We start from the raw sequence: 60,948 nt of genomic DNA on the forward strand, positions 1-60,948 counted from the left end.
TGAATCTTCCACGGAGACGGCTGCCCTCCCACCAGGTGCCTCACCCACAGTACATTCACCTTCTTTCTCCCAGAGGGCGAATTTCATCCAACTGTTCTGTTCGTGACCGTGACATGCCGAGAATTTGTGATTCCAGTATGTAATAATGTTGTGTAGGTGTTTTTTTTTTTTTTTTTTTTTTCTCAATAGACCTTGAAACTGAAATATTTTTGATATGCGCACATAAGATTTTCCTTTGAGATGTTGAGTCTTTTAAATATATTCAGGCTATCCCTTTTTTATGTATCTATTAAGGGGGGTGTGCAATAGCAAACCAGCTGATTAAGTCTTGAAATAATGGAAAATTTAAGATGTCGCTTCATAAATACATTTATATATATATAAGTACTGTAAAATAAGTTACTTTCTACCTGCTGGTGTCTGTGACAACTTGTTGGTGTCGTCTCAAGTTTGGCTGCTTTTGGTAAAGTGCTACTTTGACCCTTTTAAATTCTAATTTAAATGTACTTGTGTTAAACGTGCCTGTCATTTGTGTGTTTTATGTGGCGTCAGTCATGCAGTTGACCAATTACGTTCACATATAAATATCTCTCAACTAAATTGGTTCCTTTTCTGTATCGTACAATGTATGGGATACAAAGCTATTAGGTGAAAGAGAGATGAAGAAATTCAACCATTTGCATTGCTTTTGAGAATTTCCTTTCATCATCGCCTAATTTTGCTTATTGTACTGTAATTATGCACTAATGGAAACTTGTGCTGCTGTATTAAAATTGTCCTTGCATTAAAGGAAATGTAATTCACTTCCATGCACGTATAATAATGATCCAATAGATAAATTATAGGGTTGTGACACTTAGAAATAAATTAATAACAATATTTGGAAGCACCAAATGGTTGATGATAAATGAATTGAGAAACAGTCTCAGTACAAAATGTGCAAAGAGGATTTTGCGTACTTGGCTCCTCAGCCACATGCACAATGTTTCTGTCATTTGTGTGTGTGTGAAAGAGAGGGATGAAGACGGAGAAAAGAGTGCAGCATCATCTTGCCAGGAGACTCTGAAGTGTCTTATCTTCAGCTCCTGTAGAAAACAGAGTGAATGGGTTTCTCTTCTAAAGCTCTAAATAAAAACACTGATTTTTATTGTTGCAGTAGCTGTTTTTGTGTCTCTGTGTGTATGCTTTTAGTTTTTTCTGCTAGTGAGGAAGTTTAAATGAAAATATGGAATGTAAAATCCAATTTATGTTGTGTGGGTTTCAGAACTTGTGCATTAGCCGTTTCAAGGACACTGAGCAGAATTCATATAATTATCAATTGCTATTGTTAAAAAAAAAAAAAAAAAAAAAAAATGTCTTCCTTTGTTCCAGAAATGTAATTAAAAAATATTTAGTTCTCCCTAATGCAAGTTCAGTCATGCATAGTCACATGTAACATGATACGTTTTTCACTGGTTTAGTAATAGTTGCACATTTTGCTTATGGTACATTTCAAGAGGTGACTGTTGCAAACCGTGTGTGTGTGTGTGTGTGTGTGTGTGTGTGCATGCATGTGTGTGTGTGTGTGTGTGTGTGTGTTGTGACCTGAAATCCTCTACAGGAGCAGATTACTTTTTTTTCTCATGAATGCCTTTGGCAGTTTGTGGGACATCCATCTCAAGCACACAGGATCCACTCTCAAACAGATGCAATGCTACGCAACACTTTCCTCGCTCACCTTTTAAAATACTTTTCCTGCAGTAGTCTTCAAGTGTCAATGATTCAGTGGACTACTTCTGAAAATTGCAAAAGAAGATATATTAAAGAATGTTGGTAGTCACATAGTTGTGTTTAACATTGTATATAAAAAAAAAACATTTCTCAAAATATCTTCTTATGTTCCATTAAAAAAAAGGAAAGTCATCCAGTTTTGAAGTGTCACTGTTAAGTCACATTTATATTTCGGTTTATAACAGGAACTCGTCTAAAGGTTGTGTTTCAGCTGCAGTTTGACAAAGTTTAGGATTAAAGTTTAATGAACACATCTCTGTTGTTATATTCAATATGGATTTGTTTTGCTTCTGATGAAATCAAGAGCACTGAACTTCCATAATCATATTTCTAAAGGTATTTTAAGCAAAAGAGAAGCTGCATATTTAATATGTAGCCTATGGTCATAACAATAAGTCCCTAGAAAATAGAAGTAAGAAGATTCCTAGAAATTTCCCGAAGCCCTATATGCATATAAGGTATCCCCATGCAGGGTTAGTAGCTTGAGCTACATTCTTAACAACCTATCATTTTTCTTTCATTTTTTTACGATGATTATTTGATGGTAACATCATAGAACCTAGAAGGTATTTCATTATTCTACAGATTCACCTTGGAGGTCAAGTCACCTTTATTTGTATATCAGATTTGCCCAGGACCAATCCTCCTGCTCTATTCCACTCTCAATGGGGTGGGAAGAAAGGTTTGTGCAGAGAGCCATTGTCTTATCCATAAATCTCTAATATGTGTCCACGGGCCACATTAGTGAATGTCGTTTATTTTCCTGGAAAAGGATAAATCTCTAATTTATCACTGTCACAGGCTTGCCAGGGCTTGTCACACTTTGCCCATCACTCGATGGCCTCCGTGATGCTCCAGTTGGTCCCCCATGGTGTTTGGAATCCAGCTTTTAGTCTCACTATTCTGATCCTTCTCTGGCTGTTCTTATGCCAGATCTAAGATCTGCTTTTCCTAGTTTCTGGTTAGAATTGAGGTGAGAGTTACTGGCTCTAGATCCATATAAAAGAACAATTTTAGGTTACATCCACATGAAGCCAGAGCTTTCCCTATCCGATCTTTTTTTCCCCTATCTCAAGAAATATCTGCATCCACACGAAACCAACACAAAATGATGTAGAATAGATGACAGACCAGTATGTGGGCTGTAATGATGCTACTGAGATACACTAAAAACCGATAAGAAGACATGGACTACACGCATAAGCCTTGCATGCAGTATACAAACGAACATGGATCAATACATTTATTAATCATGGTTTATGTTAGTTAATAAAAAGACAATCATTCAGTGTTTATTGATGTTGGTTGCTGTTAGGTGACGTAGCGGTGTCTGACTAAGGGTGAGACGGGGGCTGATGACGTCATAGTTTCAGAAAATGTACGGATTCGTTGTCCACACGAAAACACAATTTTCAGATTTATCCACTCTGAGACCTGTTTTAAAAAAAATATTGGTTTCACTCTCACAAAATTCTGGATACGTGTGGACGAAATGCCTATACGATACAATATGTATGCGTATACAGCGAAAAATGTCTCTGTGTGGACGGGGCCTTAGGAGCTGTTAGCTGAATGGCTGAATGGCTATACTTCTCTATCATCAGGACATTGATTTCCCTAAAGACTGTATTGCTCTGTGGGGATTTTTTGTTTGTTTGAGGTTTCAAGAATTAGCTGGTTAGCATGGTTTAGTTAGCCTGTTTGCTAAGTTCACAAGAGTTCACAAGCAATTCGTTTTTCAATCTTTAACCTTTGCTTCAACATTTTGACAGATACCCAACTGCTAGGCTGAGGCAGAGGACATGATTTCTGATTCCACAAACACTTTGTATCAGCTTTAGAGTAGTCATCACCAGTTACAGATGAATGGCTAATGGCTTTTATGTATAATCAGCAACATTTCTACTGCTGATACAGATTAATCTTTCAAGAAATCTCCTTTTGCCTCCAATGAAGGAAGGATTATCCCACTCTCTTCAAAACATGCCTTAAAAATATATATATATATATATATATATATATATATATATATATATATATATATATATATATATTAAAATGCTGTCATTATTGGTTAGCCTTATGTCATGCCAAAACCGTATGTAGATCTCAATGGAATGCAAAATGTTTTTATAACATATAAAACAATACGTATTAACCTTTTATTCTGTGTGGACCAGAATTGATTGAATTCATTATTTACTACTATTTATGTATTTTTTATGTATTTTTTTTATTTAACCACATTTTAATAACTTTTATAACTTTACAATTTAATGTTGTCAGATGAGCTGAAGTTATGGAAAGGCAGAGTTTTTATTTTGTTGCCAGCACTTATTGTTCTTTGGATTTTATGAATGTGAAGGTTAGTTGTTTACCCTTTGTGTGAGCTTTCAGATCAGCAATATTGTGGTAAAAAGCAGTTTTCATAATGAAAAGGTAAGGAAACAAGGTAGCCTGGAATAGTATCTTGCTCCCTCTGGACTTTTTTGTTTGCAGGGAGGGCGAAGAGCAGAGTGAGACTCATGCTTAGAATCTTTATTAGCAGACTTGCTTTCCCTCAGGCATGTTCACTCCAGGTCAGAGGTCAAATACATACTACAGTTCTCCATTGCTAAGACATTAAAATCCATTCTATTTACCATAAAGTACATAGTCTTAAACACTTTACAATAAGGATTCATTTTGTAACATTAGTTAACTAAATGAACACACAATAAAAATAGTGTTAATATACTAATAAAATCTGGAATTATTTAATGGACCTGAGGTAATATGAACTAACAATGAACAGTTGTGTTTTTAAGTTAACAAGATCAAAACATACTGTAACAAACGTGTTCATTGTTTTTAATATTAATGCATTAACCAGCACTATTTTTTTTAAGTGCTTAGACAAATGAATTATATTTGTACAAATATTTAAATTTTATTATTATTATTATTTCAAAACACTATTCTTATGTTTAATGCAAAAAAAAAAATAATAATTCTCAATCGTTTCACTGGGCTATTATAGTGTTTATTATATTATATTAGAAAGTGGAAGCTTCAAGATAATATACCGGCTAAATAAAAAAATAAATAATAAGAATTTCATCTCATAAAAATAGACTATTTCATTACAATAGGCTATTAATTTATATGGTGAGTAGTTGTGTAATAGGCATAATGTACTGGTCGTTAAGGCTAAATTATGATATACTCATATTGTTTTCAATAAAGACCTTTTATTAAAGGAGGGGTGAAATGCTCGTTTTCACTCAGTATCCTGTTAATCTTGAGTACCTATAGAGTAGTACTGCATCCTTCATAACTCCAAAAAGTCTTTAGTTTTATTATATTCATAAGATAAAGATAGCCTGTACCGATTTTTCCCGGAAAACACGACCGGCTGGAGGCGTGACGTGTGGGCGGAGCTAAAGAATCACGAGCGCCAGTAGGCTTTTGCGTTGAGAGCATGTGGAAACTGTGACATTACCGTGAGGGAAAAACCATCATCCAAAACAAACCATGGCTTACATGGTTGTCTTGCCCTGGCAACCAAAAACACACTTCTTTTGTGACTTTTCGCGACGCTCTCGCTCTGATCAGTGAATCGCTCTGATCAGTGAAATATCTATGCTCAGCCTCGCTATACGGGAGCGCGCGCTCTTCCGGCAAACGTGCCCTTAGGACCCATATAAGGAAATTCCGCTCCATCTAACGTCACACAGAGCCATACTCGAAAAAAACTTTCCGAAACTTGTGACAAACCGGAAGGAGTATTTTGGGAACAAAAATACTCCTTCAAACGTACAACTTAATTTTTGAAACTTTGTCCATGTTTAGCATGGGAATCCAACTCTTTAACAGTGTAAAAAACTCAGTATGCATGAAATAGCATTTCACCCCCCCTTTAAGGTTTTTTAAAGTTTAGTGTATGGTGAATTTGATGGTTTTGTAATGAAATTGTGCAGCTGAGTTTATACGTTTCTGCTTATTGTTTTCAGAAATATGTTACAGCAATATTGTTTTGGAATTATGTCTTAGCAAATAAGAAAAAAAAGTGTAATACCCTTGAGACACCGCTGTGATGGTTTCAGGTCTGACTGCTTGCCAGCAGTATTATTAAGAATGCAACAGAATATAGCATGGTTACATCTCTGTCAAATTAGCTGATGCATTATGTCAGTTCTCATAAATACCAAACAAGCATTAAGAACAGATGCCACAGCAAAAACAGAAACAGCTTCTTGTTGCCACTTTGGTATTATCGCTCCTATATTATTCTCATTTTGTGCATTTGTTTGAAGTAAACATTATTAGCCTAAGGCTGAATAAAATATTATATTTAGTACATTCCTGATATGCTAATGATCACTTAAAGGGGTAGTTCACCCAAAAATGAAAATTTGATGTTTATCTGCTTACCCCCAGGGCATCCGAGATGTAGGAGACTTTGTTTCTTCAATAGAACACAAACCAAGTTGTGCAGTCTAACCCTCTTATACTGTAGGTAAGAATCAGAGGTAAAAACTATATAAATAATGTATTTTTGGACTATAAGTCGCACCTGAGTATAAGTCGCATCAGTCCAAAAATACGTCATGATGAGGAAAAAAAAACACATATAAGTCGCACTGGACTATAAGTCGCATTTATTTAGACCCAAGAACCAAGAGAAAACATAACTGTCTACAGCCGCAAGAGGTAATGAGAGCCTCTCGCAGCTGTAGACGGTAATGTTTTCTCTTAGTTCATTTCTCTCGGTTCATGTCAAATTAATTTTGATACATAAGTCGCACCTGACTATAAGTCGCAGGACCAGCCAAACTATGAAAAAAAGTGTGACTTATAGTCTGGAAAATATGGTATAAATACTGTTCAGTTTCTTGCACAGACCAATTGTATGTTTTAGCCATGATCCCCATCCACTTACATTATAAAAGTGAAAATGAAAGTGACGTGACATACAGCCAAGTATGGTGACCCATACTCAGAATTCGTGCTTTGCATTTAACCCCTCTAAAGTGCACACACACAGCAGTGAACACGCACACACACCGTGAAGACACACCCGGAGCAGTGGGAAGTCATTTATGCTGCGGTGCCCAGAAAGCAGTTGGGGGTTCAGTGCCTTGCTCAAGGAGTGATAGACTGCAAAGGTTTCAGTTAAAAATCTCTGTTTGTGTTCAGCTGGAAAAAAAACAAAGTCACCTTTATCTTGGGTGCAGATAAACATCCAATTTTCATTTTTGGGTGAACTATCCCTTTATGTGCCTCACTCCATGAATGAACAATTTTAATAACATTTTTGAGCAAAGTATTTCTTATTCATATGTATTACTGAAAACCTGGGATTATGGAAGAAATATTGTACATTGGGATTTAAATTAGGTGTCTGAAACAGATTGGTGAAGGGTGGAGGGCACACATCTGAACATCTCCAGCTTCAGGGTAATGGTAGATCAACACATCTAAATCATTCAAGCAAAAAGTACTCTCATTAGTTACACTGTGAACATCTCCTTCAGCTGTATGTGTAATCTGTAATTCTGCTGGATACTTCAGACTTTAAAGGGATAGTTCATCCAAAAATGACCAATTCTGTCATCATTTTAGTCTCCCTCGACTTGCTCCAAACTTGTATGAGTTTCTGTCTGTTTCTGTTGAACACAACAGAAGATCATTTGAAGAATGCTGGTAGCCATCATCTTCTATAGTATTTTTTTCCATACTATTGAAGCCATTAGTTACCCATAACTGTCCCTTTGAATACACTTTCTTAGGTCCTGTAGAAACTAACAGAATTTTTAGGCCGAAACAAATAAACAAACTAAATGAAGTATAACTCTGGAGGTGTGTGTGTATCAAGACACTTTATGTGCTAAAATTTTGATTTGATGGACACTAAATTTCATGGTTTCAGCATTCATTTTCATCGAAATCTTCCAAAGATTCCATACGAACATAGTCAGTCTTTTCCCCAGCAACCTTCATTCAGGGTTCTAAATGAACCGAATTTTTCCATTATCATATGTTATCAACAATTCTCAATAGGCCACTGCTCAGATATGTTTGTAGCTGAATGACAGGTGACAGAAGGAGCTCTGAATTTAATCAATAAGGCCCCTTTTTCTGGTAAAACTGTTTTCAGTTAGGTCCCAGATGAGAACTGTCAGGATCTTGACAGAATTTGTTTTGGCTAGCACTGAGTTATGCTAAATGGGATTCAGAATTCCAACAAGATATTGCCTACAGTTTATATTTCCACTTAGAGCCACTATTTACTGTTCATTTATGCTCATGGGGACATTTTTTTTTTTAAATAAGGGCCAAATAAGCAATTATTATAACAGTTATTAGCCGTATTTATTTTTTTTATTTTTTTTCAAACAAAAACCCAGACATTTAATTCATGCACTACCATTAGAAACATTTTTATTAATTTGGGGTAAGATTTTTCGATGTTTTTGAAATAAGTTCGCTCATTTTCATTAAGGCAGCGTTTATTTGATAAAAATAGATATTGTGAAATATTATTACAAAGCTCACTTCTTGCTATGAGAATTATTGGGCTGTTTTCCAAAACCAAACAGAGCACTTGGAAAATGAACAATAAGCCACCTATTTTGCTGACAATATTGAGTGTTTTATATTATTTTTAGGGCTTTATAAAGCAATAATTTAAAAAAAAAAATGAAAAAAAAAAAAAAAATAGTGCATATTTCTCTCCTGATTCAAAGACATAACTTTTTACTGAATAAAGCAATATTATGGTTAGAGGAATTGCATTTTAGATGGAAGCAACTATTTGAAGTGACAAATGTCTCAATGCTTTTTGTTTCACAAGTTGCTAATTGATGGACTGGAGTCGTATGGATTACTTATGGATTATTGTGATGTTTTTATCAGTAGTTTGAACTCGGCACCCATTCACTGCAGAGGATCCATTGATGAGCAAGTGATGTAAATGAAGGATGTAAATTGCTCCAAATCTTAAATTTATGGGTGGACTATTTCTTCAACTCTAGAAACACCATAAACCAACTTTTCTCATCCTTTTTAATCAGCACATGCTTTCATGAATTCACACATCAGTGATAAATGACCTAATTTACTGTAAAATGGTGACGTGTAGGTAAAGAAATATCTGGATTGATGTATGACTGGCACACTGGAGTTAATTTAGACATCTTCCCATAAATCCTGCTCTGTCTTGAGAGCACTGGAGAACAGCGGCGTATCATTAGATGAGCTGGTGTGTGTGTGAGCATGCATGTCTTTGTGCTTGAGCAAACACAAACGGAAGAATTCAGCAGACAGAACAGAAGAAGGCTGGGTTACTCTCCATAATCACCAGGCTTTGATTTGCATTTCAAATGGAGTTTGCAGGAAGAGAAATGCAGGGCCAGCAAGTCTCAGAATAAAAACATGGATAAGAGACTGTGCAGCGAAAAGTGTGACTTTGTTGGGGCTGCAACTGATCTGAAGGTTAAACATATCTTTGGGGGCACTGAGGCAGTAAATAAACAACTAAGATGATTACAGTAAACATTGTCATCTGAATTATACAAGATTGTCAACCAAACAAGACCAGACACAACCTTAAATTGTGCACTACACACATACTCGTTACTGTATGACAGATTTCACAGATTATTGATAAAGTACAGTTTTCTCAGTGTAAAAATGTCTTCAAAAACATATGACATATGTCGCTATATACTGTTAAAACATTTTGACAGCAAGATTTTAATGTTTTTGAAAGAAGCTTATTTATTCATTAAATATATAATAAAATTTGCAAAATTTTAATCCAAAATTACATGATTTTTATGTGACTATGTTTTACAGTCTTAAGTCTCGCATGATCCTTCAGAAATTAGGCCAATATGCTGATTTGCTGCTCAAGAAACATTTCTTATTATCAATGTTATGGGGGAAAAAACTATGTTTCTTTAAAAAATTCTTACAGAACAAAATTCTAGGTACTGTATATTGATATTTTAGGTTAGAAAATCCTTCAAAAAGAAATCATCTTGTGAGATTTTGGCATTAAAAGGTTTGAAAAGCCCAGTTTTATCATTTAAATTTCATATTTTGCCCATTTTATGATGTTGTACATAAACTTGTAAATGCATAGGTACAGATTCAAAATTAATCATAAAAAATATTTATAATTTAGGGCTGGTAAAAATATTATGAGATTATTGTAAAGGCTGCAATGAACTAATTGTGAAACATAATGATTACAGTATTCTATTTAGGTTTATCCCCTTTGCATCGTTTTTTTTTTTTTTTTTTTTTTTGCAGTAAAGCTGTGTAACCAATCAATGAGATGTCCGCTGGAAGAGCACAATGAATAGGGCATTACAATGACTAAATCTGTCCTAATTCGTATCAGAATCTATCAAATTCCCCTCTGCGTATTCCAGACTTTGATTTAGGTGGGTGCACTGACCTGTGCAATATTCCCTGTCTGTAGATATTCAGGGGTAATATGTCCCATCTGTTCTCCCTCCCACCCTTTAAGCCACCACCTGTAATGACGGAGCTCTCAAGGTCAACAGCACTGTACTGCAGCTATTAATCACAGGCCATAGAGAAAGAACCCACCTTTACACACAAACACACACACACACACGCAAAGACACAAGCACTGTAATCAGAAACAATGCTCTCTGACCTCCGAATCTCCACTTCACGCTATAACAATTAAAAATAATGTGTTTCGCAAAGTGTAATTACAGAGTTGACAGGGAGCAGAGAGGGAGACAGGACGAGAGAGAGAGATTTTATATTATATTAAAGCATAATCTATCAAATAAACCCATTATATTTATTACATGTTGACCCTCTGGAATACTTGATTCAAATATTTTGCTTCATGACTGCTTAAATGTATAAGAAAAAACAGACAGCAATTCAACCTTTCTGAAGTGGGCTAATAGTATTTAACGTCCCATTTATAAATGTTGCAGGTAAATATGATTCATAAAAACTTAAATGGCCAAATTTCATAAACAAGGCCTATTTATAAATTTCAAAAGTCAAAAATCAAGTTCAAAACAGTGAATAAAAATGTGTAGTCTAAAACTAATGTAGAACCAATGTAGAATTACAGTAAAATAATGGCTCTAAACATTCATGTACAAAATTATTTAACCCAAAAAAGTTAATTATTATTATTATTATTTATTTATTTATTTTTATAAACTTGAAATAGACATTGCCTCTAAGTGCTCATAAGCTTCTCTACTGGAATCTTGGCCCATTCCTCACTTGAAACAACTTCCAGATCGCTGATATTCTTTGGTTTTCATGTTGCCACTGCTTTCTTCAAATTCGGTTTGCTTTGGTTTTGTTTGACTTCAGAAGACAAGTCATAGACATGATTTACACATTAAATGTCCTTTTATGGAAAAGACCTGTTTTAAGAATCTTCAAAATGTCTTCTTTTGTGTTCCAAAGACAACTTTATACAGGTTTGGAAAAAATTATGCAAGCATTTTTGGTCGCACTTTATTTTACAGTACGTGTACTAACATGTACTTATAGTGTACTTACAGTGTATTTATCTAAGAAAGTTCTGGTAATACAAGGTAACTACATGGGGTAGGGTTAGGTTTAGGGGTAGGTTCAGGATTAGTACCGTGTTATTACATAGTTATTGTAATTACTATAATAAGTACATAGTATGTACTTGAGGAACAGGACTGTAAAATAAAATGCTACCGCATTTTTTTTTTTTTTAATTAACTATTCCTTTAACCACCAAGCTAATCATGACAATGTAATGAAAAAGTTTTTTTGTCTTAAAAATAAATAAATAAAAGAATGTCCATGGGTTCTTCTACAGCACATATCCGTGATCAATCTTGCTTTCACAAGTAAACAGGATTTGTATTGATTATAAAGGTCAATATGAGGTCTTATAAGGTCAACCCAATAAAAAAGCAATATCGTTCGAGTAAAATAATCAGTGCTCAAGCTATTTGTTTCTTCAATAAGCGAGTCCACGGGGGAGACAGCCAAGAGGAAATGAAAGAGGTGATCAGCATCTGTGTTATTTCAGCAGAATGGAGAAGAACACTATTACCTTACCGAAAATGGGAAATGCCAAACAGCACCACTGCAAACACGACTGGATTGAGGGGCAGTTGAACAAGTGTTGAAAGCATGGTAGTCACAGTCTGTGACCCTGCTTTAAAACACAAACACACACACATACTCACAGAAGTGGAAATAGGATGAGGCCTTTGGTTTGCTTCGTAGTATAACATTTTTCCAATCTGTGTGGAGTTCCATTCTACAAGTAATCTTCAGTGCACACATCTGGTGTTCATTAATTTGTATTCATACCATGATCTGCCTCAATATTTTTGATTCTGATTGGCTGGAAGTTGTGCATTAAACTCCTGAAATGAGCAGATAGTTCCAGTCCATTTAAGTCTTCTCCAAAGCACGGTACACATTAACTCCCACAAAGAGTTTGGAGCAACATTCAGGAGCACAGAAACTGGCCCCTGACTTTTAAAACTGAAATGTCACATTCTGTTTCTCTTACATGTACAATTTTGTATGATTTGTCTAGACCCTAGTGACGGGTAGGTTTAGGGGCGGGGTTAGGTGTAGGTCATTCCTACAAATTCATATGAATTGTGCATCTCGTAAAATACGTATGATTTCGCACAAATCGTATGAATTTGTATGAGTGAGGAATCAGCCACCTTGTAAAATATGGCATTGGGCTGGGTGAGCAGTGTCATATTGCATATATCAGGTTTAGTCCAAACAAATGTAAATCTATGCTTCCTATGCATTTACAATGTCATAGATTTACAGATGTCAAAAAAAAAAAGTGCTGTTATTTTTACCTTTATCCATCAAATAACCCTGAAAAAAATCACTTGTGTTTTTCCAGAAAAATATGGAGCAGTACAACTGTTCTCAGCTTTGATAATTATTAGAAAAGTTTTTTTTTTTTTTTTTTGTGCAGCAAAGCATCATATTAGAATGATTTCTAAGGATCATGTGATACTGCAAACTAGAATAATGGCAAATTCAGCTTTGCCATCACAGAAATAAATTACTTTATACAATATATTCAAATGAAAACCATTATTTTAAACTAGAAATCATTTAGCTTTTTCAATCATGAGGTCTTGGCACCCTGGGTAATGTGATCATAAACGGTAATATATATATATATATATATATATATATATATATATATTCGTTTTTTATTGAAAAAGTAATATTTGTATAAATCAGTTTGGTTGGGTGGATGATTAAACTAACTCATGAAGATAACTTGTCGCCATGCAACAATACTTAACACGTAACAATATTTTTTAAAGTCACTCAGTATTACTTTATTGTTCATTGAACTGTATAATTACACAATGTCACATATGGAGTTGATGGTTTGCCAAGCTGATATTTAGAACAACACCACTGCTAAACTTGGGTTAAAATTGTTTTGTTTATTCAGATATAAATGTTTACAACAATTTTGTTTTGGTCAAAATCAACTGCCCTTGTCTCGCAGCTTACATCTATGAGACAGTGATATAGAAGGATGTGTACTAAATTAGGTGCATAGCAATGGCTCGTTGCTCATTGTCTCGCAAAGCTGCATGACGATCACACACAGATGAACCGCAAAAATCACCCATTACAGGGGATTCTTATTGCGAGAAAATGGAATGTGCCTGGACACATATTCGAAGGCTGGACTGCGTACGGTGAAAATGGGATTTGTAAGTGTTGAGGGAATAGATATATTCATCATCGCTGGCTGACTGTCACAGTCTCATCAGGGTGTTGAAACACATATTAGGGGTAACACACCGAGCCAGCTTCATCCGTGTCTGAGCCAAGGAGACATCAAGAATTATCAGTATAAAAATGTTTTAGCTCTCCCCGCTGCCAAAACGGTAATCCAGATTTTGGATCACTTTCTGTTTTGTGAACTAACAAGCTTTGAGCTATCCTTTTTCATTCTGCATGTGAATTATTTGTGTAGCCACCCTCTTCGAAATTTTCTTCAATTCTGAAGCATTTAATAGCATACACATTAAATGTCATAAACATTATATAAGAATATTTATGTAGATCAAATATCCTTCACACCGGATGATAACTTTAGCAGTAACTGTAATTATAAACTTTACCATTCTTGGTTTGAACAGGCCACCTAAATCCACTTCACAATTTAAATTACAAATACAGTATTTATTAAAATTTCATATATTTTGTCATTTCTTATATTTCTAGTCTTTTTTTTTTATTAAACTTTTTTTTCTATTTTTTATCATTTTTTAAAACATATTTAGCTGGGCGTCAGCTTATGAATTTAAATTTTACTTAATGAGATTGGTTAAAAAAATGAAAAAGCAGATCTGTTGTTGTATAGCAGCTGCTCTCTAATTAAATTGAATGATTAGATTGATTGATTAGATTTTAACTGATGAGATTAATCTTAAATTCTAAGCTGTTTTATGAAAAAAAAAAAAAAAACTCACTAAGTAATTTCCTGCCCTGCCAATTCATATATGAGACACACTCAAATTTAATATTATTTCATTTGCAACCAATTCATTTGACATGCTTCTCTGCCATATTTATCCTCAAAATAATATCCATATCTTCTCAGCGTACCAAAAAGAGCAGGGCCTGACAACGGAAAATAAATAAGCAAATTTGCTCCAGGACCGAATGGAGAAATACCAGTGGAGCGAACCATTCCCTCTGCCCTGCCTCTGTGTTATTAGATTGTAATTGTAACACAGTGAGACACCCAAAGGAACCACGTCTTCAAATCAGTTGTGCTCTCTTCGTTCATTGCCATGTCTGTGGATGAGTAATTGAAACATCTTGCAAGGAACAAAAAGCTTTGGACCTTTTGTTCCTGCAAAGCTTCTTAATGAGTGATGAATAGATTTTTGTGAAAATGTAGCCAATGCTAGGAGGCCACATTTCAGTTTGTTTGGCAATATATGATCCTTAGTCAATGCAACAGAGATATTACAACTAAATCATGCTCTTACATTATCATTGATCAGAAAGTGGTGAAATGTGTCGGGGGGAATATATATATTACAATTCTTTATAAAGAAAACAGAAAACAGACAAATGGAAGACTGGGTGTCGGCTTATTTCTTTTTATTTTATTCAATGAGATTGATTAAAATGTAACAAAAAATGTGTTCTACCATAAGCCACTCTAATTAAATAGCTTATATATCAAAATGTTTTAATTTATGGGATCAATATCTTACATTTGGTTTGTTTTATGTGAAAGAAAATCAATAAGACATGAACATAGCTGAAAAGGCCTGAAAATAGTATTTTTACTATTTAGTTATTGTTTTATGTATTTGTATATGCATTTTATTTCATTTCATTAGTAGCATATACCATTTGAGTGAAAATTTTAATTGAAATATTGAATGAAAGACATGTCTTCCATATATAAATGTGTCTGTGTTAGCATTTTATTTCATTGGTAAAACTTTAGTATAGGGACCAATTCCCACTATTAACTAGTTAGCAAGCCTATTAATTGCATATTTTCTATTTATTAGTACTTAAAGCGCATATTCTGTATGACCATGTTTTACATCTTTAATCCTACCCAATACATAAACTTAACAACTTCCTAACTATTAATAAGCAGCAAATTAGTGGTTTATTGAGGTAAGTCGTAGTTAATGTTTTATTAATATTATAATTATTTTAGGCACAAATGTGCTTGTTTGGTTTGTGAACTGATTGATTGACTCATTTTTTATTTATTCTTACCTTTAGGCTCTTTTATAAATGGAGAACATTGGGAGAATAAAATAGATTATGTTTCCAGAGATTTTCTCCCAAACTTCAATTCATAGCAGAAAAACACTTCTGTATCAAAAGGGACAAAATGGACATACAACAGACACCACAACACCCATACTGGCAGTGGAGTTCATACTTCATTTAAGGTTTAATTTATTTTGATTCCATTACAATCAGTCTGGACCGCCTCACTATACCTAAGAAGAACAATCAAAATCCAAAACAGAAGTCAAGCAGACAGGGTCATGAAGTTAAATATTATAGAGTGTGTGAGAGAGATGAGGAGGGAGTTCATGCCATTACTACCCTAAAATCCTTCATCAGAGCATCAGGACACAGCTGTATGAGCACAAAAGCAATCACACAGTGCATTTCAATAACACTTAATCAGATCTGATTAACAAATGACCAGGTGCTGAAACAAATGATGGGCAGATAGATTTTTTAGTCCATTCACCATGGGGCAAGGACGGCTCTGCTGATATGCATCTGACAGTTTTTAAGAACATGCATAAAATAAAATAAAAACTCCTAAAATAATTTTCAAAACTGCCACAACATATTTATGTATTTTTCTTAAAATGCTTTGTCATCATTTACATTTCATATTTGAAACTCATATGAAGATATTTATGTCCCAATTCCTCCCCCCAACTGAATTTCGATCAAAGATCATAAAAGCAGTTCATATGAATCGAACATTTGACCGGTTTACTATTATAAGTGCTATATAAACGTGCATCGATCAATGTTTATAAGAGCACATATTAAAACTGTTAATCAAACCATGTCTCTTAAAGTGAAATGACGTGACATACAGCCAAGTATGGTGACCCATACTCGGAATTCGTGCTCTGCTTTTAACCCATCCAAAGTGCACACACACAGCAGTGAACACACACACACCCCGTGAAGACACACCCGGAGCAGTGGGCAGCCATATATGCTGTAGCGCCCGGGGAGCAGTTGGGGGTTCAGTGACTTGCTCAAGGGCACCTCAGTCATGGTATTGAATGTGGAGAGAGCACTGTACATGCACTCCATCCACCTGCAATTCCTGCCGGCCATAGACTCGAACACACAACCCTTCGATTGCGAGTCCAACTCTCTAACCATTAGGTCACAAGAAAACCTGTATTAAACTACTCAATTACCCAGTTAATATGGATTTCGTTTACCATGTCTTTCTGAAATGTCAAAACTTTGGTGGAACGGACTTTCAAAGAAGGGACAGAAATCTCTCAGGTTTTATTAAATTTATGTTCATTTGGGTTTCAAAGATGATCAAAAGTCTTATGGGTGTGAAACAACATCAGGTTGATAAGTTGATGACAGAATTTTTCATTTTGGGAGAAGCAACTAGTGTTGCTTTCGTCAACGAAAATTCTGACTAAATATCGTCGTCAATGAACCTGAATCATGTCGCAAAAACGAGACGAGACAACATAAATGCTGGTCATGTGACGATGACTATAATTAAATGTATAATGCAATATTGTTGATGAATAAAAACTAGACTAAATGTGGTTTACAAAATAAAAACTTTGCTAAAAATCTGTCGTCATTTTCATTGACCAAAACAAGACAAAACGAAATGCTATAGCATTATTTCGTCTCGTTTAATCGTGTTATTATTTTCTCACTTCAGGGGCTGCATCAGATCGAACTGCGCAGACGCAGGTGACGTAACATCCTCAAGCCCCACTCGTGGCATTATTTAGAAGACGACAAACAAAGTTAAGTCTGACGCAGAGAAAGGGGCCATTGTGTGTACTTCTAACAAGTTTGGTTGCTAAAATAAAAGTAAAATAAAAGTTGTAAATGTTTTCACTGGAGACTGATGACAAGACATGACACGACAAGGTAAGTACACTGACAAACTAGAAGATCGGAGCTATTGATACGAGTAACACCAGTCTGACAACGGAAAGAGAAACACAGGCAGTGCCGCTGCTAGCCATTTTGGTGCCCTAAGCATAATTCCTTTATAATGCCCCCCACCCCGACAAATTTAAAAAAAAAAATTGTTTTTGCCAGTCTAACTTTTTATTACCAAACATAACTCAATACCAATAACACACAATAGCATCACAGTATAAAACTAAAAAGAGAAAGAAAATCTTCACAGCTTTGCGGACTTTGTAAACAGTCAACAGAATAGCAAAATAAAAAAATATCAAAATAATCCAAACTTTTTTTTCTTTTTTTTTTTTGCAAATTCAATGACACTTTGAATAAATTAAATTAAATAATCATCAATGAGTACTAGGTCTGTCACTTTTGTGAAAAAATAATTTTAGATTTTTAAGACATAAGTGTTTATTGAATCGATTGTAAAATCGATTTTCAATGTCTAAAAAAAAGATGTTTCCCTTTTCAACGTCAATAAACGGATGAACGTAAAGTAAAGAGAGAGCTGGAGACACTCAAGTCAGCAATATTTCTTATTTATTGGCATGAAGTTTAATGGCAAAATTTCCGGGGTCCACAACACACACAAAAACAGTCAACCACAAAACCTAAAAGGCACCCGGACGATCGGCTGCGGTCTTGGTTCGGCCAGAGGTTTGGACCAAAACCCTCCTGGCTTTCTCTCAGGTGCGACGGCAGTGCTGGACGAAAGCCAGGGTGGATGGAACCGCTGCATCGGGTTCCTGTGGTGGGAACAGAGGTGGGTTAAAACCAACAGCACACTCAAAAGGAGACATACCTGACGTGGCCACAGGAAGGGTGTTATGAGCGTATTCTACCCAGGAGAGCTATTAGCACCAGGAACTTGGAGCATTCTTCCTAGATCCTGGTTGGCCCGCTCACACTGCCCATTGGTCTGGGGATGGAAACCTGAAGACAGACTCGCAGAGGCCCCAATCTGTCTACAAAATTCCCTCCAGAACCGGGAGACGAACTGGGGACCCCTGTCTGAAACCTCATCCACCGGCAATCCATGGAGATGGAAGACGTGATCCACAACCAGTTGGGCAATCTCCCGGGCGGAGGGCAGTTTGGGCAGGGGAATGAATTGAACTGCTTTGGAAAAGCGATCCACCAATGTAGTGTATTTTTGTCTGCCATGAATCTGAGGAATCACACAGTCTAAGGGTTTTGTTTCCAGAAGATAGACTTTATTTCAGTGAGAAACAAAGCCGAGATGTTCTCTGCAAGGAGATCTCTCTAAAGCTAGGTGGCATCTCATTATATACCCTATACAGGGCGTTTCCAAATAGTCAAACTTATCTTTATGTTTACAATTTGAATACCTCCCTAGAGGGAAGAGGCCCCCTCTTTTGGTATAGACAAAGGCCATGTCTGTATGTCTGACCACATGTTTCTCAGCTGGTCTGACCATGTTTCTCATCTGGTGTACAATTTGGCCCCGTAGGCATATTCCTTTCTATACTTAACCTATAGGATTATAATGGAATAATAACTAGCAACAAAAATGGCTAGATTCACTTTGATTATACTTGATTGATTAAAATCTTATTAATAAAAATCTTCCACACCACCGTGAGAATCACAGTGTTACCCTTCGACGGGGGAAGCCCAGAGACAAAATCAAGAACAATGTGTGACCAAGGGTGGGAAGGGCTAAGGAGAAGATTGAGCAGACCATCAGGAGGGCGATTCACAGGCTTACATTGGGCACATGTGGGGCTTGCCAACACGAACTGTCTAACATCCACGGCCATAGCAGGCCACCAGCAGTGTTGCCGGATGGCAAAGAATGTTCTCCGAATACCTGGATGGCAGACCAACCTGTATGCGTGACCCCACTGAAGGACCTCAGAGCGCAGCACAGCCGGCACGGCAACCTGCCCACCGGGCACTCTGCCGGCACTGGCACCCCTCAACTTGTTGCTCGATACCCCACGTAAGGCCCAGACCACCATCCCTTCAGGAAGGATGGCTTCGGCTGCACTATTTCCCGACCAGGATCTGGAACCAACAGAATAGGTGCAGAGACAAAATGGGACTTTAAAATGCCAAAGGCTACCTGAGCCTCCTGGTTCCATCTGAAGGACACCTTGGTGGAGGTTAAGGCCGTTAGCGGTGCAGCGATCTGACTAAAATTCCTGATGTATCACCGGTAGAATTTGGCAAAACCCAGGAAACACTAATACATAAATTAAAGAAAGCTAAAGATATTCATATACTCATACCCTCTCCATGTTTTGAAAGAAGAACCACAATACTTGTAACAAATTATGAATAACTTAAAGGCAAATCAGATCATTAAATTCTAGCATGAAAAAGCTCTGTAATTAACCCTTGGCACAAATGATCAATTTTAATCATTTAAGGTAGGCTATTGTTAATAATACAAATCAGCGCTAAATGCTGGAGTCCACAATCACTGATCAAAAAACCTTTTAAGGCTCTCATTTTGTTTTAATAGCAATCAAACCAACAGACTCATAGAGGTTGTTAGAGGTTAGGTTTACACCGAGGGCCGTTTAGCACCATTTAGTACCCTGATTTATTTTATGAATAAGTTTGCCTGTGGCTACTATCAAAGACTGGAGACCTTGAACAGAATACAAGCAATCAGGAAGCTCTGCGCTGTTTTGTTAAAAGCAATGCCACAAAACAATCAAGATTCCTGTCTCTTATGCAGTTTAGGCATCACAGACAATTTACCATATATCCATCCGTTTTTTTCATTCACTTAAACTATAGGGGAGTGATTGGCTGAAGCAGCGCTTACCGGATGCCATCAAATAACCTAAATCAGTTCAAGGCATCTCGGTCTTCCAATTCATTCAGATGCTTAACTGATCGATAAATGGCCTGCAAATTGCACTCTTTGATTGCTGTAATATGTACAGGGCTGCATGTATTTTAACAGTGTGTGAAATAGCATAACTCGGCATATTTAGTTCTGTTTAATTAATTAAACATGGTTATTTAGCATTTTTAATCCTTTTTTTTTTTTTGTACAGATTGTCCAGTTACTTCTAGTTTGTTTATCACTCTGGTAATGTGAAGGTTGAAGTTGAGCACATTCCATTGTGGGATACAATCTTGTTGCGGTTTAGACCGGTCTTTTATTTTGATGCAAATATAGGTAATCTGGATATTTTATGCATAGGAAATGTGCATACTGAAAACAATACTGTTCAAAAGTTTGGGGTGGTAAGATTTTGTAATGTTTTTGAAAGAAATCTCTTATATGCAGTGTACAAGAAATATTTCTGATTTTCAATTTTGAAAATAATTTTTGCTGCTATATATATATATATATATATATATATATATATATATATATATATATATATATATATATATATATTGTGTTTTTTTTTTAACTCAGAATTAATTAATGAATAGAATGTTGAAAATCTTGCAAAGGAAACTGAAATCTATATCTGTATCATAAAGGCATACTGGTTGAATAAATGTATTACTCTATTTAAAAAATAACAGATAAATCAAACTTTTGAACTGCGCTTGAGTCATAATAGTAATATGATGTAATCACAACCCACAATGTTACTTCAAGGTTGTTCAGACCTTTCTTGCAGAGATTAGTTCTCTCGGCAACACTTTACAGTAATGTCCATTAGTTAACAAACTTCAGGAAACATTAACTACGCATGAACAACACTTCTGCAGCATTACAGCAATGTTCATTTCACGATTTACTAATGCATTATTAAAATCAAAAGTTGTGCTTGTTAACATTAGTTAATGCACTGAATTAACAGACTAATAATGAACGACTGTATTTTTACTAACATTAACAAAGATTAATATATACTTTGATGCAACATTAATTGTTTGTTCATGTTAGTTAATGCATTAACTAATGGAACCTTATTGTAAAGTGTTACTGTTCTCTCTAACACACCTGAACCAAGAATTACAGACAGGTGTTTGAAACAAAACCTTTGAAACTGGTTTGAAATGAACTTTACAGGTGTGCAAGGAGCAGGACTGAACAACCCTGGACTGAAGCAACGATTAAATAATGATATTTAATCCTCACAAACATTAAATACAAAATAAAACTACCTCAACACATTTGATTATGAACAGCTGCCAAATATGTAATTGCTGATGAGAGACTGCACCAGAATGTTTTTTTAACTGATTTAGTTTACACATAAGCAACATTTCTTAAAAATACAATACATAATCCAAATAATACATTTTTTTTAAATGATAGTAATAATAATAATAATAATAACATCTACATGTTATGGCAAAAGACAGAAAAGAATAACAACAGCATTTTCATCACTGAAAAAAAAAAAAAAAAAAAAAACTTTTCCACTGATCAGAGATTAATTTTGTATATCAAAAATCTTTGACTAAAATATAGAGGTATCACCACAAATAGTCTCTGATCAGTGTAGATGGCACCAAAATTACCTGTAAAGTCTGGCGTAAATGAAAAATTTCCAATATATTACAATATAAGCACATTTACAAGTTAAAAAAATTGATTTTCTGATTATGGGCTATCGAATGCTCACTGAAAATCACATAGTATATTTCATTTACCTATTTACAACATTTTTTCAAATGTCATCATTCCATATTTCAAAGCGTCCACCTATTTTTTAATTAACAAATGTGACATGAGTTTTTTTCCTTATAGCTCTCAATGTGTGTGTGTGTGTGTGTGTGTAAGAACAAAAATAAGAGTATATGTATTAGTAACAGAAGCAGTAAAACAACATGAGAGGGCACAGCTGATTTGATCTCAATCATTAAAGACCCATGCTGCAAAAGTGAGAAACTCCATCCCTCTTTAATCATGCTCGCAGGCAGCGCCAGCTACGACTGGTGCAGTGTGGGAAAGTCTTTCAAAAGAGTGACAGGAGCAGGTCTCAGAAGCAGCACCCTGGGCTGTTTCCATGATAAACCACACAAACATTCATTCCCTGTCACGGTTGCAACTGAAAGGTGCTCTTTACGGTTCGCATCGCTCCTTAAGTAGGGCAACGTGTTTGATAGCGAAGCTGTACCCTGCATTTAATTTTATTATCTTATAGATACCGACTCGCTTTCTTCTGAAGACAAAAACGGAAATAAAAAAGTTTACACATAAACTTACAATGTATTCCTGATAACTGGATTTTTACAGAAGATTATATTTTTTTTAAAAAGGAAATTGAAATGAAAAGAGCCAGAGATGCTGTGCAGGTGCCTGTGGTTTGTTCAGAGTCTCTGTCTCTAGAGGCACCAGAAGAGATCCGTTCAGCACGTGTGTGTGTGGGCCGTTATTCAGATTTGTGACAGTAAAGGTCCTTTAGAGCTTTGAGCTCCTCGATGAGCGTTTTGTTCTGATTCTCCAGCACGGCCACTCTGTTTTCCAGACATTTAACATACTCTTTCTTTTTCCTGCGGCACTCCCGTGCTGCCTCCCTGTGGTGGAAACATATTATTACAGCCAGGCGATTACAGAGTTGACATATACTCCACATTTTAAGTGTTTTTTTTTTGTTTTTTTTAACTGTGATAAAAATCTAAGGATTCTAGGTTAGGGTTCTAAGAGAAAACACGGTACAGTGGCGATATATAGTCACAGTTACAAGAAAAAATATCTATACGCAAACATGGTGCTAAAAATATTCAGGCATTTTAATCTGACATGTCAAGAGCTAAATACAAAACAAGAAGAAAAACTATTTCCCCTCTTACCTGGGTCCTTTGTAGCCCAATCTTTATAGTCCAAAATGAGCTAGTGCATTAATCATGCAAATACGTTTTTTTTTTTTTTTTTTTTTTTATAAATCATACCTGTTCTTCATTAGCCGAACCTCCCGCTTGCGTGTGACCTCCTCAGTTCCTCCCTGGCCGGGCAGTGCAGGAGAGGAGGCCATGACCACCCCTGAAGCTGCTGTGCGGATCTGATACGCCTGAACATCTCCCGAGGCCGCTGAAAAACACACAAGCAGCACAGATTTATGTTTTGACAAGGAGACATTTAGATGCCTTGTGTAGCTGTCTGCCAGATATAGATGAAGTCTAGCCAAGATTTAATCTACATGCCAGCACACTTGCTTTATCTTTAATTCAAGTATTTTAGGTACTTGTTTAGAACCGAAATGACATTTATTTTTGTCAAATATCACCTTGTACAACCACTTGATTGCTGGGCACCAGTATCTGCTGGCCGTCGCTGGTCTGTGCATATTGCAGGATGGTGGTGCCGGGCTGAGCGCCTGCCGCGTTTGTCATGGTCAGGGTTTGTAGCCCTTGAACTCCATCTGTTCCATTGTTGGCTAACTGGATCGCCCCACCCTGAGTGATAGCAACTGGGGGGAAACAAATGCCATAAGGTTGACTGTATATTTAGCAAATTTACTATTTCAAAAGCTGCAGTAGTGTATTTGTACTAGAGAAGCAAACAACTTACTGTACTGCCCACTACTTGTCTGGTAGATAGGTGTTGGCACAGTGACAGTTGTAATGGCTGGTGTGGAATCCTCCTCTGATCTCTCTTCTTCTATCCGTGGCACTGCTGGAGCATCGGATGAAAGGTCGTTCAGGATCTTTCTGTGTTACAAGATGTTAAATCAAGCTTGTGAACATTTCTTAATGTTTGCTAATGAACTATACGACTATAGGATTTCCATAAGGAATGTTGATCTGGACATTAATTCTTCTAAATACCTTCTTTTGTGTTGAGCACAAGAAATATATTAATACAGGTTTGGGACAACATGAGAGCGAGTAAATAATGACAGAATTTGAACTTTGGGGTGAAATATCTCTTTAATGAAAAGCTTGTTTAGTTCTATTAGTCTGCTGTGGGGCTGCACAATTAATTAAAATTAAATCGAAATCGTGATTAGACAGAGGCTGCGATTCTCATGTATATCTTTCAATGAAGCACGTTTCTGAGATCAGTAGTAAATCTTCATCCAAAGGCCAGAGGGCGCTCTCGTGCAGAAAACAGAAGATTCAACTGCTTTATTTCAACTTGACTAATGAACACGCGACTATGGCAATATGCGGTTTATCTGAGTTCTTTTTATTATATTTATTTGTTAAAGAATATTTATAATGCAATGTCTATATCACTGCTTAGTATACTATGAAATATGTTCCGTGCCTTATTCTGTGTAAGAAGTCACATCATCTCATAGAAGGATTTATTTCAAACACTCGGCTGACATTATGAAGTGAGTTTGGAGTAAAAACATCTTATTAAATGTGGTATTTTCACGTGCTCTCAGAAGGAGGAGAATTTACTTACATTTACACAGAGCCCTAGTTCACCGAGAAGCTACGCAAACAGTTGTCATTATCGGGAATGATTTCTTCGATTTCATAAACGTACGATTATATCATCTGCAATTTTTTGGCGTTGTTTGTCAGTGAACTACGGCTCTGTGTAGTAAATGCTGCTCCACCTGAAAGCAGGTGATTGAGATTTACTACTAATCACAGAAACAGCTTTACTGATATGATGTGCATGACGATTGTGTTTGATTAATTGTGCAGCCCTAGTCTGCTGTCACTTGTAAACCTTGTGCGTTTTTGACAGTATTAGCCCAATTAGATGCAAAACATAACTTAGATCAGTAATCAGGTACAGGTATCAGGTGACTGGCTTTTTTAGTGTTCACGAGGTATACACTCTCAGAAACGACGTATGTCAGAATATTGTAATCACGATTATTTAACACGATTATGAGGGGTCCATATGACCAAAAACTTAATAAAAAAAGCAAATGACAAATATACTGGAATAAAAAGATACAATTTAAACAAACTGCTTTAATATTCACTATACTATTTATTATTCATGTCTCATTTCAGTTTTAGTTTTTGCTCTAGCTTTGTATTTATTGCATTTTCTATGAAAAGGTTCATGTAGTGTTACTTCTCTACAGTCTCCTATCTGATTAAAAAGGCATAAAAAGCAGATAAAAATTACTTCCATATGAAAATAATTCCATATGACAAGGGTAACGGTAAGGCAATGTCTATGGTAACTAGGGGTGCACGATATATTCCGGCTGATGATTAATGCACATCTAGTAGGCTTGCTGCGATAGACGGTGTTGATGGTTTAAAGCTGCAACACCGGATACATCACTTTTCCACCGTGACACAGTCGTTTAGATTTTTTAAGTATTTGTTTTTTCTATATATTTTTTTCTATATATATTTTTTCTATATATAAATTATTATAAATAATTTAGTTTAAAAGAAAGCATACACTATAATTAAAAACTGAATGCAGCTACAATGCTGCGTGTCAAGAGAGTCACATCACAGATCAGCATCACTGCATCATCTCTTCTCTCTATGCTGCATCTCATTAAAGATGACACGTTGGCCACATCGGATGAGGATGGACAACTGACAGCCAACCTGAAAGCCGGAATCATATCTATTTTAAGAGGGTCGCACCCCAGACGAGAAGCACAACGCTACGTCTTTAAAATTTGAACATATTGTTTTCTATGAGGGTATGCACACCTGCGGCGACATTCGGTGTCTGTCCGCGGCGCCCAGCTACGACTCAGGACACTCTTCAAATTCCTGCCGCGCCACAGAGCACCATCTGTATAGTTTTATATTAAACTAGCTGTAAATTAAGCTTGTGCATATAGAATTTGCATGTCCGGTGTGCGATACCTCAAAATGTCCTAGACGTGGCACAGCGCTTCGGTGTGTGACCGCTTTTAGATGATATATATGAAGCTCTGCCAGAAGCAAGACGGCAGCTTATGCGCAAGACATGACTACGACCCGAATGTTGAAGAGACCAAGAAACGGTCATCCTCAGTAGAAAAGTGTAGTCAACACATCCCGTGAGAGAAGAGGGAGAACAAAATGCCAATTTATGGTGTTTTTATTTAGTAAGTTTAAGTTTTTATTTTATATTTGTTTCTTATTTATATGGTTTTATCTTATTTAAACTTTGTGTAATTTATTTAGGCCTAGCCTGTTTAATTTTCAGAAAACGGTATTTGGTTCTTTGCTTCTTTGTTTTTTGCCTATACATGGTGGTATTTTTATTTGATATGTTAATAAAAGGTCTGTATTTAATATCAGTGAGCTTCTTTGTTTTTTTTTTTGTTTTTTTTTTCAGTTAAGCTATTGACGCCAGATTGCCAATAGACGCTGAATCGAAAGTGAATCTATAATGCACGCATTTATAATCTATTTCAAAGTGAGGAAGCGAGGAAAAAGACACCACCTTCCATCCCCCCACCCTGCATTGATACCAGTATTACCAGTGTTGTCACACGTCGATTAACCAGTGGGAAATCTTCCTCACAGCGGCAACCCTGACAAGCTGCGCAAATCCACGTTCATTATCAGCTTGGATTTGCACAGCTTGTCAGTTAACAACGGCTCCGTGTAGTAACAGCTGCTCTATGTGAAATCATGCACCTGATGGTATTTAGCGCTGATTAGAGAACCGGCTTTACTGACTAGATGCGCATTAATCATCGGCCGATATATATTGTGTACCCCTAATGGTAACATAGGCCACATTCATATAGCAGCAGAATACAGTTGTCATACCTGTATTTGAGTCCTTAAAAACATGGGTTGGCTTTCGCTTTGGTCTGAACAAAAACATCAAACAGGCATAGTGAAAAAGCTAATATTTTTGTTTCAAAACTTTGATCCAACTAAATTCAATACTCTTTAATATTTTTTAAGGCCTGCGGAAACCCTGATTTACTTTTACCCGATCTTTAAAATGGTATCAAACCTCGTTTTAGTTGTGATAGTGTCTCAGTCTTCATTATATTCATAAAGGTGTTTTAGCAACCCAAACCATTTGAATAATATAATATAACATAAGCATTATTATATAATAAAATAATAATAATTGTATTATTATGATCCCTAAGACAGTTTAATAATATGTAAAGGTATAGTTCATCCAATAAAACAAATTTTCATTATTTACTCACCCTCAAGGAGTTTCTTTCTTCTGTTGAAAACAAAAGAATATATTTAAAAAATATTAATTAATAATAATAATAAAATCCATAGTATTTTTTTTGTCCATACTATGGAAGCCAATGGCTAACAGCAACTGTTTGGTTAACAACACTTGAGGGTGAGTAATGCAGGTTAAACTCGCAGAGAACGTAACGATAAAGCTTGCTGCATTTACTGCGAATCAATACGCTCTAATATGCTGGAAAAACTAGATAGTGAGCTACTCACATGAATATAGTGCTGCACTTCACTTTGAAAAACAACTTGCAGCTTTTTGTGATTTAATAAGTACACAAAGCCATATTACGATTTCCATTCTAGATCAGCTGACAGATGTTTTGCCAAAGCAATGGTGCAAAACACAACACCCAATTAGTTCTTTTAAAGTCATCAAGTACAAATATTTTTGGTTCATTATGAAACTCTGGTGGCCTGCCAGAGTCAAGGTAATTAACTGGGACACTGCACCGAAACTACAAATCCGTTCAGGTACCTGTATGAGGGCCGTCTAGACAGGATCTCTCTTCTTTTCTGGGAATCCGTCACACTGTCCACTGACTCCTGTGAATCATCACTCTCAGCAATGGTAGAAATCTAATACAAAGACAACAAAGGAACACATAAATATTGATAGCAAATAAGGCATATCAATTTTAAAAACTACCTGCAAGGTACCTGCATGTAATTTTGAGTCGTAATTTTGAGATGTAAATACATCTCAAACCGAATTATGTCGTGAAATCTTCACAGTTTTACAGTTCTCATATATTAACCGAGCAGCAACCGCCCGCTCTCTTCCGTGAAGCCACCAAGGAAGTGACTAAAACTGTAATTCATCGACTGGCCGCAAAAGGGATTCAATCCCATAGACTCCCCATGTTAAAATGCCCAACTTTACAGCAAAAAAAACGTGTACAGCCTGGTGCAAAAAAAAAAAAAACATTTTGGTCTATATAGCTAATTTTGCCATTCATGACAACTGTGAGGGGGGTGAATATTTTAATAACTAATATTAATATTAAGCCTTAAAGTGGTCACTAGAGTGACAGGTCGATTGGCATATTGTCACCTGCTGTCGAGCTAGGTGGGCGTGGTTTCAACAACCATCTCCAGCCTTTTTGCCTATTTTTGATTACCCCTGAGCTACCAAGATGGCGATGGCCCGCTGGTTTCAAAAACTCTCTTCGGAAACCTATGGGCAGAGCTGGGTAGTAACGGATTACATGTAATCTGGATTACGTAATCAGATTCCAAAACTCAAGTACTTGTAATTAGAGTAAACTACTTCTTAAAATACTCGTAATCAGACTACAGTTACTTTTTTATGGATTACATGATTATTTTTTTCACGTTTATATTTTTTTCCTAATAAACCTGCCGCTTATATAGTAGCCTACGTTCATGATTCTTTGCGTTTTTTCAGCGGACAGAGGAGTCAGAATCGCACACAGAAGAAATCAGCAAGATAAAAGGAAAAAAAGGAGGGGAACACATCCTTTAATCACTGGATGTTTAGACATCATTTCATTTTTAAAGAAAGACGGGAAAATGTCACTATTCAGTGTAAACTCTGCATACCATGGATTAATTTGCTGTCAATGGAATTCTTTGACCTAGCAAAGTTATTGCTGGGAATTTCATGTCCTATAATATATTTTTGTAATGTTGATTTTTCTTCATTGTTACTACCTTATGCACTTCAAGTGTTTTGAGATGAAATATTTGACCTGGAAATGGTCTTTATATATTAGCGAGGGCACAACATTTAACGCTTGTCCGGGACAAGTGGATTTTGTGAAGGGGCAAGTGAAAGAGAATTATACTTGCCCGACTTGACAAGTAACCTTATCAAAATTTTAATAACAAACAATAGCTAGGGCATCACCGAAACTTTGAAGAGAATGATTCTGATTTTATTACTTTTAGTGTAAACGGTTTCTAATAACAGATAATGTATTGACAGTATCAAGGTCGAGTCAGTTGAGGATCGTCCAGCCTGTCTGACTCATGGAGAAATCAACACTATAAGAACAGCACACACAAAGAAACACAGATATTGCGGTAGAGGAAATATAAATATTCTGTATAATATGTGCAACATCACACGACCAGGAGTGATGATTTTCGGACTTTAAGCTCGATTGCAAATGTGATATTGATTTTATACATCTTAAGTTAAATAAACAAGTAATATTAACTGACTTACATTTTAGACACATATGGGTCGTTTTTGTTCCATTTCAAACAAAAATAGTTCTAAGCAATCCAAAGCAGAACAGTTGCGCATCCGCAAGCAACAGTCTTTCGTTACTAACTTTCTTTTACTGTCTATGGTTACTAAATGATTAATTTTTAAACTAATCAATGATTCAGTGAGCCATTTATGATAACCGTTACTTGCTTCATTTATTAACTGAATCAGCCGTATGAAAGAATCGGTTGAATCAATGATTCACTCATTAAGACAGTGACTTGTCATCACCTACTGGTGGTTTAATATCATATTTACAAGTATCGTTGCATTTTCCAACATTTCATATTTTGTATGTCAAAAAAGTAAAACATTAATCTAATAACATAATTTATTCATTTGGATGGATGGATTTTGTTGATACCGATTTCATTTTAATAATAATAACAACTACAAAGACTTATTATTCTAATTTAATGTAAGGATAACATGTAATAATTCAATGTAAATGTAGATAGACATCTACATTTAATCAATTTAATGCAAATATCAAAAATATACTGATTAAAGTAATACCTGATAGAGCACAGATTAGACTGCTTCAGAATAAATTACATTTGTGCCAAAAAACTTTAGTCTTTAGTCAAGTTCATGTTCGCAATGCAGCTATATTGTTTGATGTTTTTCATTGATACAGTCTTTGAGTCTTATTCACTTCTAGTGTTTTTTTTTTTTTTTGATTAAACATTTTATTTTATTAGTGATACTGCTGTGAATTTCATGTTTTTCAATATTAGTAAGTAGGTATGCTTTATAAGGCTAACTGAATATGTGATATCAAATAAGGGTTAGCACAAATGTAATCTAAATGTAATCCCAAAGTAATCAGATTACGTTACCAAAAATGTGTAATCTAAGAGATTATATTACTGACTACAATTATTTTACATGTAATCTGTAATCAGTAACTGATTACAATTCATAAGTAATCTACCCAGCTCTGGCTATGGGTGACGTCACGGACACTACGTCCATGTTTTTATACAGTCTATGATATTAACCACCATCATGTCAGACTTACTTGTACAGTTTGCACCTGTGGGGATTGGATGACAGAGGGCTGGGCTGCCTGGATGACTCCGTGAACTTGCACCGTTTGCCCATTGGGCAGCTGAACTAAGGTCACTGTGGGTGCAGTGGCTGATGCCTGTGCTGCAGCAATGGAAACCTGCATCAGGGAGGAACAACAGGGTGAGACATAGAGACTGAACTAAGCTAGAACTGAACTGGATTCAAATATAAAACCAGTCACATGCAGAATCACCTGAGCTGTACTGATTACAATCTGCATTAGTCTTGCTAGCAAATGTGTTTCCAAGAGCCTCGGAAACACGTGATCCAAGAAACTCACCTGCGCCAAGGTGGCAATCTGCTGAGTGTCTGTCTCTGAGACTGCTGTGTTGCCGCCCTGCTGGACATCTGCTCCTGCCTCCATGGTCATTTGGATTGCCTGGAGATGTAATTTAAAATCTTTTACTTCGGCAGATGTACAGGATACTATAAATATCCTATGAACATACAGAGTAGGTCATCAAATTCTCTGAAAATTGTGTGACCGCAAAAGCACCCTGCCCACAGACTGGGTTTGTCAGAGTTTCATTTTGAGTATTTTGTGTATTCAATTTTGTAGCCTCAAGGATTGTCCTATAAAGTATTTATGTATTGCATCGACATTACATTTTAAGGTAATCATTTAAAATTATATGAATGATTCGTTCATAATAAATCATGCAATGCAATATCATATCAAATTATTTTTTGAGAGTAGAGGTGTTAAATGTCTGCATTTGTATAGTCTAAATGTATTTACATGACAAAAAAAAATGACATTGCAAAATAAATGTGAAAAATACAGATTGTAAAAAGCAACAAAAGTAGCTGCAGTCCTTAACACGTGTATGAGAACATGCTTAATTTATATTAACGAAATTCACTTTAATAGACCTATGACGGTTTTGGAATGACTATTTATGTTAAAACTGACAGATTAAGCATCGTTCTCAATAAACCATGTTGACTCCATTTGCCGCCTTTTTTTACTTCCGTATACAGCTGTCACTCAGATCTTTGTTATGGATGTTGTTATAGAAAACACAAGCAGGGTGCCCTCAAAATTGCTTCATTTTGTGAAGTACGTATGTATGGCTTTTTAAGGTAAACCAGAACAATAAATACAAGTGCTTGCGTTTCCATGCGAGTGGCGACATGCAAAATTAGTGTTCCCGATTGAATGAAGCAAACGACACAAAATCAGTGTTTTATGGTGTCATTTAAGGAAATAATACTCAAGCACAATACATTTGTCTCTATTATTTTATTACCAGTTAAAAAAAAAAATTATTACAGAGGATAATTGTTTTAAGTGGTACAGAAGACTTTTGCATGGGAGATTCGACTGCTCCATTAAGCAAAGCTAGAACCAAGATGAAAAAAAATGATTTAATGTGTTGTATCTCCATCAAAGGGTGCCAATGACTCTCGCATTCATGACACTAACTTACACATCTCTTATCATTTCCTTAAACACATATACTTTGTAGAACTGTCGCTCTTTCCTCCTTCGTCTGCCGGACTTATTGTCTCCCAGCAAGTATGAGCTGCTGAGAAACATGCCCACCGCCGCCATGATCTCTTTGTTACAGAAGCATCGAGCAATGCGACATGTCCACAAAAAGCGCCAAGTGCATTATCTCTTTCCCTCACGAATGCGTCTCTTCTTACCCGACACAGACTCGCCTCGTCACTTCCAGGCCTCCGGAGCTCCACTTTTATTTAGTCCGACACGTAAGAGACCGCGTCAGGCTACACCTCCGTCGCGTCACCGAGGACAACAACACAGAGAGAACGAGGGGGACGAAATACAGCACTGGCTCACGATAGACAGGACCCGATGTGTAGGCGGAACATGCCGAACTGTGTGCGAAGATCTACGAACAGCTGACGAGCTGAATCGGAATCACTCGAGCGCTCGCTCAACGTCTTCTTCTTCTTCTTTTTTTTTTTTTTTTTTCCTCTTTTGAAAACAAACATACATAGATACTTAACATCAAATAGAACATAGACAAAAAGGGGGGATACATATAAGAAATATACATTATGGACGGTAAAAAAAAATGAAATTTTACAAATGAGAGTATCATAGTTTCATCTATTTTAATTATTCATCAAAATTATATATGATTATATCAAAAACCAGCATGGATTCGGTCAACGTCTACCCACCCGAACATGCGTCAAATCTCTGTGCTGTGATTGGCTGCCTTTTGTCGTAATAAATATGGATGAGTCTGTTCAAATGCACTAGAGCAGGGGTTTTCAATCTTTCAGGTGCAACAGACTCCCAAATATGACCATTCTCATGCCCCATACTACAAGAAAAAAGGCAGCTATATATATTTTCATGTAGTAAAATATGTAAAATATTATTTGGAAAGTATTTGGTTTCCATTGAGTTGCATTTTGTATTTGTCCTACTCACTATAACTCACTATAATTCTGTTCTGTTATATAAATTATTATTAATTCAAAGAATTATTTATTTAATCAAATGCACTTAGTTTTACTCTATTTGTTTTAATCATTTGTATTATTTGTTTTAATATAACTGAGCAATTGTTAATATGTTCACGTCTTTAATTTATTTATAGTTATATTTGTTATTACCTGTTTTTTTTTTTTTTTTTTTTAATTCTAAACGTTTACACGGACCTCCAGTCCTCCCTTTCTTTTACTTGTGGCCCTCGTTCCGTGTTTCCTCTGTTTTGCGGTAGCTTGGGGTGGTGCTTGTCAACGTGAAGTTATGATTGGACAACTTGAATGAAACGTCACGGCAATGTTCACCAATCAAAATTAAATAATCTTTGCAGAAGCGCACAAGTATTCCGCCTACCTGCCAGGAAGCAGGAAATAGTCATGTTGTTTTGATAAGCGATTCTCACTTGATTTTAGTCGTTGTGTGTTATTTATTTTCTGTTACTTTCGTGGTCGAAGGAGTGTGTTGCAGTTATGGCATCGTTATTCAAGAAAAAGACCGTAGATGGTAAGTTTCTTGTTGCTACTCTGAGGGCTTGTTTGTTTGTTTGTTTGTTAAAACCGCCCAGCAACACTCTCATGTCAATCATTGACCGCTTTCGGTTATACTCTTAATTAGTTTCATACATTAAATTTAATTTGGACTCATCCTCTGTGCTATCTAAAACAGAAGCGACTTTTTATTCTGAAACTGTGTTTGGGGCAGCTGCCACCGAAAACATTTGGAGTTTAAGAGTCAAATATTGTCTATAATACAATTCTAATAGTTTATAAAATCACTGGGCCACTACTGTAACAATAAGTGGTCTAAAGTGACTTGCTATTTAAGTAGAACCCATACATTAATTTGTTGTCTGACTCAGATATTTCAGCACTTATAATTTACATGGTGATCGATAACTATATCTCCTCTCATATCCAGATGTTATTAAAGAACAGAACAAAGAACTGCGGGGAACGCAGAGACAGATTACAAGAGACCGGACAGCACTGGAAAAACAGGAAAAACAGCTGGTGAGTCTCCCCACCCATCAGTGTCTCGTGAATATGATGCCAAATGTTCCCCTTTCTCAGCACTGGTGTGTGAGATCACAAGTTTATGTCATTAATGTCAGTGGATTATGACTAATAGGTCACAATTTTGTTTGGAGTTGAGATGAGGCCTATTTATTTCTCAGAAGTTGTTGGCGGAAACTGATACTTTTCTTATAGCCGCCAACCTCCATAACATTCATGCACTCATACCCGTGTAAACCTAGCTATGATCAAACACTGTAAAGAATATCCTGTTAAATTTACATGTAAACCGGCAGCTGTGGTTGCCAGAAATAGTATATAAAATACTCTCACAGTGTTTCAGGTATTATGGAATGACATTGGTCACTTTGTCTGTATTTTATCACTTTGCAACCATATATTTCATTAAGTGATTTAATTTTAATTTATTCATCTAATTCAAACTACCAAAAACTGCTTTTTATATATAAATGATGAACTTCATATAAATACAGGTTTAAATCCACTGTGCGACACCAAAGTGTCCCTGAGCAAGACACTTAACCCCTAGTTGCTCCAGAAGCGTGCGACCTCTGACATATATAGCAATTGTAAGTTGCTTTGGATAAAAGCGTCACCTAAATGAATAAATGTAAATGTAAGGCAAGGCCCTATGATGACTGAAGTTCATTGTAAGTGGCCATGTCCTTAACGCATAGCCGATACTTGTATATAAACACTAAAACAATGCAATAAACACGAACTTAATAACAACTGAGAAGGTGCGCAAATCCACGTTCATTTCCAGCGTTTATTTGCGCATCTTCTCATTTAACAATGTCTCTGTGTTGTAACAGCTGCTCTATGTGAAATCATGCACCTGATGGAATTTACCGCTGATTAGAGAATCGGCTTTACATATATAGCTTTAAACGGGCCGGGCAGGGCTAATAGCCTGGGGCCTGTAGCACAGAGGCCAGAATAGCGCTGCATTTCCACCATCGGGCCAGAAGCTCTAAGGTGCCCTATACACGCCTCTCAGGAACAACGTCACGTAACCCCATCATTTCAGAAGTTATCAGAAAACTAATAAGAAATAAGTCTCGGAAACTAGCGCGATCACAAAACGAACACAATAAAAGCGGCCATTTATTTGCATGCTTTGTTATTTATTTATTTATTTATAAGTAAAAAGCATCAGTGTTTTACTATAATATGTGATACATTGATCATAATGAATAAATTTATCAGGATTTAAAATTTGTAACACAGAAATAAAGCATTATGAATCGTCTTTACTGACGAGATGCACATTAACGATCGGCCGATCGTGATCAGAGCAGCCCTATGTTAAACCATTTGCAGTTTTCTCTGTATAACATAACGCACATTAAAGGTGTTGTATGCAAGCTTTTGACTCTGCTAAACATAAAAATATGTTTGCAGATATTAAAGAAACATGCTAAGTTATCGTAACTTGTTGATTCTCCTTTGAAAATGTGTGTCCCAGAATGTCAGTCTCTGTTTGGTTTGTGAAACCTGCCCACTACCAGTTTCCCCAAATGTATTTCGACATACCGGGCGGGTTGCCAGTTGGGGGAAAACACAGCGTATTACATTTCATTCATCGTCAAGTGCACTCGTTCTTGTTGGTGTTGTCAATCTGGCAATCAAGTCTAAGGAGGAGGGGCCAGGTGAAAAAAAAAAACCTAGGGATGCACCGAACCGATATTCATATCAGTTATCGCCCCCGATAATGCATTTTTTTGTCAGAGGGTTACATTTTGTCATTAATCACTTATGCCCATGTTGTTCCAAACCTGTAAATCCTTTGTTCTCTCTTTGTAGCTCTTTGGAACACAATTTAAGATATTTTGGAAGAAAACAGTGAGGCTTGTGAGAATCCCATTAGCTGCCTTTCCACTGTCAGTTCATTGCGAGCCAGTGCTTTAAACGGGCCGGGCAGGGCTAATAGCCTCGGGCCTGTAGCACAGAGGCCAGAATAGCGCTGCATTTCCACCATCGGGCCAGAAGCTCTAAGGTGCCCTATACACGCCTCTCAGGAACAACGTCACGTAACCCCATCATTTCAGAAGTTATCAGAAAACTAATAAGAAATAAGTCTCGGAAACTAGCGCGATCACAAAACGAACACAATAAAAGCGGCCATTTATTTGCATGCTTTATTTATTTATTTATTTATTTATAAGTAAAAAGCATCAGTGTTTTACTATAATATGTGATACATTGATCATAATGAATAAATTTATCAGGATTTAAAATTTGTAACACAGAAATAAAGCATTATGAACACAGCCTGCTTATTCAGTCGAGTCGGTTTGTGTTTATTTGTAGTCACAATAGCCTACGTAGCCAACATCACATTTAGAAAGAATGATAATTTCGACGTCTTTATAAAAGCTCCCTATGCTTACTATGATAACGTTATGCCTAGCGAGTATTTTCTTTTGCATCGCTTATAAATATTTCTGACCTTGTATGGTGATTATAATCCACATCGGATCAAGTTATTTCAAACACTCGGTGCTGACTGAAAGTAAGTTTTGAGCTCAATTTATTTTAAATTAATTTGCTGCTGTTAGCTTTAGGAAATTATCTGCGGCACTGATGCTCTCCAGACGTGGAGATACTCTGCCTTTGTTCAGAACCACTTCTGTAGCCCCAGCTGGCCCGCTTTTGCCGCGTTTGCGTTGGGCCAAAAAACCCTGGCCATTGGCCCCGAGGAAGCCCTGACGAGGCACGATCAAGCCCCGGAGGTGACAGTGGAAACGCGACTGGCCCTGGCACACACAAGCACTCCCGCTTTTGGACGGACAGTGGAAACATGGCTATTGACTTCCAAGTAAATTTCACTGTCAGGGTCCAGAAAAGTATGAAAGACATCGTCAGAATAGTTCATCTGCCATCAGTGGTTCAACTTTCTCTGCTGCGTCTGTCAGTCATTCATTCAGCCTTTAAACCCTGGTCACATTCGGTTACGACAGTCAGCTCGGAAATATTTGATTTGTAAATAAATGTCTATGATTTCGCAAAAAGGACTTTCTCTTCTTGCCGGAGTTTTATGTCGTTTTGTTACTTGCTACCAGGTGTCTGTGAGAACAAAACATGGGTGTAGAAAAGAATATAAATGGTTTTTAACGCTCACAGTAACTGAAATTTAAAAACCGTTAAATGAAAGGTTTGATAACTGTTGCACAGATTTAAAACACTACGCATCACTTTCTCTTCCCTATGTGTTTTGCGCTTTTTAATGCAAAGTGCAGCGTGCTGTGACTCTGCGTTGCTTCAAGTGCATCATTCTGCACACCGGATGTGCATATTGTAAGCGCTTCATGCTCACTGTATTTGTTTTGTCCTATCGAATCTATCATATGTTGTTGCCTATTAAAAAAAAAAAAATGCTATACGTTTAAAAGAAATGTATTTACATGTATTAGTGTATAATTATATGTAATATCATTTATGAATGTTTTTCATGAATGGATTTTATAATACAAACAGCAATGTGTAGCACAGGGTTCTCAATTCCTTTAACACACCTGATTCAGATAATCAGCTCGTTAGAAGTGAGCTCCGTGCATGACATGCGTTCTGACTGACATGGTCCCTACACAGTGTTCATTGCTCCCTACTCCCTGAGCAGGGGAAATCTGTTGACGTTTACTTCACTTCGGAACATTCATTCATGGATTTGCACTGCGCAACGTCTTCACACACGGACAATACATCATATACCTCTGTAAATAAATACAATTTAAATTCATGTCTCGCACACTTCACTGCACTTTGAATGGAACATTTACATTCGCTTCGAACTGGAATTGTGACAGAACATTATGTGATGTCCTCTTTGCAGGGCACCAAAGTTTGAAGCGATAAGAGAAACATTTTACCATATTTAGTGCAACAATTTTAGTTATTTCCCCCTAAATATTGTTTATTCACTAAATGTTCTAACATTTAGTAACATTCTAACATTTTTGTGCACTGATTTTTCTAGAATAACTTTTGCTGCTGAATTATCACACTAACCTAATTTATTATATATTATTATATATGCACATTTTATTTTAATAAGTTCTGTGCTCACCTGCGAAGCATTTTACCTATTAAAAGTGAATGAAATCGCCTCATTCCAGTTCTTCTTCTACTACTGCTACTGCTAATACTCTCACCACTAGGCCTGATTCTGAATAACTGTGTGATGCATTTCTAATGCCAGTAGGTCCATCTCTTAACTGTTTCCTACTGTTTGCTTTCTTTATCACAGGAGATGGAAATCAAGAAAATGGCAAAGACAGGAAACCGAGAGGCCTGTAAAGTTTTAGCCAAGCAGCTTGTTCAAGTGAGGAAACAGAAAACACGTACATATGCCGTCAGCTCTAAGGTCACCTCCATGTCCACACAAACCAAGCTAATGAACTCCCAGATGAAGATGGCTGGTGCCATGGCCACAACCACCAAAGTAAGAGCCTTCTTTCTTTTCGACCTAATTTTTCTAAAGGTCTGTCCTAAGCCTCGTGAATTTTAGTTCAGTTTATTTTAGGCAATCCTGACAGTGATTCAAAACTAAACTCTAAAGTTAGGTTGAATAATAGTCCAACTGCTGTGATTTCACATCTAAGTAAATAGGGCTCTTTGTTTTGTAGTATTAGCATTTTAGGAGGATTAGCATTTTCGAGCCATGATTTCTCTCTGGAATTTCTATTGGGTATTTTTAGTTATGGTTTTGGATTTATGAGTAAAATGAGGTCTGTGGTAAACATTACCAGAAGCTACTTATTTTTTTCTTTGTAACATTCTCTTTAATGTAAAAGGGTCTTAAAGTAATCTTGACCTTATTTTACTCATAAATGCAAAACTATTTTTAAAAAACCGCATTATAGATTCCCATGGGAAGTCACGGCTCAAAATGCTAATTTGTTTCTAGCTGGTGCAGCAAATTGACGTTGTGCCCAACTTAACAGCTCTATTAATTATATACGTTACGAGCTGTGTGGTTTTGGTTTCATTAGTATTTGTACTGATTTGAGCACATATGTTGGTCTATAAATGCATATCTGGCACAGTGTACTTACTTACTAGAACTTCAATACACGACCATTATTCTTTGCATAAGCAGTCATTTTTAATGGATGTGAATCAAACAGTGACTCATTTGTTTGTGTCTCTGCCTCTTGCAAAACAACGAATAGACAATGCAAGCTGTCAACAAAAAGATGGATCCACAGAAGACAATGCAGACCCTGCAGAACTTCCAGAAAGAGACGGCAAAGATGGACATGACAGAAGAGATGAGTAAGATTTACTTATTGTTTCTTCGTGGGTGTTTTTGTTAGTGGGTTTTATAAAATAATGTCATAAGAGTTTTGAGACAGAGACAGCTTATATCTCAGAGTGACTCCTGTGATGAATAACCTTCTGTTTCCAAAAGAAGTGAGTGGAGAAACAAAAAAATAAAGATTACCTGCACAGTAATATCATTATTCCAAAATAATTTGTACACGCTACCATTTGAAAGTTTAGGGTCATTATTAATTAAATATATTAACCCTTTTATTGAGGAAGGATTAATTATAACATATAAAACAGTAAATGTTCTGAAGTTTGTTCTGAAATATTTTCAGGTCCACCTTTCTTACGTTGTGTTCTGCAGCTGTAGCCATCTTTAGCTAGATGTGTATACTGTTTTGTAATTTCCCATTGTTTTGGAACAAAACACAGCATCATTTGATCGTAATGGATGCTTTTAGACCGTGTTTCCTGTGTATTTGTCTGTTTCCAGTCAATGACACCTTGGATGAGATCTTTGAGGATTCTGGAGATGAGGAAGAATCTCAGGACATTGTGAATCAGGTGTTGGATGAAATTGGGATTGAGATCTCCGGAAAGGTGAGATATCATTGATTAAATTGTGTTGAGGCGCCTGATTCAATAAACAGACTTATAACTGTAGTGCATTAGTGTTGAAATCCATTTGTGTCCATTAAGTCTGCACAGTATATTGAATTTAAAAAAAGCAATATGCATTGCAATATGATTTCAGTGCATTATCCATAGACTTTAATGCAAAGAAAACATGCGTTTATGTATCATATGGACAACTTAAACAGCAGTAATGCCAGTGCAAAGCAGAGAAACTACAACTGAACTTGTTTTTGCATTCAAACAAGGCCAAAAAAAGTACTTTGGCTTTAAATGTGATGAGAATGCCCAATCAGAAGTGGTTACAAAACCGGTCAACCACATTGACTATTCAGAGAAATAGGCCAAACCTCTTCAATTGGTCTGAGCACGAAATCTTTACAAAAAAATAAAAAAAATTCCGCTAGCGTAGTTGGCTTTAACCCTCCTCCTAAATGGCACCAAAGCAGCAATCCAGTTACTTAAGTTTTAATTTTCTTATTAAGCTTACCCTTTGTTCAGAAGGACTGCTTTTTCAGATTGATGTGTAACTGTTCAAAGCTGCAATATGAGAGAAGATCATGTTGATTTAGAATTTGATTTACAGTAATCCTGGAAAATGCATTTTTTTAAAATGTCACTTCAGTACAAGATGTTTTCTTTAACTGGAAAGAACCAGAGAAATCAGTCTAAAAAAAAAAGAAAACATTTATGTATCGGCATCAGATTATCCAACAAGCTTTTTATCTATATCGTGCAGCAGTTCATGTAACGATGATACCCATATCCAGCAGTGTCAGATCAACGTACCACATCAACAGTGGATTTCATTACATAATATTAGCGTACAAGTGTTGTTCATGTAAATGTTCGTCAAGTTTTCCATGTGAACTTAACCTGGTGTGTATGTGCATGAATGTGTTCTTGCCTCTTAATTTGCATAAAACCTGCCCCTGTCTCCATATAAAGGTGTTCTGCACGACATCATCTGTACAGCTATTTATCACTCTTTGCAAATGTGTCCTTGTGTTCTGCACTCTCACCTGAGAGCACACACAGCTAAATCTTTATATAAAACACATTTTCTCATCCGCACAGCATGGACATTTTTTTTAGTTGTGAATGGGTTAAATATCGAAAGTTAACATTTCAGTCAGTATTGACTTGTACCAAGACAACATTAAATAAGTGTGAATTTATTGATTAATCTCAACTTCTGTATGAAAACATTTTCATTTGTTTTTTTAATTTTTTTGAAGATGAGATCCATAGTGAATTAATTTTGCCGTGAAGTGTCATGACTATCGAGTCTGGGATTGTGGAAGCACTATCCATCACGTTGTATTTTGATCCATAATGGATTTTTCGTTCCCCCTGCAGATGGTTCAAGCACCTTCAGCCGGCCGAAAGCAGCCAAGCGCCGCTACGTCCAAAGCAGATGGGATCTCAGATGAGGAGATTGAGAGACAGCTCAAAGCTCTAGGAGTGGACTAGTGATCATGCACACATGCCCCCAAACTCCTGATTATTGCCTGACAACAGGAGGCGACATTAGCACACAGTCCAGATTCACAAACACACATTAGAACACATTCATAACAAATACAAATGCATAGGCAGATGCTGATAAATCGACCGTCCAAAAGCTTACATTCACAGTCACGGACCTGCCTACTCTGGGATAACATGCCACAGATTGCAAATGCAAATTTTTTTTGTGTGTGTGTGCTATTTATGACAATGAGAGATGACTATCGAGGTTGATTAGGACCCTTTGAATCTTAGATTCAGAACGGCGAAAATAAAGAAAAAGTTTGAATACATGTGTAGTAAATGAATGCACACAATGCCTTCGAGACTAAGGCAGGTGTGTTCCCTTGAAATCTACAACTTCAGTCTCTTTGAATGATAACTCAGAAATTCACATTGGTGTAAACAAGTTTGACAGGAGAACTCTACCTCTGTAAACAGAAGAAGTAACAGGGCTGTGTCTTTATTCCTCTGGGTACTGTGCTGTTCTCCCGGGGCATGACTAAACACTTGTGAGTCACAGCTTTAGTTGCCTGTTCCTCACTCTGTTGATCGAGTTCGTCTTCTAGGTTCATATTGGATATTTCGAATGCACATATTTTATTCAGCTGCTTTTCAGGGGAGACGCCGAATCATAAGAAGCCTGTTCCGGTTGAACACATTATTCACCCTCCTGTGATGTCTGAAGATGGAGGAAATCCTTGATTTGTCATGTGCCTGGGGTCTCGGGGTGACCGTGTGTGTGGTTTCTCTTGAGGTTGTATAGGTACATTGATCAAGTCAGTTATTCTGGCTTCAGAGATGCTCAGAAGGTTCCTGTTCTCGTCAGTTTTTCAGGGTGTGACCAAAGTAAGGGTTGTTACATTGAGGGGCATGTGAAGGCGGCATACTGAGCTTGATCTTTGGAATTATCCGCAGAAATGGTATTTAGGCTTAGACCTTGGATATGCACTGCATCATATTGTAAGGATGTGAATAATATAGGCATGGATGATCATTTATTATTTAATCCACAGTAAGACTTTTTGGAATATGGGAGATTCTTTTTTTTTTTTATTTGTTTACTGACATGTATTGTTCAAATATAAGGGGATTTTATACCCCATTAACCATAAATAAAATGTATAATGATATCTAAATTGTTTGCGTTTTTTTTTTTTTTTTTTTCTGTAAGTGGTAAGTTATGTTTAAATATCCACTTACCACTAGAGGGCAGAGCCAAAATATGAGAAAATTGAGATTTATTTTTTTTATTTTTTATTCAGCAATCATGCATCAAATTGATCAAAATAACATAAAAAAATTATAATATTACAAAAATATATATTTCTATTTCAAATACGTGCTGTTTGTTTGAATTTTTTTTCTGAAGAAAAAAATGTGCGCGTGTGTGTGTGTGTGTGTGTGTATCAAGGTATTTATTTATTTTTTGAACAGAAAATTGGCACTCTAGGATGAATGATGAATTCTCATTTGACCCTGTTTGACAATGGTAGCTGAAAATGCAGCTTTGTCATAAGGCATAAATTACTTTTTAAAATGTATTGCAATAAAAAACATTTTATTTTAAGTTTTTTATTATTATTAAATGCAGACTCGATAAGTGAAACTTCCTTTAACATTAAATAATTGTACAGATCCACATCTGTACCACATTTAAGGCAGTGTTTTAGTCAACAGAAGTTTTATCTAAAATGTGTGAAATGTTAATATTGTTTGTGATAATAATAACCAACTGTTATATAAAACCTTTACTGACATTTAAATGCAGGTAGAAACTTGCACATATTCACTGGCATATGTAAAAAAAACAAAAAAACAAAAACAAACAACTTTTCAGTTTCAGTTTTCAGTTTCTCTGACCTTAATACTGTATTTTAGAAAGTACATTGGTTGGGAGACTTGAGTCTGAGATGATAAACCTTTTGGGTTATGGTCGTTCGGAAGCATTTATCTCAATTTAACAGCTTATTGACTTCAATCCCAAAAAACTGCCACTAGTGTAGGAGTCTTTTGAGGGTTACTGAAAAATGTGTCACCCTCACATTTTCACTCGATTTCACAGAGAGACTGGAGATGCACACAATCCTTCCAGCTTCCTTGAGCGTCTGGAGCCGCAATGACAAGTGAACGTGACTCAAAGGCAAACGCTGGCCACCCACTCGCAAATACTTGAAAATCTCATTCAGGTCATGCCAGACTAGCCACGAAGAAGGATCCAACTTAACGTCCAATGGTATTTTTAAGGCAATTTTTAAATTAATGTTTGCATTCTATATTTTATGTATTATTTTTTTTTTTTATTGCAGTATGATTAGAGTAACAGAGACGTCGACATAAGACAGGTATAGTTTCTGGTCATGGCTATGATCCTGCAGGCATTAGTTTGGCAGACGCAATTGATATTGACTTTTCTTCAGAAGCTGACATTTTTATTTCTATCTATATCATTCACTCAGACCCCAGAGGCGGTTGGTACTTCATCCCAAATAACCAATCAAATGCTAGAAGGAAATGATGGGGGGGGTGTTTCTGTGTCAATATGAAGAGATGAAAGTCTATCATATGTCATGAATATGGACATATCTCAGACTGCAGAGAAACCGCTCCTCTACCCTCGGTTATATAATATAAGTTTTTATCTAATTTCAAAGTGTAATGTAATAGATTTTTTTAATTCATTTTTTTATTTTTTTATTTGATGGATTCAAATAATTTGACCCTTTTTGTATGCTTTTTGGCATTTTATAATCTTAAAACAGCTTCTTCAGACATATCATTATAGATACATTCATCTTTTACCCAAAATTAAATATCTATATATTTATCTAAATAGATAATATAATTAATATATTTGAAAAATACTAAAAGCTGCAAAATGTGTTGAATTTTCTAGTTTTTATTATATGAAGATGACTATATATTGATAGATGATATGAATTAAAGAATAATTAACAGTTCAGAAAGAGTGTGAATTTTTGGCAGGAATAAAAACAAGGCAGTGCTGGATCGAAGTACAGTGTAGGTTTATCAATTTTGTAATTTACAACTTTTATTACTTATTAATGTTAATCAAATATATTTTTCATTGTTCGCTCATGTTAGTTCACAGTGCATTAACTAATATTAATAGATAGGCTACAACATTTATTTTTAAAAATATATTACTAAATGTTGGAATTAATAATGATCAATAATTCCTTTGTCTCCGATCTCCTCCGCTTCACAAGGAGGACGCAGCACAGTGATATGGAGTGACACAGAGGAGACCGTTGACAAAGGAATTATTGAATAAAGTTTGTTTTCTTCTCTTACAAAAAGAGTGGTCGCTTCATATAACCCAGATAGCACATCTGATGGCAGATGGAGTATTATGACGACAACTTTTCATACCTTTTCTGGACCTTCACAGTGTAACTTACTTGGCAGTCTATGGGACCGTCTCAAGCCTCAAGGTTTTCATCAGAATATCTTAAATTGTGTTCCGAAGACGAACAAAGTGATTAATGACTACATTTTCATTTTAGGGTGGAGTATCCCTTTAATGTTACAGAAGTTTTGCTCATTATTAGTTCATGTTATTTAAGTAATGTCTGCAAATTAAACCTTATTGTAAAACGTTACCATTTGAAAAATCTTAGACCTTTAAATTTGCGGTATGCTTTTACATTAAGCGACATCAATAATAGCATAAAATATTTTAACAACAGAACAACATGCAAATATTTAATTTAAATTGTCTTATGGAAGATATTTAGATTGCAGCATCTGAAAATGTTTGCCAAAAGACAGGAGATTATGGGGTCACGTGGATCAGACATCTTCAGTGTTAAACAGTTCATTATAATAGGCCATGTCATCACAAACATTCAATGAGGACTGTGAGGGGGTGTTCCTGTGGGGTGCTCCCGTGTGATGCCTCTAAGTGAAGCAGAGAAAAGCCTAGAGGGGAAAAAATAATAATTAATGTTGAACAAAAACACTCCTAATAATTCACTTACTGCACACACCTCTCTACTCTATTCATGGGATGGGAAAATTGTTAAATTGCATTGCTGCACAACAGCAATATTTTGTTTTTGTTTGTTTCTTTGAATGTATTATTTAAATTAGTTAAACTAAACACACACATTTTTTTCTTCTTCCTCGAAACAGTTTGTGCTTATTTCAATAATTTGTGTTCGCCAACAGCCATTTCCCTTTTGAAACAAGACAACAAATCAGTAACTGGTACATTACTCCTGTTGACTGAGCAAGAACCTTTTATACTCTAAAACAATGAACAACTATTTAATCTTCAAATACGAGCAACGTATACTTCTAATACCTTTTTGTCAACAACTTGAGCATTAAATCCTTGTTTGATCTAAAATAATAAAAACGTCAGCAGACAGCACAGCTAATGCTTTGTGTCTGGGCTTTATTTTATAGCATTGTCAGAACTGACTGTCCATAGAGGCATTTATCAAACTCATTCCTTTATTATCATTCTGGGCAAATACCCTAAGAAATTAGCAATATTTAGAGCAATAGTTCACCAAAAATGAGAATATGCTGAAAATGTCCTCACCCTCAGCCCTTCCAAGATGTAGATGAATGTGTTTCTTCATAACGGATTTGGAGAAATATAGCATTACATCACATTCTCTGCAGTGAGTGGGTGGATTTATTGTATTTTTTTTTTTTTTTTTTTTTTTACCAAAACTTTGCTATTGGCAATCTATGATATTGCTTCCTCCAGTGAAAAAAAAGTAGTTTCGTCTGAATCAGGAGAGAAATGAGAAAAGATCAAGCACCATTTACTGTATAAGCGAAAATGGTCCAAAACTGTCCTAAAAAAAAAATTATGGACTCATATTTAAAACATTGGGATGTTTTTATCACCTGTTTGGATTCTCATTCTGATGGCACCCATTCACTGCAGAGGATCATGGGCAAGCTAAATTTCTCCAAACTCATCTTGGATCACCTGAAAGGGAATAAAGCACAATCTCCAAGTCTATGTTGTTTTCTGGACTAAAGTAAAATGGACTAAATAATTAAATAATGAAATATGTTTATCATGCTGCTTCCACATTCCCTCACAAAAATGCCTAAAATACCCATATATCATTATATCTTCGTGAGGTATGGACCGTTCCATTTTATTTTCATAGATTATGGGTTCCTTAAAATGGTATCCAATCAGCAAGTCAAGTCATGTTGTTATGAAACACATTATAGTCATAATAATAGCAATATACAGCAATGATAAAAGCAGCAGGATATTTTCACTCGAGTTCAAGGGCATCTATGTTCTTCTGCCTGCACGTAGTAAATAGGGGTAGCAGATGCTGGGTTCTCATTGCATTTAAATCCATTTAACACTCCCATGGTCAGTGTTCCCTCTAATTTGTGTTCTTGTTGAGCAAAACCTGGTTTTATTGGGCAGATCCTTTAGACACCTGAGCAGAAACCCCATGTACCAGAAACTCTATATTTTCAGTTCCATTTGGTGTTGCATGATAATGTGATGGATTTCTGTGCTATCCAACCACGCTGCCTTATGGTTAAGCTACATGGCTTGGTTATTTGTCATTTTGTCTCAGTTCTGACAAGATGATAAATGTTGTATGTAGTGCTCTTCCGGGCCTGTGACGTAAATAACACAGGTTTGGTTCAAGAAAAAGCACTTAAGTCCAGATTGCACCAGGTTTGTAGAACTATTTGTACCAATTTGTGTTTCAGTTTGCTTAACCTCGTCTCAGCCTCAGACGGCCTGCTCATGGACCGCTCACGGACCATCTGATACATATTACACACAAGACTGCTGATAAGAGGCCAAGTCAGGCTTAAGGGAGCCTGTGATGACGGTTTTGTACAGGGCCCAAGAATTGCCATCCTGATTACATAAAAACATGGCAAGCAATGGCTTTTATGTAATTTCAATGAGTCAGAATATTAGAATATAAAACAACATAGTAAATTATTGTAATGTTTTTTTTGTTTGTTTGTTTTTTTTCCCTGTGATGGCAAAGCTGAATTTTTAGCAACCATGTTTTTTTTTTTTCAGGATTATTTGATAAAGAGGAAGTTCTAAAGTATAGCTTTTATTGGAAATAGGCATATTTTGTAAAATAAAAAATTTCTTTATGGTCACCTGTGATAATCTGAATGCATCAAAATAAGAACACAAGAGGTTTTATTACACAGTACCAGACGGCTGTAGTAACTGAATTTGACAAAGTTTGTTGGGTTCGTGGCATCAAAAGTAAGTCACAAATAAAAATAATATATTTAAGTATAAATGTGCCATGATAAACAAAAATTCAAAGATTTGACCCCCCCCCCCCCCCCCCATTTCTTTTGGTGTTGTCTGCAACCTGTCGTGAAGACTGCTATGATAGATATGATTGGAATCAGCCCCTAATATTCTGGTATCATCAGTTTTGGTTTTGGGCCTTAAACATGTTAAAGAGTAAAGTGGTTGGGGGCACATTTCTGTCAGAATGAGTAGTTGTAAGCAAATCAATTTCATGACAGACTATGTGAGATTAAACTTAAAAGGAAGTGTTTGTTTAATCATATCATTCTAAACCTATGGCTTTATTTCTTCTGTGGAACGAAACTGATTTTGTCTGTACCATAAATTGCATTTGATATTTGGTCATGTAAGAACGGTTTGACTTAGTTGACGTTTGAGGTTTGTGTTGCCATATTTGATGTAGTCTTTGTATGTGTGCACTGATCAGTGTTTTGATTTTATTTGAATTTATAATTTGACCTGTTCATCTTGTCATATCAGAGTATACAAGTAGTATAGATTCATTTCACGATACCCTTTATGTCCTTCTTGAACCTTTGACAAACCCAGTGACTTTATTCATAAAATATTGTTCAAAATCGTCTGGTGTTGTACAGAAGAAATAAACTCAGAGGTTTGGATTGACAGGCTGAGTAAATAATGACAGAATTTTCATTTCTGACTGAACATTTAGACAAAGTGGTAGAAAGATGCCAAAGAGATTCCCGTGAGAATCGAAAGTGTCGTGGATTGCATTTGATTTTTTTTTCTAACTCTGTGAAGAGGCCTGCCGCCTCTCATGACTAATACCTGTCTTTGTGTGAAGATCAGGTCTTAAGTGAAATCTTCCAACTCCTACACACAGAGAAAAACATGAAGGATTAGGCAGATATGAATTTTTTTATTTTTTTTTTGTGGTTAAAAGGCACATATCCCTCAGTTGTGTGGTAACAACACAGACATTCTGTCCACTTACTTTTAGGTTTATAGTGTGTAGAAAAGTATTTACCTGCGCCTTAGCACAGAGACATTATAATTTTTTACATTTTTTAAACAAGGGCTTTGAACATTGAAATGTATAGCTTCCATTATATTTTAGGAAGTATGTCATGCTGTCAAATTTGGGAAAACTTTCTCCTTTTTTGAAAAGAGCTGCGTGAAAATGTCTGCTTTGTGAACAGAAATGGAATGTGGATGAACCAATAATGACAGCAATTCCTTTAAGAACCTTAAACTTTCAAAAGGTATCCTTTCTAGCGAACAAAAATAATGTTTCCATGTGGGAATCCGTGCATTTAACCTGAGGCAAAGCTGAACCTACAAAATTTGCTGACTTAAACCGTTAAACCTCCACAGGTTAAATGAAATGACTTGACATCCGCTGTAAACAAGGTCTATAGAAACTGCTGTTCCACTAGAGGAATTTTGGCTTCGGCTTTTATAGGTGCTTAGATGAATGTTTTTTTTTTTTTTTTTTTCTCAAAGATAAGCTATAATGACGAATCTCAGCTCCAGGGAAAGGCTGACAGAATCAGAGGAAAATGATGAGAGCATCATCACAAAGGCTTCCCATTTCTCCTCCCTCAGTAGCCCACCAGTACGTGCTGGTTTATATCCTTCAGTCACTCATTTTTGTGTCTCGTTCTCTATTTCTCCTGTCTTTCAAGAAGGCCCTCGCCTTGTTACAGAGAATCATCCTTTTTCAGATCCCAATCGCTGTCCCTGCCTTATTAGAAATCCAATTCCCTGCCTCTCTGACCTCTCATTTCCTCTTTCAACATTTGCAAACACATCCCAACCAATCACGGTTTCATTTGCCTCTATTAGGACACAATCTTCATAATCTTCCATCTACACTCTGGGTAAATATGCATATATATTACAAATGCATTGCCTCCATGTGCTTTACAGGTTTTATTTTTATTTGCACCCCTGGCTGTCATAAGGCACAAACCCTGTCATTTATTGGGTTTGCTGATATTTGGTGGGATCTGTTCTGCTTGTTGAGGGCTGACTATCTGAGCTTCACTGCGGTTACATAACCACTAGATTGTAGGTTTCCTGGCTGAAAAATGAATCATAGCCAACTGAACCACCCTGGAGGACCTTGGATAACATCCTCCAATCCTCCACAGGACCTAATGATCACTAAAACACAGATATCTCTTCTTATCATGTTATGTTCAAATACACTGTAAATGTGTTTAGGGCACTAACAACAATTTCCCTTAGCTGACAAAACTTCAAAAGTTTTAAAAAGACGAATAAAAAGTAGTAGAAAAATGAAACTTAAAAAAATATGAGGTGTTCGCTAAACTAGAGTGTAGTTGCTGAGTAACTCTTCGCTCGATCATAAAGCAGTGTCTCCCTCTCATTAAGCACCTGTCAGGCGCTCCGCCGCGCGCAGCTCCCACGCAGTAGACGAATCGCACGCGCTCTAGTCAGGAGGACCGAAGCACAGCAGTCGCGCGCAGCTCCGAGCACCGACGTTCCCGGACGCGCATTCCCATCAGTTGTAGGGAATTCTTTATCCATGGAAATCGTGCTGAAGCGAAGACTTCCTCTTTGGAATCACTAAGCGTAAGTACTTAAGACAAATGACCAAATACGGTTTCGACCACCAGTTTGTTGAAGTGTGTTTGTGTCTTGTGAAGGTTAATGGAAATATAGGCTACTGTTTTGTGTTTATGAGTGTTTCTGTGTTTGATACAGACAGAGGAAAATGTGTAGATATTTAAATTATTATTATTATTATTATTATTATTGCATTTATTGATAATTATTATTAATATTGATGCAGACATCTATCTATCTATCTATCTATCTATCTATCTATCTATCTATCTATCTATCTATCTATCTGTCTATCTATCTGTCTGTCTGTCTGTCTGTCTGTCTGTCTGTCTGTCTGTCTGTTTGTCTGTCTGCCTGTCTGCCTGTCTATATTCAGTAGATCTTTCTAAATACCTTCTGGTCCAATTTTAACTATTGTTGGTATATAATCAATATATAATTGTTAGCAATTTTTATGCTCACATATGTATCCATTAAGATATGTTATTTCATTATTTAATATAGATCTATTTATAAATATTGTATAATTGATTATTTTAAATAATTATTTATATTGCTTACAGTAAGTGCAGACAGATGTTACCCTCATCTTACTAACTTGAATATTGGGATGCCATATGGGTTGCCCTAGAATATATAAATAGTTTTGTTGTTGTCGTTGTTTTTTGGCAAAATTAAACTTGCTCTCATTGCGTATACTTTTATCAAATATTTAATCAAATAAATAATATGTTAACATTTTTATAAATAAATACAACTACATAAAATTAAATTACATGATATGTATTAAAATCGGTACAGTAAGAGGAAGTATTTTTGTGGGACCCCACAAATCTGACATTTTATCAGCTGGAAAAAAAAACAACATTTAGAAGAGTATTTAGCACACCAGGAACACCACAAATTACTCCTCCAGAAAACAATAAAGATGTAGTATAGAGACAGAATGATTCATCATCATATCTTTGAAAATATAAACAATGCTGCTAATGCTGTAATAATAATAATAATAATATATATATATATATATATATATTATAACATTAAAAAAGTCATGCATTCAGCCCCAGGGCTGTGTGTGTATATATATATATATATATATATATATATATATATATATATATATATATATATATATATATATATATATATATATAAATAAAATAAAACAGCCTGGGGCTAAATGCATGATTTTTTTTTATGTTTTAATTTTATTTCTAATAAAAATACCTATCTGTAGTATATAAGAATAAAAATTATGATTGTTAATTTGTCTCAGACATTTGTTTGTAGGTTTTGAAGATGTATGTATGCCGTATGAAGCCTGATGTATGCTGTGCATATTGATAGACTATGCGCCATCCTTATCTTTGCCTGTCCTGACCCTTCAGCCTATCCAGGTGCCCTACGTTCTCTCATATTTTATTCAGGACCAGTCAGGTACATTTTGTTCCTTATACTTCAACCATGTGCATACAGGGCCATTTGTAAAAGATATTGATTGAAATTTGCCTGACTGTTAAGTAAAATAGTTTTAAAAGATGTGATGATAATCATTATAATAGAATGATACTTTAATTGACACTGATTTTCAAAATAAAGAGCTTCTAAAGATGTTGATAATTCTAATTCTAATTCTAAGATTCTGATAGCTGGTTGACTGCCTGTTCAAAATAAAAAAGTTCCAAAAGTTGATGATGATGGTGATGATACTAATCTTATTGAAAATGTATAATATAAGATAATATAAATATAAAGAATTATCCCTTCATTAAAAAGAGGTGCATTTATGGTAGTTTTCTTTATATGACTAGGCATGACAGTTTATATAGCTGGTGGTGGAGTGATACTGCAGGTACATACAAAATGTCAAACAGATATTCACGGGGCTGATAAAATGAGGCATGATGGTAGGTATCATTCTGACCACGTATCCTAGATTTTTGATATCTGACTAGTAGAACACTCCTCTCTCTTGCTTCCTGAAGATATCAATCACCAGCAGACACTGTATTGGCACAACATGACTGACATTTAGTTCTCATTAATTCACTGAATGCACACCCAATGGAGATTCAGTTAGTGGATGAAGAACAGAGTTTAGATAGTGTGACCGTGTGCATGTAGTGAATTATTAAATGAAATGAAATGAAATATCCCGTGAGCCAGGCAAACAGTGAAATTAAAATCAAATGAAATTCCTTCGAAGATGCAAAATAATTGCTCCAAACTCTTATGGGGAGCTTTTGGTGTGCAAATAAATGAGTTTGAATAAGGGGGGGGACTTGTTTATATTTATTTATTTCATTTGTCATGAGCTGATATCTTCTAATATTCCAGTAAGTATGTGGAGATGTATAATGAAACATTTAATTGCTTTGGGGTGTCTGTTTTACTATTTGTCTCCATCGTAATGAATATGTTACAAATAGTTGGCCTGGGCCGTTTTTATGTGCTTTGAACCCAGGATATGTAAATATGCTTGGACATTTAGGCTAAAAAGCTATGTAACACAAACATCTGAATACCTAATGAATGGGCTTTGATTTTCCCCCCACCAAAATCCACTGACCATGAGCTGATGTAACCATCAGCAAATCTTATTTAGCACCTCACACACTCCAGCTAATTGGACGTCATTGAGAACCGGCAGCTACGCAAATTTAGGTAATTACATCTGCTTTGTTCCTGAAGGTGAAGGACAAGACTGTGTTTGATGCGCTTCCAGCTCATTTCAGAAGAGTTTGTCATCATTGATTGAGGCCATGTGGTCAGACAGCCTGAAATGATGATATTGTGATCATTCCCATAAAGATTTGTGTCCAGAGGCATTCCATCTGTTGACTTACATCTGAATCAAGATCATATGACACCTGCAGGTGACCCAGGTGGCCCTATGTGTACAAACATTCATACCATGGCTTCAATTAGCAGGTTTTACAGAGAGTCCCAATGGTTTGAACATTGGTCTGTTTCTTACAAACATGCAGTGTTTCATGTCATGACATTAATTGATGGACTGGAGTCTTATAGATTACTTGTGGATTATTGTTATGTTTTTATCAGCTGTTTGGACTCTCATTCTGATGGCACCCATTAAATGGATCCATTGGTTAACAAGTATGCAGTAATGCACTTTTTTTTTTTCCAAAATGAAAGTTTACAGCTAAATTTCATTTTTGGGTGAAATATTCCTTTAAGAGCATCACCAGTCCAACACCCAGAAGGATTTTTGGCACAGCCAGTGCTGAAAGTTTGAGAAGGACAGATCTTCAGTTATGCATCTGGCAATGTGTTCTGATATCTCTCCATGACAGTCTGTTGTTGTTTTTTTCTCTGAAGTAGAGATTGCAAAAAAAATCACACAACCTCTTGAGACGTGTTGCATAAGATTTATGTAGTCTACTCCAAGGCACAGTTCTATATTTTGGTTAAAAATGAGTAAGTCCTGAGTGAAATTCCTACTTCCAGATGGTTACATCAGACAATGGGATGAATCAAACTTAATATGTAAACCTTTCTTAGTGGGGAATTGGAATTCGGTATAGATATTTTAAATGGATGCTATTTAATTTTTTAATGGTGGGTACAGTTTTATTGCGAATAATTCATTGCTGCCTTCTATTCAACATTTTTTTCCCCCAGTAATCTTTAATCTAAATTTCTTCCTCTAAAACGACTTTGTTTTTCCATTCATGTCAATAGGGAGAGCCAAACATGCTAGTTTACACTCCCCTTTATTACCAGCTGCATGACATTAAACTAATGCAGCACATGACTGTGAGAAGCTGGGGGTTCCTTAAAGCCATTCATTTGAATTCAATTAAATATTGTGCTTTGTTATGCTCATTTAATGAAAGACTGAAAAATACTGGGAAATAAATTTTACAAAGTGTCTATTACACTAACTGCAAATAGTCCATCTTGATGGCGAAAGCAATTTACATGAACTCTGGCCACCAGTTTCTGCTTGAGCCAGACAAAACTAACAAAGAAACCAGTGGAGAGTAAGGAGTTAGTTGTTGACGTGACCGATTCGAGTTTGAATTTGGACTTTTCTGATCACATTCTTCTTCTCTTTTTCCTCCATCACATGCTTATCATGTATTTAATGTGGTATTCTAAGCATTAATTGGGCAGTCTGGCAGATCGACATAAAAATAGTAATATATTAACATGAAGGATTTTTCCGTATTCATCATTTTTATTATTATTATATATTATTATTTGTATTTCTTTTACAGGTTGTATTTTTTCACTTCATTGTGTTTAAGGGTTCAAGAAAATGTCCATAAAATGAATAATTTCCTCACAGAAATCACCTTTACTGAACCGTAGGTTCAATCTGATTAGGGTTAGATTTAGGAATAGAGACAAGTAAGTTCCCAGTAAGGCAGCATCCATTTATAATTCTTTATAAATATTCTCTGAATATATTGAATACTGTTTCATTATTTACCGTAAATAAAGTGTAATCTAGCACTATTTGCGATAATGCAAATGGAATCTTACTACTATTTATATATAGTACTACTTAGTACACTTATTGTAAATAAAATAATGCAGGTAGCCTCAGTACAAACAACCTCTGTCTAAATCATAGCATATCATCCAGCCCCAATAGTCAGGTAGTCAGGCATTATCTGAGTGCATTTATTATACTTTAAAAAGGGATAAGAAGTGGTGAGGTGCCAGCAAGAAATCAAATGTGACCCTATTTACTCTTTTAATACACAGTGCATGTGTTATTGTGCATGATCCATTTGCTTCGGCATCTTTTATCAGAATGTAATAACTTGCTCTGAAATGACTTTCCTTTTCAGCTGTTTTCATTAATCCCGTTTACTTTACAGCACCTCCTCTCCGACCACCTGCTTCACAACCATTTCTCATGATCCAATCCAATCAAAAACTGATCAAATAAAGTCTCGCCCTACATCCTTTAAATTTCCTGTTTCACTGCATTGAATGCTAAAAACCTTCATTCAGAGCATCCACACTTGAAAATACATTGAAAACAATACACCATATTCCATATCTTCTCTATACATCCACCACTAACACACAAAATATTTGTTTGTTTTTGATTTCCTAATTTACACTAGGACCATGTGTCAAGGCTGATGAATCCGTAGCAGCAGCAAAAACAGTGACAAATCTGCAGCACCATATTAGTGCTCAGTGAATTAACAAAGTAGGTCATTTGGGAGGGAACTGTGAGACATTTCAACGCTTTTATATTCACTGAAACTTTTCGCAATTACCTTTGGTCTTTTGAGATTCTCTGAGGAATGCAATAGCCATCTAACAGGTAACCCAGGCAGGGATTTGAACGTCTTCAAGGCATATCACATATGCAAATATTTTAATAGAGTGTAAATCAGCAAATTATGTGTGTGTGATACACAGGCCCTATTGCCTGCACACCAAGAGTGGATCGTGTGATCTGTTTTCTTTAGCAGAATATTGCTTTTATCTTCTATATTTGTTGAGACATAATCATTTTCTGAAACAAAAAGGTCTGGTGTCTTGTTTTACATACTCAATTCAAAGTTCATGTTTTGTATTACTGTGAGTGAAAGTCTTCAAATGCATGAATGTAAAGAAAGTTGGATAAACTTGAGTGTTTATTTATTTTTTATTTTTTTGTACATATGCTAATCTGATATTCAGATTAACCTGCACTTTGTTCAAAAACCTTGTGAGCTGCCTCTGTTGGCAGCACTTTAAAGCATTTTAAGTGCATGAATGTTGTTCCAAAAGGTAGGCAGCATAATTATACCACCTCCTAAGATAACTTATTTTGGCCTGATTCCAAGGCAGCTTCAGCTGCAATCCCAAAATGCATTATCGCGCTTTGCTGGGGTGTGTTTGCCAAAAGCATTGTTAGCTTAATATGGTCGCAATTAGTGCCATTGTTAGCAGCATAGTTAACCTGATTTGTGTTTCCTGAAACCATAGATCCAGCGAACATTCACAAATAGCACTGCAAAGTTATGTGGCTTTAACTACAGCTCTTGATCTGTGGTTAAATTGCAGCTTTGATGACATGTACAGTTTGGACCCAAAAAATAGGTGTGAACCCTGTTAACCCTCGGGTTCGGAACTAAGGGTAAAAGCAAACTTATCAATGCGTTAGCTTAGCAACATGCTAATACCAGAGTCTGTTGGAAAGATTTTGAATCAAGGCTTCTGTGTGTTGTGTAAGGAGCATACCTGTATGATATTGCTGGTGCCTATGAAGAGCATTTTGTACTTTATTCTTTACCGACAGCAAAACAGCTCACTACGTTTTGGAACAGAGCCAGTGTTTAGAGCCAATGCATATATAAAACTGTATTCATAGTGCCAATACAGGTTTGAATCTTGAAAATATTAGGGCAGAGTGCTAAAAGTGTTTAAACAACCTGATTAGAACAACAGTAAGAAGTGTGAAGTGCGGTTGGCAGGAGAAAATAGCTAGCTGGGATGGTCTTAACATGATCACACTGACTAGCATGGCTTGGCATTGACAGAGACAGGGTTGGCCATCTATTCCCAGCTTTATGAGCAGTCAGCGTGCTCACTGGTGTGCTTCCACTGCACTGTGAAAAATGAATCACCAAACTTGTGTGGCACGTAGAATGACAGGACGGCGCCAGCCTCTCTCAGTGTTATCAGCATCTTACTGCCAGGCCAGATTACAGCTTCACCAGGAGTGACGCAAATAGTAAACATTTTAAGATGCTTTCATCTGGCTTGACATGCATAAGCATAAATCCTATTCCCACAAACATAAAACTAAATAGTGATAAGTACCTTTTAAGTAATGTGCCCAGCATATTTTTAAACGTGCCGTGCAATGCTCATATACAATCCTTGAGCTCATATGAGGTGATAAATTTGGGCAAGGGTGCAAGCAAATTTGCCACCTTGAGAACTGCATAGCAAACTAAATGAGACAGACTGTTGCGCTAAATGGTGCCACAACTGGGGTACAGTCTTAATGAATTAAATACTTTTCACACAATGAATGTTGAAATTACATATATATATATATATATATATATATATATATATATATATATATATACATATATATATACAGTACAGACCAAAAGTTTGGACACACCTTCTTTAGAGTTTTCTTTATTTTCATGACTGTAAAAAAATTGTAGAGTCACACTGAAGGCATCAAGGGCTATTTGACCAAGAAGGAGAGTGATGGGGTGCTGCGCCAGACCTGGCCTCCACAGTCACCGGACCTGAACCCAATCGAGATGGTTTAGGGGTGAGCTGGACCGCAGACAGAAGGCAAAAGGGCCAACAAGTGCTAAACATCTCTCGGGGAACTCCTTCAAGACTGTTGGAAGACCATTTCAGGTGACTACCTCTTGAAGCTCATCAAGAGAATGCCAAGAGTGTGCAAAGCAGTAATCAAAGCAAAGGTTACTTTGAAGAACCTAGAATATGACATATTTTCAGTTGTTTCACACTTTTTTGTTATTTATATAATTCAACATGTGTTAATTCATAGTTTTGATGCCTTCAGTGTGAATCTACAATTTTCATAGTCATGAAAATAAAGAAAACTCTTTGAATGAGAAGGTGTGTCCAAACTTTTGGTCTGTACTGTATATATATATATATATATATATATATATATATATATATATATATATATATATATATATATATATATATATATGAAGAGTTCAGAATAAATATATTTCATTCTTGGTTTCGATTATAGTTTTTAAACATGTCTTGAAATAATGAATGATGAAGGCATGACTCCAGTTTTACTATGATCTTCTTATAAATAAAATCTGTTTTGAAATCTGTCTGCTAGACAAATACACATGGGAAATGCATTTAAAAAAATACCCACTGAAATAATGAGGTTATATAACAATTTCTCTGGAGTTGTGCCATGGTTTGACTGCTTTACTTGTGTTGACTTGAGGCTTGTGTTGGTAGTAAATATGCTTTTAATTTCACACTTCATAATATCAGTCTAGATCACAAAGTCGGTGTGTGTGTGTATTTTAACAGAATTGAGTTCTGCTCTTGGTCATACTGTTTCTTTATTCATTTCTTACAGGTCACAAGCGCACTTTCACCATGGATCCCATCAATTGTTCATCTGTGGATCTCTCTGATGTTCTGGCCAGCAGGATGAGTCCCAGTAAGATCCTCCTCTCCCTGACTCTCTCTATTCTGGCTGTGGCAACCACTGCCATCAACTCTTTGGTCATCACTGCTATTTTGATCACCCGCAAACTCCACCAACCTGCCAACTACCTCATCTGCTCTCTAGCTGTGACAGACCTCCTAGTAGCTGTTCTAGTGATGCCTGTCAGCATTGTGTACATTGCAGAAGAGACGTGGGTACTCGGTCCGATCGTGTGTCACCTGTGGTTGGGTGTGGATGTTACGTGCTGCACCTGCTCAATTTTACACTTAGCCGCCATTGCTCTTGATCGATACCGCGCCATTACCGACGCTGTGGCCTATTCCCAGAAACGCACGTATAAAAGAGCAATCATAACCATTTTTGCCCTGTGGACACTGTCTGTGCTGGTGTCCCTACCACCTTTAGTGTGGAGGAAATTCCCTGTGGAACACAAAGATAGGGAAAAGGAAGTCATGGACTGCTTGATCGAGCACGACCACGTGGCCTTCACAGTCTACTCCACTTTCGGAGCATTCTATATTCCACTGGCTCTCATTTTGATTCTTTACTACAAGATCTACAAGGCTGCGGAGATGCTGCGTAACCGTCGGGGGAGCAGCCGATTAGTGAAACAGACCGTGAGCAACGTCATAATTCCTGGAATGAGCTCTGATAAAGACATCGCCCTCAGTCCCGACACACTCTGCCCAGGCGAGAAGTCATTTTCCGACCCATCAACAGATGGGGAAAGGGTGCGTATTACTTCTTCATCAGGTGACCTCATCAAGATCCGCAGGAACCCAGGGGCCCGGGAGAGACAGGCGGCTTTTACTTTAGGACTGATCCTGGGAGCCTTCGTGATTTGTTGGTTACCGTTCTTCCTGAAGGAGGTGATTGTGAATATATGCCCAACCTGCAGCACTTCCGCTGTGCTCGCAGATTTCCTCACCTGGCTTGGGTACCTCAATTCCCTTATCAATCCGCTAATATACACCATCTTTAACGAGGACTTTAAGAAAGCATTTAAAAGACTTCTGCCCCTCTGCTGCAGCAATATCCTGTGAAACTGACATGGGAGGGAAAGAAAAATATGTGGTTCAGGTGACAAAACTTTGAGTTGAAAGCTGCAAATAACAATGACTATCCTACTGTTAATCAGTGCAAGAATTACACATCTTTCAAAGACATTTTATCTGTATATTGTTTTAAATGTACAATTCTAAATGTATAATATTAAAATCCTCATAAATTTGTAAATTAGGATTTCTGGAACACAAGTAAAGCAGATATAACCTTATATATATATAACAATTCTGCTGGAATTGAAAGGTTCTATCTTGCAAAATATTAACTGAAGCAATCATTTTCAAGAAATACAAACAGTTTATTTATAATTTGTTTTAAAAATACATTTAGTGTTGCAACAGTGTCGACTTGCATGAAAAGGTATAAAATAAAATGCTTTGTATGAGATTTATTTAATATTTAATAAAAAAAAAAAAAAAATGTTCACAGTTCAAGTTAAGCATAAAGGCAGTGCACATGCATCATTTCAGTATCAACAGACAGAATACATTTAAATGGTAAAAGTAGGCTACCTAAAATCCTTTCACCCTGAGATTCTGGACAACCCATGGGTAATGTGGCCCAGCAATTGTTCCCGACTCGTTAGATTTTGGTTCATTCGCACTACCAGTGATTTCCCAGAATATGTGCATGTGTTCACACACAACCTGTAATGGTCCCGTAATGACATGTGACATCAGGATGTGATGTGTAATGTACAAGTTGAAATTGCTAAGCATGTTAACTTTCACTTAAGCTGGAAACGATCTCAGCTTCAGCACGGATAGTGAGGAACTAACTGATCTCTGCTTCATTCAAGTTTGCACATACTTTTTCATCACAAACACTGATCTGACTTCAGAACACCTGGTAAAAGTGTTGCACAATAATATGCATCATCACTACAACACACCCTTTACACCATTGGTTCTGGTTTTTATTCACACTTTTATTTTCCAGGACCAACATGCAGTTTGAAAGGGGCTCATGACAAATAAAACAAATGAATCGGATCCATTATCACAAAAAACAAACAAAAAAAAAAAAAAGTACTCATCTGTCTGCTTATCCCTCGTGTGCGGCAGGCGAAGTCAACATCAGCACCAGTTGGTGTGCGTT

The 60,948-nt window shown here is 36.2% G+C and overlaps 3 protein-coding genes across 5 annotated transcripts; 2 read left to right on the forward strand and 1 right to left on the reverse strand.

Moving 5' to 3' along the window:
* Positions 1–22,276: 22,276 nt before the first annotated feature.
* On the reverse strand, positions 22,277–32,714 carry LOC128015946 (cyclic AMP-responsive element-binding protein 1). Of its 3 annotated transcripts, XM_052600226.1 has the most exons (9): positions 32,492–32,714; positions 31,122–31,220; positions 30,792–30,938; positions 28,013–28,113; positions 27,489–27,508; positions 23,960–24,064; positions 23,676–23,858; positions 23,341–23,479; positions 22,277–22,965 (listed from the first exon to the last, which is right to left on the reverse strand). In XM_052600226.1, exons 2-9 carry the CDS (start codon positions 31,209–31,211, stop codon positions 22,821–22,823), a joined length of 930 nt encoding a protein of 309 aa, XP_052456186.1. In that variant the 5' UTR covers positions 31,212–31,220; positions 32,492–32,714; the 3' UTR covers positions 22,277–22,820. The 3 variants fall into 3 exon arrangements, with proteins under 3 accessions (XP_052456186.1, XP_052456175.1, XP_052456166.1); XM_052600215.1 differs by lacking the exon at positions 27,489–27,508 and having other exon boundaries at positions 23,960–24,099; positions 32,272–32,709; XM_052600206.1 differs by lacking the exon at positions 27,489–27,508 and having other exon boundaries at positions 23,960–24,099; positions 32,492–32,704.
* Positions 32,715–33,641: 927 nt separating this feature from the next.
* On the forward strand, positions 33,642–42,885 carry LOC128015959 (charged multivesicular body protein 2b). Its single transcript, XM_052600237.1, has 6 exons — positions 33,642–33,809; positions 34,224–34,315; positions 38,589–38,783; positions 39,514–39,616; positions 40,104–40,210; positions 41,603–42,885. Exons 1-6 carry the CDS (start codon positions 33,776–33,778, stop codon positions 41,714–41,716), a joined length of 645 nt encoding a protein of 214 aa, XP_052456197.1. The 5' UTR covers positions 33,642–33,775; the 3' UTR covers positions 41,717–42,885.
* Positions 42,886–50,416: 7,531 nt separating this feature from the next.
* On the forward strand, positions 50,417–60,373 carry LOC128015968 (5-hydroxytryptamine receptor 1F-like). Its single transcript, XM_052600248.1, has 2 exons — positions 50,417–50,615; positions 58,693–60,373. Exon 2 carries the CDS (start codon positions 58,713–58,715, stop codon positions 59,826–59,828), a length of 1,116 nt encoding a protein of 371 aa, XP_052456208.1. The 5' UTR covers positions 50,417–50,615; positions 58,693–58,712; the 3' UTR covers positions 59,829–60,373.
* Positions 60,374–60,948: the final 575 nt, after the last annotated feature.

This window comes from Carassius gibelio, chromosome A1 (assembly GCF_023724105.1).
Source record: "Carassius gibelio isolate Cgi1373 ecotype wild population from Czech Republic chromosome A1, carGib1.2-hapl.c, whole genome shotgun sequence".
NCBI lineage: Eukaryota > Metazoa > Chordata > Actinopteri > Cypriniformes > Cyprinidae > Carassius > Carassius gibelio.

Excerpts from the sequence above, each read along its gene's own strand:
- LOC128015959 (XM_052600237.1), top strand. The coding sequence starts at position 33,776 with ATGGCATCGTTATTCAAGAAAAAGACCGTAGATG. Across the intron at positions 33,810-34,223 it reads CAAGAAAAAGACCGTAGATG|ATGTTATTAAAGAACAGAAC; the intron begins GTAAGTTTCTTG and ends TCTCATATCCAG. Across the intron at positions 34,316-38,588 it reads AAAAACAGGAAAAACAGCTG|GAGATGGAAATCAAGAAAAT; the intron begins GTGAGTCTCCCC and ends TCTTTATCACAG.
- LOC128015946 (XM_052600215.1), bottom strand. The coding sequence starts at position 31,211 with ATGACCATGGAGGCAGGAGCAGATGTCCAGCAGGGCGGCAACACAGCA. Across the intron at positions 24,100-28,012 it reads TCTAGACGGCCCTCATACAG|AAAGATCCTGAACGACCTTT; the intron begins GTACCTGAACGG and ends CTTGTAACACAG. Across the intron at positions 22,966-23,340 it reads GTTCGGCTAATGAAGAACAG|GGAGGCAGCACGGGAGTGCC; the intron begins GTATGATTTATA and ends TTTCCACCACAG.
- LOC128015968 (XM_052600248.1), top strand. The coding sequence starts at position 58,713 with ATGGATCCCATCAATTGTTCATCTGTGGATCTCTCTGATGTTCTGGCC.